General features: G+C 46.2%; 1 protein-coding gene across 2 annotated transcripts; it reads left to right on the top strand.

Moving 5' to 3' along the window:
• Positions 1-43,901: 43,901 nt before the first annotated feature.
• Positions 43,902-70,849, top strand: LOC129383021 (uncharacterized). Of its 2 annotated transcripts, none has more exons than XM_055067207.2 (3): positions 43,902-43,974; positions 57,040-57,480; positions 69,970-70,849. In XM_055067207.2, the coding sequence occupies exons 1-3, from the start codon at positions 43,920-43,922 to the stop codon at positions 70,485-70,487; spliced, it is 1,014 nt and encodes a 337-aa protein (XP_054923182.1). In that variant the 5' UTR covers positions 43,902-43,919; the 3' UTR covers positions 70,488-70,849. The 2 variants fall into 2 exon arrangements, with proteins under 2 accessions (XP_054923182.1, XP_072142889.1); XM_072286788.1 differs by having other exon boundaries at positions 57,040-57,492.
• Positions 70,850-72,089: the final 1,240 nt, after the last annotated feature.

Raw genomic sequence — 72,089 nt, 5'->3', positions numbered from 1 at the left:
GGGAGCCTTAGTTTCGAAACATGTTACATGTCGCATGCATACCACTAACATTGACATTCCTCACCAAATAATGGAAATTATTACGCAAGGTAAACGCAGCGAGAGTTTGTTTATACTCAATGCATACAGTACCCCCCGTTCGCGAACGCACTGTTTTCAGCACCTACTAACAGAATTTGGTAGGTTTGGACGGGTTTGTGTGGTGGCCGGCGACTTTACCGCTCCGCATACTGCATGGGGTTAGGTTAAATCGCCGGCCAAAGGGACCCGCTAATGGAATGCCATCTGTAACATGACATACACAGTGCTTACCGACCCAGAGCACCCCACTCAGGTAGGCAACAGCGTATCTCGTGACAGCTGCCCTGACCTTACCTTCGTGCGCAATACTGGCCCAGTCGTTGCGCATGGGCCTTTAGAGGAGCACCTTGGTAGTGACCACTACATTCTGGCGACCAACTTGTCTTTACGGGGTGCGTGCAGGCCCGAGCGAAATGTGCGTATAACGGACTGGGCGAAATTCAGGGAACGTCGCCAGGACCCACCTGAGCGCCAAGGGTACGAAGGCTGGCTTGACTCTCTCGCACAAGATCTAGAGGCCACCACGAGCACACTGTGCACCACAACCGAGACACCAGACATAGACCCGCATTTACTTCATCTTTGGAACGCCCGCAGAGGGTTGACACGACCATGGAAACGACAACGCCTCAACCGCAAACTTATGAAACGTATAGATCAAATTGCATGGGAATCTCAGGAGTATGCAGAGATCCTTACGTGGAATACCTGGCGAGGATTCTGCGATCGCCTCTCAGGCACATTGAGTACAGCAAAAACGTGGTCGATTCTTCGCTCACTCACAGATCCCACCACAACAAAGGGAAAAACATTTCAACAGCTGCACATCCTAATGCACGAATACAGGGACGATGTCTCGGCACTCCTCAGAGAGCTAGAGAAGCATTTAATACCCACAGGCCCGCCGCCACAGTACCCTGACTATCCTTATGTAGGCGAGGCGAACGAAATGCTCGATGCAGACATCACATCAGACGAGGTGCGGGTGGTCCTACAAGACCTACGCCGCAACACGGCGCCGGGAGCCGACCGCATCCGATTCGCCACCCATCGTAATCTCAGTGACGCGGATAATAACCACCTCACCCATATCTTCAATGATTGCTGGCGCAAGGGCATGCTTCTCCAAGCATGGCGACACGCCGACATCACACTGATCCCTAAACCGGGTAAGCCTGTTAAGTCTGAAAACTTACGACCCATCTCCCTAACATCCTGCATTGGTAAGCTCATGGAGCATGTACTCTTGCGGCGTCTGCAGCCCTTCCTCGAAGAAAAATCATTCTTTTTTAACTCTCAATTCGGATATCGGGCTCATCTGTCTACCAAAGAAGTGCTTTTACAATTGCGTGGGGAAGTCATAGGACCTCCGTTGTCCGCCCAAACGAGAGCACTCATCGCCTTAAACCTAAAAGGGGCATTCGATAATGTTGGACATGACCTCATCCTTCACAATGTTGCACATTCACACTGTGCAATTCGTATGTACGACTATATCCGCGCATTTCTTCGAGATCGCACAGCCACCGTACGAATGGGACCGCATTGATCCGGTACGATTCGCCTTGTAGGGCGTGGGACACCCCAGGGCTCAGTTCTTTCCCCTACTCTATTCAATATCGCGCTCGCAGGGCTCCCCCGGCTACTCGACCAGATCCCTGATGTCGCCCACGCTATTTATGCGGACGACATTGCTATGTGGTCGACACGGGGTTCCGACGGAGCCATCCAGGACCGACTGCAGCAGTGGATACAGTTTCCGAGTACGCGAGAAAATGCGGCTCAAAATGTCCTCCGGAAAACTCGGAGCTCATAGTCATTCGCCCCCGGAGCCGTTCCTCTACTCCCCCTATCACTGTGCACGTGGATGGCACACCGATACCACAGGTTAATCGTGCTCGTATCCTCGGCCTACACGTCCAAGCGGATGGCAGGTCAAAGTACACTGTTTCCCTTCTATCCAGACAGATTGAGCAAATTCTGGCCATGATCCGGAGGGTCTCCAACAAGCGCTTGGGCCTTCGAGAAGAGGACCTGCTGCGCTTGGTGGAGGCATGCGTGATCAGCCGCCTTACATACCATCTCCCATTTCAGCGGTTGACCCAAAGGCAACAACTTCGCATAGACACAATGATTCGCAAAGCGACGAAGCTGGCCCACGGCCTCCCGAATTATACTTCCACACGCCGTCTCCTTAACTTAGGGACACATAACACACTAGGCGAGCTGCTAGAGGCACACTGGGTCAGCCATCGCCAGCGCCTTCTACTCACTCCTACTGGCCGCCATCTTCTCACACGGCTAGGATACTCTGTCCCACCTCTTGAGTCTGAAACCCGCCCAACCATCTTGTCGTCAGTGATACGCCAAGCACCAAGTATTCATCCATTGCCACGTAATATGCACCCCGAGCATGACAAAGGGCGGCACAAAGCCCGTGTACGATACATTGGCCGCATGCTTGCAAACATCCCGGAAACACATACTTTATACACGAACACATCACGCACTCCAGAAGGCTATACCTCGGTGGTTTTGGATGGCACCGAATCCCTGAGAGACTCTGCTGCAATGCGCGGAACAAATGCCGCTTACGGAGAAATTTTCGCTGTTTCTCTTGCAATTCGATACGCCATCCGTGTTCCTGAGGAAGTGTATATATTGACGGACTCGCAACAGGCATGCCGGGCGTTCCTATCAGGACATGGCATACCGACAGCGGCGGACCAAATTCTCAAACAAATCCCGCAAAATACACCAACCACACCTCCCCAGACTGCTCTCCTTAGAAGGAGAGCAGTTAGAAGGTCGCTTGGGATCCACTCGATATATATTGGCTACGGGATGCGTGCCGCCAGAAGATGGATCTGTTGACATATTTCAGGGCTGCGACTGACGCGTCACAGAAGCCGCGTCACCTGGAAGGCATCAGAGCGGACGACGATGCGGGCTGTGAGGACCGTGGGAAAGGCGGCCACAGAGCACAAAAGGAGGAAGGAAACTCTAGGATTTGAAACCAGGACGTCTTATGAAGGGCAGGTGCGCAATGAAATCAAAGTGCAGTGGTCGTTTCACAGGCCTGAATGCTTGCATCAACGTAATGTATAATGGAGTCAAGCTGCAGGTGGGCGCCTTGAGCTATAATGACATCACGAAGTGACGACGCCGCGTGGGTTGATCAAGGGCGACGTATATCAGTTGGCTTGTTATCGCTCAGCTATAAAAATCTCCAGGGGCGAAGAACTGGCGATGTTGTAGTACAAAAGAATACGAGAAAGCGTAAGCCATGAGAGCACACATTGCGCGTGGAAGGCTGGCCTTAAGCCACTGAGCGTCACGTCGCTGCTGCACCAGCTCATCTAGTGTGTTCAGCTGTGCATTCTCTTGGAGAGCCACGATGGGGGTGATGCGGGGAAGGCAAGTGGTGATCCTCATTGCCTCGCGATTAACAGCTTCAAGGCGATCCCATTGTGCCCTCGTCAAATGCTGGAATCGGGCTTGATAAATAAGGCGTGGTTGCACTACCGCCTTCACCAACTGTCGCGCAGCATATGAGTGGGCGCCTCCCGTTTTAGGAGTTATGCACCTAATCAAACGCAACGTCTGAATCGCCTGCCTTTTAGCGCTGGAGAGCCAAGCAGTTCGGGTTCCCGACTCGTGGACCGACATACCCAGAATTTTTATAGCTGAACATTGTTGAAGTGGGGTTCCGCATATATCAAGAACAATGGGTGTTGCAGAGAATTTACGCCGGCACCAGCGATTGACGACTGACACGTAAGTAGATTCGTTGACAGAAAGCTTAAGGCTGACCGTAGAAGCATAAGTCGACGTAATATCTAAAGCTGATGGAAGGATAGCGTCTTGAGTCTGCAGGTCACGATGAGTGCTCCAAACCGTGATGTCATCAGCGTACAACAAGAACTTTATGTCGGGTACATCGTGTAAGCGCTATGCAGGCGGGATGAAAGCAATATTGAATAATGTGGGTGACAACACCGATCCCTGGGGTACGCCGTGAAGAGGGACAAATGAGCCGACGGCGTCACCACTGAGGCGAATTGCAACGTGTCGGTCTTCAAGGAAAGATTTGACAAAATTCCGCACTCTAAGTAGAACATGCAGCATGTCGTCCGCCGTGGTTGATCAGTGGCTATGGTGTTTGGCTGCTGAGCACGAGGCCGCGGGATAGAATCTCGGCCGCGGCAGCCGCATTTCGATGGGGGCGAAATGCGTAAACACCCGCGTATTTAGATTTAGTCAAAGTAAAGAACCCCAGGTGGTCAAAATTTCCGGAGTCCTCCACTACACCGTGCCTCATAATCAAAAAAGTGGTTTTGGCACGCAAAAGTCGATGATTTAATTTTAATGCAGCATGGCAAATAAAGCCAAGATGGCAGCATGACTGATGTTATCATGCGCGTTTTTGATGCCCATAGCGAGGACAGTACGGACAGTGTGGCTACGAGTTGACGATAAAACTCAGGATGCTAAGACAGCCAGCCCATCTTCAGTAGCTATGGATGGACGGAAACCAATTTGAGGAGGGTGGTAGACACTGTGGCGCTCTAGCCACTACGACAGTCGTGTGGCTAGCATTTTCTCAGCAAGGTTGCACAACGCTGACTTTAGGGAAATTGATCCGAAGTTGCGAAGGTCGGTCGGCAGCGTGGCTGGTTTCGGAATCGGGATCCCAATAGCCAATTTCCAGCCCGGAGGGACAAAGCTAACTAGCCATTCCTTGTTAATGGCGTCTTGGAGATGAGGCAACACAGCGCAACTGAGATTTTTGTAAGCCTGATAAGTAATACAGTCTGGCCTGGGTGCTGTCTTGCGACTGGTACCATCTATCCCTGCAAGCAACTCAGGCATGGTGAAACAGCTTGCAATTCCCTCGGAGTCTGGTGTTGATGGCAATTTGTCGATATGTGCCGGAATGCCTGCCAAGAGCACCATTGGTTGTTAGAGGCAATACGTCGTACAGGGGGAAAAAACTTGCGGGCTGCTTCTCTGGCGAAATCATACGGCCGCAAGCCAGCAGCGAAGCAGGCTGTGGCCGCCGCGTCTGGAAGGCGGCAACCGTGTTCCATGACACGGAACGTTCGCCAGAGAGAAGCATTCGATGTCTTGGATGAAAACCGCTCACACCACGTATGCCAGTGCCACCGCAAAAGGTCGCGTTGGTATTTTCGGACCTTAGCAGCAAGGAAATTCAGTCTTGTGCGTGCTTGTGCAGAAGTGGGGTCTCGGGATACTACCAGCTCATCTTGTCTGCGAGCAGCCCAAAAGTTGAGCGGGCCGATATCCGGTGCCGCTCAATCGACGTCTACCCAGCTGATGGTTGTAGCTTCATTGAGCGCGCTTTGTATGCGGTCAACAAGTAGTGCTGACGAGTCCACAGAAGTATCTTGGAGAATGGAGCGAAAGGTATCCCAGTTAACCACAGTACACTTGCGGCGCAATCGGTGGGCCTGCGGCGGATGAAGGGCGATGATGATAAGGTGATGGCCACTATCACTGCAGTCAGGCACCAGATGCCAAGTGGGAGTGCCGGGACCCGACCACCACGTAAGATCCGGTGCTGTTTCCGTATCCTCTACGTCAAGCTTTAGGTAGAGCCCGCGTTGCTGAATTGGGATGGTTCAGTAGTACGAACAACGCATCCGCGAATGCGTCCCGCACACCTCGCGGGCTAGAAGTGGGGTACCCCCAATCTGGGTGAGGGGCATTGAAATCAGCACCAACTAAAATAGGACACGCTGGCAATTGTCGACGGACATTCAGTAATCAGCCCAGAAAATGCGTGAAGAACAGCCACCGGCTAGTCTTACGCATTATGACACTACCACAACAGTTGCCTTGGGTAACTTCACAGCTGCTGCCGCTACCTCCTGATATGAGTTCCACCAGTTCAAGAGAAAGGCAGACCTGAGGATAGCGTGTATCAACATACACTGCCGCCTTTCCTGGAGGGGCAGCTGTGTGCACGCGACGGTCACTCATCGAAGGAGACAGGTATGCACTGAAGCGCGGAATGGCAGGCAAGGCGTTGGTCTCCTGTAGTAACAGGGCCCACACCTGCAGCTTGTTCATACGAAGACGCAATTTAAGCCCCCCACTTTCGTGGATAGACCTCTACAGTTCCATTGCAGCACACCACAAACACCTGTACCCACCATTTTGATTCCGATTCCCGGCGTTGTAAAATCACAGATGTCAGGCTGGATAACCAGGAACCCCAGAAGGGATGTTGTAGGATTATCCGGCAACGGACAAGAAGACCTGGTAGAATCTGCAAACGATACAGCTGGGCGTGACAGAGACGATGATGCAGCGGGATCGATATGTGTAATGGCGTGAGATTTCACTGCACGTCGGCGACGCGCAAGTAGTTCATGGTGTTGTCGGACCTTGGAAAGAAACGCTAAAATGCGGGCAATTTATTGTCAACTGCCGCCATATCAACACACGGATGTTCCGACACGCTCTGCTTCTGTGTAACCAGTGGGCGACGGCGGTCTTTGCGAACTTTGTCACTGTAAGTCTGTTGGGAATGGGGTGTGCAGGCGGGTCGGGCTCGGCAAGCTCTGACCCGTCGTCATCATCGCACTGGAGCGCCGCAAACTTCTTAGATGTCGGCTTTGGTTGTGTGGCAGCATGCTGAGGCCATTGCTTATGAATCCCTCGACCAACATTCTGCGTGGCCTTTTGTCTTGTAGGAAAGTTGGAGAAGAGATCTCGTGGTCGTCGGTCTTGCAGAGTTCACATTGGTGAGACACTGCGCCATCTAGTACAGCTTCATCTGGCGCTGTAAACGGGCAGGATCGGCGCATGTGGCCAGGTCGGAAACTGTTGTTACAGTAGACGACACTGGGTTTATATGGCCGAGGTCGTAGAATGCAGCCACAGCAGTACAGGCGGGCTGGTGGAGTTGGTGGGCGCTGCAAGGTGACTATGCAAGAGCGCCCCTTTCCCATGCAGAGCGCTTGAATGACACGGGGAGTAGGACAGTAGAGCTCACGCTGGAGAGCAGTCGCGTCCTCGCCAACAGTTATGACGCACTTGGTTGCAATTTTGCCGTGAAACTGAGTAAAAACTTTTCGTGCCAGTGTATCTAGAGCAATCACTATTGATCTGTTCAAAAAGCCGATTTGTTATGAGCTCGCCATTATCTCGAAAAGCCCAATTGACATTTGTGGCTTAAGGCTGATAATTCTGAAGCTAATTAGCAAAGTTGAGTTAATTAGGCTGCTAAATGATCAAGCATAGAACTTATTTGCTTCTGCCATTGTTGCGACTGTTACCCAGAAATAAGCATTATTGTACCTCGAGTGCCCAATTAAAATTTGTAGAGATGGTCTTCGCTGAAACACACAATATTTCAGAAACACACACACACACACACATATATATATATATATATATATATATATATATATATATATATATATATATATATATATATATATATATATGAAGTACGCGCGGACTCGCAAGTCCTCCGTTATTTTTTAAGTCTAGAAGTAGACTCGATGTTATTAAAGTTTTCAGGACCAATATCTTCCGCACCATGTTCCGCAACAGACATAATGACATCGGTGACCTGTAAGTTGTTTCTGTAAATTTTACTTCGAATATATTAGCCGGCAAGGTCAAAAGAAATTTATTCGATAGAAGAAAACACATGCCAATATTACAACATTTCAAGAAAGTAACAGTTGTAATTTTTCAAACGTTAACTTTATTATCTTCGCAGTTAACGAAAGCTGAACTGAGCACGGAAAGTGCTGTAACATGCCACGTAAAACATAACATTGTCAATTGTGCTGTTACTGTTTTCACTGCATAGCAGTAGCTGCTGCATTTTGAACTCCATTATTTCCGGCATGCATGAGAAGCTTGCTTATTTCGCGTGCTGTTTTCTTTTATTTTCAGTCTTCCTTGTACTACAAAAAAAAAATACTGCAAGCAGGTGCTGTAGCCTATATACTTCTCGTCGGTTCCACACTCCAGTGCTCGGGTTTCTTCGTGTCGTCACGTCGAGAATGGTCATTGTTCAAGGTGTTTTGCCTTTCCAGAAAAGGCGACTGTGCTTGTTATACCGCATATAGTTGTGTACAAGGCACGCATTCTTTTTCGCGATCTTAACGAGGTACGAGGCCAAACTGTACGAGGACGAACCATTTCGGTTGCAATTACTGCTGAATAACCGCTGTTGAAGCCAACGTCGCTGCTTCACAATCCTACTTTGAGGCTGACATTGCCCGTATAGTATCAGAAGCTGTTAGCATCGAAAGTACTGCCCTTACTAGATGCCTAGACGAACTCGATGTTCGGTCACGGCGTAAAAATTTGCTTTTCTATGGTCTTTCTGATAAACAGTCTGATCCGTGGGCGGTATCAGAAACAAAAGTTCGCGAAGCTATTTTGCCATTAAACATACAGCTGGATGACGAAACCATCACCTGAGCGCATAGAATGGGCAGGTTTGTTCCCAATAAGTGCTGAGTTTTCGAGTTTGTAATCAAAGAGGCCATTTTTTTCCGATAGGTCAAAACTAAAATCATCGGGCGTCACTGTTTGTGAAGGCCTGGCTACTCGCTCAGCAGGTAAAAAAATTATATAATTTTGGTAAGACCAGTGGTGAGAAATTCTCAGTTGCTACAACAAGCTGTACATCAACAGGAAAAGCTATATCCACCTTCCATCGACGGACAGCGTTTGCGAATGCGAAGTTGAAAATCCCAATGATGTTACTGCGCATATCAACGCAGCGAAACCCGCATCCGCTGATAAGGACTCGTCCTTATCTTAGCAATCAGCGTGAGCTCGTAATTGTGCTAGAAATGTTTGCTTTTCTTTTTTTCAAACATTCCAAGCCTTGTGAACAAACGTGATGACCTGTGCTCGCTCATTAACCCTTGTAATGCTGACGTTTGCATACATACTACGACTTTGCTTAAGCAAGCATTTCTAACAATGACATTTTCAACTGCAAAAAGAGTTTTAGCATCTACCGATGTGACCATGCTTACAGATCTGGAGGAGGTGTTCTCAATGCTATTGCAGGCTACGTTCACAGTTAGCATGTTCCTGTTGCCTCCGCTTTAGAAATCGTATGCTCATGCGAACGCATTAACCATCGTGACAGAGTTTTCTGCACGTGCTACCGCCCTCCAATTGCCCCTACCTCATTTCGCACTGATCTTCATGATGTATTAAATATTATTGCCATCCGATTCCCGAGTTGACATATATTCTTACTCGGTGATTTTAATTATCCTAAAATAGGTTGGTACCATGCCGTTCCGTTTGCCTCAGACCAGTCATCTCACACGGCAGCATTCTTAAACCTGTGCGCCGAATTCGACGTCTCTAAAATCATAGCACAATGAACACGACCACAAACTATTTCCAATATTCTACATTTCATTCTGACTACTTCTCCGGATATAGTTCACTCACTTTTTTTTCTACCTGGACTCAATGACCACACTACTATTCTATTCTCGCTTTCAGGAACCGTAAAGCGCTCTGCGGCCGTGCCAAAATACCTAAGAAATTGCAACAAAGCAGATTTTCTTTCGACAAATAGAGAACTCGAAACATTTTTGGATGAATACTTACCTAATTTTATTGCACGTACTCTGGAAGAGAACGGGTGTCTGTTTAAAGAAAAGGATAAATATATACCCTTACGTATCATATCAGGCAGGCAGCGATAACCCTGGTTTAACAATTACTTAAATCAGCTACTAAATAAGAAGCGACTGTTTCTCAAGGCGAGACGCAGCAGTAGGCAAAATCACTGGGTTGCTTATCAAGTAGCAAGCTCTAGATATGAATGCACACTGAAAAGTACTAAACACTTTTTTTTTTAATCGAGACGATGCCTTGTTTGCTGGTTACGGATGCAAAAAGTTCTGGAACATTATTGGAGGCTCTAAATCCAACATGATATCTTTGTCTGATAATAATGGCGTCGTGATTCATAGAGAGAAATGTTGTGATGCATCCAGTGAGGTATTTTGAAAGATATTTTAACAACCGCAGCATATTTCCCCGTCGGATATATACAACTCTCATCCAATGGACACTATATATATTGACTCAGTCGGTGTGAAAAACCTAATTAACAATTTAAAACTATCATGTAGTTCAGGCGTAACGGAACTCATTCGAAAGTCTTGAAGAGCGCCGATGTGTAGAAATCTGTAATTCTGTCTAAATTATTTACACAATCTTTGCATTCCTGTGTGTTATCAAGCGATTGGAAGGTGGGCAAAGTGGTACCGCTATTTAGGTCGAGTGACGCACATTCTCTCACTAATTATAGACCAATTTCCTTAACTAGCATTCCGTGCAAACTGTTTGACCATATAATCTATTTCAAATCTGGTTAACTTTCTTCAAAACAACTCTTTCCTCACACCACATCAGCATGGCTTTCGGAAATATTTTTCATCTGAGTCACAGCTCATCTCTTTCAGTGACGACCTTTTCGCAGCCGTAGACTCTGAATTCTACATCGACTGCACATTCCTTCATTTCTGCAGGGCATTTGATCTTGTCAACCATCAACTACTTTGTCTGAAGCACACTAAAACCTTTTAGCGTGGACCGATAACTTTATTCTAAACAGAACAAGGTTTGTATGCGCTAATAACTCTAACTCTTCTTCTCAATATTCCGGTGTAACCCAGAGCTCTGTGCTGGGGCGATTACTCTTCCTTATCTACGTTAATGACCTGAATGACTAGATTACCTCATCTATTAGGTTGTTTGCGGATGACTGAGTAATTTGCAGAATAATCTCACCAGTGTCTGACTCTGCTCAACTTCAGTCTGATATTAACAATGTATCACATTGGTGTGACACCTGGAAAATGCACCTTAACCCTAATGACTGCAAAGCAATGAGAATCTCCCCGGAAAACGTCACCTGTTTCCACGGATACGTTTGATTACCAGATCAAAGGTCTTTCACTAGACTACGTAACATATTATAGATACCTAGGTGTTTGCATAACCAATAATCTGTCCTGGCATACGCATACTAACTTATTGTAAACAATGCCAATCGCATGCTTGGTTATTTCAAGCTGAATTTTTCTATGGCACCATCCTCATTAAAACTTTTAATCTATATAACGCTCGTACGCCCAAAACTAGAATATGCGTTCTCGATGCGGGATCCCGGTCTTGAGTGCCTCATTCGAACTTTGGAATCGGTGAAAAATCACAGTGCAAGATTCATACTTCACAACTACTCTCGTCTAACTGGTGCGTCCACCATGAAAACTACTTTCAGCCTTCCTCTTATTTTCTTGCGAAGGAAAGTGTCTCGGTTATCACTCTTTCACGAAAACAATCATCATCGCCATCTTAAAGAAGTCCTTCGATATGAGCCAGAGTACATTTCATCCCGTAGAGATCACCTTCCTAAAGTAGGCGTCCCGTTTTGTCGAACTCACATTTTTACTCATTCATTACTAAGACAAGTTACGATTGTACCCGCCTACCCACCATAATTACTGCAATTACCGACACTGACTTGTTTAAGTCTGCTATTGAAGATCTCTTTTATTTACACTAATCTGCATTTTGCTGCTTCGTAGTAATTGTTGTTTCCGCTTCGTTTTCCGTATTGCCGCAATTCTATGTTATATACATTTGTTTTTCATGCATTCTACTCGCTTCTGTAATGCCTTTGGGTCCTGAAGGTATTTGAATAAATAAATAAATTTTGAGAAATCTTGCTGCCGCATGTAATGGGCGTGAGCACTTCTCACCAAACGAGCGAATGCTATTGCCTTCTTGACGTATTTATTTGTTCATGCATGCTCGCCACGGCCCTGGCACCCGTTTAGTCGTCCCCTATGTCGCTGTCGCCGCTGCTCAGGTTCACTTTGGCAGCCCAGTTGTGCATACACAGTCGTGCATGCGCAGTCATACTTTGTGCAATCCATGACCTTTGCCTGCGACTTTCAAGGGACAATAACGAGAGAAAAAGAGAAAATTGGCATGTTATTGTGTTATTCTTCTGCAATACCAAAACACTGCTCCAGCTGGACGAAGAGGAATGCTACGCCAGAAAATACGCAAGAAATAAAACGCGTCGCGACACCGCCTTGGTTTCCGTACAACAGCTGGATGTGGCGTCGTGGATTTCGTTGGCGTCTGCTCATTGCTACTCGCTTTTGCTTCGGCTAAGTATAGGCTGCATTGTATTCAAATAAACCCTATGACCTGAAGTCAGCAAGTTTGGAGAATTGTTATTGTGCCACAGCAGGGCCCACGTACAGAAAAATACTTTGGCATTCGTGACGACACACCAACCTACCGGCTCTGGGGTCCTGGCGCGATGTTTATTAAATGATACTGTCACCTTCATTTCCTTGATTATCAATGAACGTATTACCACAAAGGTAACAAAAATGAAGTGTTGATATGAAATACAGTTTTTGTATTTCTCTTGTACTTCTTTATGTACTTCGTGACAATGTCTAAAGTCGTCGCATGCCACGTGTTCATAATTAACGAGCACGTAAGCCGTAGCAAAGCTCATTTTTGTCGTTTTGTAGGCTTCTTACTTGCCCAAACTTTCGCTTCTCAATTTGGGGCTGCGGCTTTTATGCAAGCGCGGCCCTTGCTTGAGTATTTACAGAAGAGCACAGAGGTCGGCATCAGCTGTAGCTAGTGCTGATCTGCACGTATGCACTAGGGTAAGGGACGGAACGAAAGACGAGTGATGAAGGATGAATAATGAGGATAGGAGAATTAGATGCGTATAATATGTAAGTCCGCTGGTAGTAGCAAATATGAAGCCGTGCATATAGCCTATAATTGCTTCTAGGAATGGTATAGGTGCTCTTGAAATTACGGCTGCGCTGTTTGCATTAGGCCACTTATCGAGCATATACGGTAATTCGTGCTGTTGTGAAAGATTACGCGCACAATGCCGGGTACTTGGGGTAGCCTACAAGCGTAGGCAAGCTTACGTCTTTGGTTTCTCTGGACAACCAGCTAAGCTTGTTGTTCTGCAGAAGGAAACTAACGCATTGGCCCCATTTTGTGTCACTGAGTCCAAGCGGTCGGTTTCACATTTGGAGCTTACTCGGGGAAAGGCCGAATTGCCAGAACATTTCCTTGCGCTCGGCAAGAGCTGCCTTTAAAAATTAGTTTTACGCAAACTGCCGTCATCGTTTTGCAAACAGAAGACTGGAGTAACAGTGGGTAAGGGAATAGATGGCTTTGGAAAGGCTGAGAAAGGCTGAGAACGAAAGCCCGCAGAGTCTAAAATATACCACATGACAGCGCGCTCTGTGTGCCCGAATGCGCCACGATTACAGCGCTCACAACCGTGCTTTGTAAAAAAAATCGCTCGCTTCGCGCCTTTCGTGTTGCCCACGACAGAACTTCGCGTTGAGCTTGGTTCCGAGATAAACGCCAGTAGGTACGAGTGGCAGATGAAATACAGTGCGGCTCCTGTTTCTGCGGTGATAACTGCACTTTCACGCTAGCAGAATGCATGCGGAGGAAAAATGACAAGCTCATGAGTTCGAATTTGGGAGCAAGACCCCAACAAGCGAGCACGCATTATAACAAGCTTGATAACGTCGTGTGAATTACGCTGGTTGTTAGAAAAGGAAAAATTGTAAACTGACACGGAAGGTTGCTTTTTAGCTTCCTGTCTATTCCTTGTCGGCAGAGAATTTGTAATTTCATGTTACTTACGTGCCTTTTCCACGTCGTACAAAAGTTTCACATATATGGGCTCCTTTCATGGATAACGGTTTAGAGATTTATTCGGTGTGATGTCTGTCTAAAGAATGTGTTCATACAAGTCACCCTCTGCCATAATGCAGTATTGGCACCTTTTCAGCACGTCCGCTGTAGCTTTTTTGATGACGCAAGACAGTATCTCATTGCAGGCCTCAGCAATCTCTGCCTTTAGCACTTCTGGTGTAGTTGTAGGTTTGCGGTACACTCGGTCTTCCACCTGTCCCCCCAAGAAAAATTCAGGAAGTGTCAAGTCCGGTGACCTTGAAGGCCATGCCACTGGTCCATGCCACCCGACCCACTGTATATTGAAGGCTTCGTCAAGCCAGGCTCGGGAAAGGCTGCTGTTGTGAGCTGGTGCACCGTCGTGCTGATACCAAGTTCGCTTTAAAAACGCAAAAGGAAGATCACAGCGAAAATCTTCGACTGAGCCTTCCAAGATGTCGATCACGTACCGCTGAGCAGTGAGCCAGCGGTCGAAAAATATGGGGCCTATTATTCTTCAGTCAAAGACACCGCACCACACACTGAATTACCATTGGTACTGGTGTCTGGTCTGCGCCACACAATGCGGGTTCGTATCGCACCAGTAATGCGCATTATGGAGGTTGACTTGAGAATTTCTGGAGAAGGTTGTCTCATCTGTGCAGAGCACTTAGTCAACAAAATGCGGTATTTCTTCACTGTTCTCAAGCATTCAATTTGAGAAATCAAGCCGCCATTGAAAGTCTCTTTCTTGCAGCTTTTGATGCAGTTGGAGGTGATACGGATGCAATTCAGCCTTCCTAAGAACACTTGACACTGAAGACTTTGAAATGCCGAGCTGACCACTCGCATCACGCACGCTGGAAGGAGGTTTTGCAGTCATGAAAGCCAAAATGTCGCCTTCAGCCTCCTCACTCCCCTTTTCGGTGCCGCGTCTTCTTGAAGCTACCTGTTTCTTTCAGCGTCAAATAACTCCCCATAATTGTGTTCGCGCTAAGTCTCCCCCACATTTACAATTTCGGTATACCTTGGCAGCTTTCGTCTTGTCGCTCCGGGCCACTCCCAAGGCTAGGACCATGTTCGCCTTCTGCTCGCTTGAGTACGGCATGCTTTAGGCACTGCAAACAAATTCTTCGAAACGGTTGCGCGGAACGACAGTAATAGACAGTCGAGCTCACATGCATCTAGCAGCTGGCACAGCTTGGAAGAAAAGCTGCGTTGCAACAAATGATGCTCTCTCTCCCACAGGTTCCAGATGTATGATGCATGTTCTGCGTGTATTTTTTCTATTCCGCATCGACTTGAACGCTGGAAAAAAATTGCTCTTCTCGTCATATCGGTATAAATGGCTGATGACGGCGCGTTCTTCGGCGACAGGCGCGAGCGGCTGCTGACGAAACGCTTTTTCGGAGCGCCGTCGCCAGCCGCTGCCGGTAATGTCAGAGCAGAGCAAAGGTTAATTGAAGCCCTTTCTCGGCGATGTTTTTCCAAATCACTCATGAGAGCGCTCTAATCGCGGCGCATTCGGGGGCACGGTGCGCGCTGTCACGTGGCATTTTTTAAACTCCGCGGGCTTTCGTTTTTCCCGAATAAGAACGGCCACGCTAAGTCTATCTCGCTGGAAGTACCTGGGTTGGACAATATTTGCGAAGCTCCACAACTTTCCTATTGACGCCTCAACGTTTCAAGCTATGCTTAAAAACTTAGTTAATTTATCTCGGCTAATTACTCAAATGACGACGAGCAAAAAAAAAAATCGTACTGTGTGTTTAGATATGCGCTAACAACATCCACGCGATTTCTGTTCTGAAGAAGGCATAGGTTATTTCAAAATCTTGGTACAAGTTAGCTGGGACACCCTGTATATATACACATGATCATACAGAGCCGGCAGACAATGAAACTGAGAAAAGCATCGGGGAAATTAGCTGATTAGCTATGGAAGAAATTGAAATATAGAAAATCATACTGAAAGGGGGGAAATGAAAGTGGACGAAACGATAACGTGTTGCCGGTGGAAGCCGAACCCACAACCTCCGAATTACGCGTGTGTTGCACTACCAATTTTGCTACGGCGACGGTGATCAAACAGCCCATTAGTTTGGGTATTTATGTTTACTAGGTCTAGCACTAAGAGTGCTAGCTAGCGCCACTCAGAGTCAAGTTGCGCGGATGTAGAACACCCTTACAATTTTTTTGCCTGATGGCGTCCCCTTACACGTGATTTTTGGAGAGCGGGCAGGTGGCAATCAACACTCGCATGATACCTAATGACATCAAGGCTACTAGATTCGAGACCCTCGCCATGAATATACGAGATAAGAGAAACTGAGGGGCTCGATGTTGTTAATTATAGCAATATAAGGCTAACAGGTGAGTTCGGCTCCCACCGGCTACACGTTATCTGTTCGTCCACTATAATTTCCCTTTCCCCCTCTATTATTTTCGTCATTTCAATTTCCTCCACAGCTAATTTCCCCGATGGCTTTCTCGGCTTCGTTGACTGTTGGCTTTAAATGGTTATGATGAAAAAAATGGAGCCCCCCTTCAATGTCACTTCTTATTTTGTTTATACACACACACACACACACACACACACACACACAAATATATATATATATATATATATATATATATATATATATAAGCGTGAAAGAGCATCCCGTCGGCATGCACGCCTCATACATGACTCGTTTCGGCGCTTACCATACGGCGTGTCGGTACGCTGACTAAGTGCTATTTACAGTCGCGTTCACATGCATCCTGAGGCAGGTTCTGGCAGTTTTCTATCTCAACGCCATTGCAAAACAGGCGTTCGAGAACCGAAACTGTGAGCTTAGGTGCTTAGACACATGTATACAAAAGTACGACATTTTCCGGAATCCAATTGGGCGGAAGATCGACGCGAAGAAAAACAAATTCGGGGACAGCTCAACCCACAGGGAATGATGGTGTTGATGCGATTAGCAGTGAAGTAATGTAGTGAAGCACCGTACCGCCAACGACGAAACGCGTCATGAATGTGGCGTGCTTGCAGCAGGACGCCTCTCACGTGCTTTCTACTGGACATAGTGTGCGATATAGCGGTACCACCGCAAAGTGCGCGTGTGACACGTCCTTGAATATATATTTGTACCGTCTCCTTCATCTCACATCATCATTATCAGCCACCATCGCGCCGTGCACCACGCGGACATCTAGACACGAGCAGAGAACGCACTATTGATCTGGACCGGTCTGGTCGCCGAAGCCACGACTCTGCTTGCCACTTTACGGCCCTCCTCTTCCACCATCGCGTCCTACTTCTACATATTCATACGTAATTGTCTGAATGTATGACGCGGGTTCGGTTCCGATCAGCAGAGGGCAAAATTTTAGCGTATATTTTTTGTCATTGAAGAGCGGCACATATCCAGTGGCCCATATATACCATGTGACCCAAGTTTTGGTCAATGAAGTTCATTTGTGAGCGGCAGATGTCCAGTTGCTACATACCCAGTGAATCTAGTTCGCGTCCAAGTGGCTGACTGAAGCGCAGCACACAATCTGTGATACATACCCAGTGGACGCTTTTGGTCAAGCGGTTGGTTTCGAACCCTGTTGCCTAAGCACAATAGTCGGATGCTCCATCCATTAGACCATCAAGTGACCAAATTTAGCGGAACAATGGTGAGAGACACAGATAGGTAGATAAAAAGTGTGGGAAATACCTCACGAATCGCGATAAAATGCTCTTGTCCCTTGCGCAAACCTGTACAGAATATTACGTCTGGTACGTAGAAGACGTGCTAGTCGTAAAGCCGATGCCCAGATGCCGGAGGCTGGAAAGGCTCGGAATATCGTTAAAAGCATCACAGACAATGCCTTCAAGCTTCTGATGTATGAGAATTACCCGATATGTGAAGCCAGTATACAGGAGCGCCGGCGTTTTGAGCAGGCTAAAAACAAGTACCTTTCTCAGGTGTTTGCGTGACGGCCCAACACCACTGCAACTTGTAACTTCCTTCAGTGTCATCATGCCACTCCTATAGCCACCATATCGCCATTTTTTTCTTATAATGGGGATACACCGTTGTGGCAGCCAAGTTCAAGGTATTATTATCGCAGCTTTTGATAGCGCATGTTCAAAATCGTTTCAGCCGATAGGTTTTCTACGTCAGAAATTAGCTATCGCTCTTCCTCACGTTAATAGCATATAACGTTTTAATACGACCTATATTAGAGTACACAGGCAATAGCTGGTCCCACCATAAACAGTCTGTTATAGGCAAATTAGAAAGAATTCAGAACAAGGCTGTTAGGTTAAGTTAGTGAAAATACTCGGGGCATGAAAATGTGCCCTCTCTCCGATTGCAAGCCGACATACCTTCAAGGTGACAAGTTGCTTTCGTGAACTTCTTGCATCTACATTTTTATGAAAGAATGAATATTGATAAGTCGAACTACCTGAAGCAGCGTATGCGTCGTTCAGCCAGAACTGACCACAGCATGTGTATCCAAGCACTTCTTCGTTTCATTGTTCTCAATTTTCAGTTTTCTCGAGAGCTATAGACATCTGAAATACGCTACCAGGCGGTATTTTGAATACTGATTCTGTTACGACATTCATTGACAACATCTCTGCCTATCTGCTTCAGGAACGGTGAGGTACTGCGCTGTATTTGTTGTAGTAGCATCAACTATATTGAATGTTTGGTGCTGTGTCTTTTCATGTTTCCTTTATGCGGTTTTATGCGGTGAATGTTGGCCATGTGATTTTGTCATATGTGACTGCCCAGAAATTTTGTGCAAGCATGATGACGCTCGTCTGCTGATTCCTCGCCACCTACGCAAGCAGCATCAAGGCCAGCGCGTCGCAAATGGAACGTTCCCGGCCAGTGTTCGTGGTCGAGGCTTGCCTCGTCGCGCTAGAGCACAGCCACTCAAGCTGAGGGCTGGGTGCGTGAACGTGCACGAACGTTTATACAGACAAGGACGTGCGGCAAGTTCATCATGTACGTCTTGTGGCTGCTGCGAGACACTTCAGCACCTTATATTTGAGTGTCCCGCTTTCAGTGCGCAGCGCATGTCGCTAGTGAGAGACTATCATCTCCTTCGCCTGCGGTGTACGACACTCGACGAATGTTTGTACCCCAGTGGTTGTGCGTCTAAACGTGATTAGGCTCATTGCGCTGTACTTACTTTTCTAGAGTTAATTTAGCTTCATGCTTGTAGCCTCGAAACTATTCTATTCAACACTCTGTAGTAGCGTGACCTTCAGTGACCGGCCCTACTATGTATGATCTGTACTGTGTTTTACTTTATTCTTTAGATTTGTCATGTTGCTCTTCCTTTGCTCTTTCCTCCCCTCCTTCCTATCTTCCATTTCTGTGCTGCTGTCACCTCCCTTCAGAAGAGTAGGCAGGCGTTGTGCACCTTCCGGTTGCAGTTGACAGCATGCTCCTTGCTTTGTCTTTCCTGTAAATTGTATATATGTGTTCAAAACAAATAATGGTAATAATAATAATAATAATAATAATAATAATAATAATAATAATAATAATAATAATAATAATAATTGCTCAGTATCCGTGTATGTGGTTTGTATGTTTATAGTAGCATGGTCTTTCAAGAGGTCAAATAAATAAATAAGTAAATTTCAGGCTATTTCAGCACGTATGCGCAAGACAAACACCGAGGGTATGCTACATTTAGGTGAGGGCCTGGACGTATCGCTGGCTCCTTCTATACCCGCCTCTCAGCCTCACCAGCTAACTCGTGGGTCCCACGTGTCTCTCCTGCTCTCCCGATGCCGCACTCCATCGCCTTTTCATTGTTCTTCGTCGCCACATTGCACAGTCATCCACTCCCTTGACCACGAATTGGAAAACTAGAGAATGCAGTTTGTGGACGATAAACTGCTAACTTTCGAATTCTGCCAGCACCTGCCACGCGCCCTGATCATCCTATCTGTTATTCTAAAGATTGAGTACGACTTCTCTAAGTGACTTCGCCATAACTTTAGCCTATGTTTGGGAGTCGATTGCTACTCCGATTCATCTTGTCCGACAGTGCAGTGTCCGCGTTTCAACGACGTCCGCGACTACGCTGAGTTCATCGTCTACACCACGGGAATTCGTCCGCTCTTATTTCATGTCTCCACTGCAGGTTGATACAAATCCTTTCTCAGAGTCTTAGCGATACCACTGTAACTTGACAGCCGCTGATGATTTCGTTCTCCAACTTGGAAAACAGGAATAGCTCATTGTTGCTTCCCATCACATTGTCGACAAAGGCGCCGTGGTAGTTTTGTTTCCACTTTGTACTTCACGCGCACTTGCTATTATTTGATGCCGTGTTCGCTTTCTTGAAGGACGTGCACTTTTCGCTGCATTCAATGCAACAATGAACCTGCGCTGCTGCCTAAGAATACGTGTAACTACGCGAGACAACACTGAGCCACTATCTCTTTTTACATCTTTTCTTGCTCCATCTTGACCCGCTGTGTTGGGCTTCCACTCTTGTTAAGGTTTCAAATCTGCCATCTGTCCTTAACTCACTTTACACCCAGACTCAATATTTCTTCAATTTACCACTGAACCACGAAGTATATTTTAATGTCTGCTCACATGCTGTACGTAGGATATATGCGTTTACACACCTCATTCAAGATACCGGCTCTAGTATCAGTTGTCGCCGTATCTAGCGGGTTTTTCTTCGCAACAAAAGATAATTCAAGACCAGGTTTCTGACATGCTTGCACGCAACTCAATGCGCTCTTCCGACAGGCTTTGGCAACATCGGCCATGCCCTTAAAGGATATATTTTTAAATGCCCAGTGCGCTTTTGAGTCAGCTACCATGCATTAAACATGATCTCCAGCCAGTATGCTTACTCTCTGCTTCGCACTGACGACGCGTTGGACAGGATACAGGGCGCCGAGCTTTTTTTCCAGCATCAAAATCTGTTTGGGCTACGGGCGAATCGCGGTGCACTAGGCAGAGCAAGAGAGAAACGGCGTTTGCCACGCCTAACCGCCTTTTCAGAGGTAATGTTATGCATTTTTACCTTGAAACGTCATGCCTACGTTTGGCATAGGTACACCAGCCACTAGGATCTTGGCTATAACATTTAATTAGCAGTTCATGTCTTTGTGACACCATGCGTGCCGCATTCAAAAGGTTTCGTGAACGGGTCAGTAATTTAGCTGAGCGATTTGTTCATGCCAACAGGTCCCGTGATTTTAGTGTTTCCAGTACAAATGATAATCATGTATGGGAAATACTTCAGCAGCGAGGAAAATTCCCTAAACCAAAATTTCTCCCCGGTATATTTAATAATAAGACGGGTATCAATCGGGAGTCTCACCGCGGCTTGATCATCCCTATAAAAACAAGGGGATAAGATGCAAAACAAGCTTCTGCAGGATGTATTCGTCCCTCAAAACCATTGGCGAATGTAATAAACTGCCACATCATATTCCCACCATTACCTCCTCTGATGTCTTCCTGTTTGCGGAATGCACGTAATAATTTAGCCCTTGTTTCCTCAATTTTTGTAAATGGTACTGCTTCTCTGCTTGTTTTTCTTCTACAGGTCGGTCCACTGTTAGAGGGAACTCCCATGCGCGTCGCTCATGCTCCTCGCAGCGCCATGCAGGAGATGTGGCAAAAGCTAAGCGCATGCGCAAAACGCTACGTGGGCGGTTCACGGTCCGCGTCGTGTTTTACCAAACCGCTTCTTCGCTCGGCTCGCTTGTGGCTGCCCTGCCGTGCAATCGCACATCAAGAGGAGCGCTTCGCGGGGAAACATTTAATTTCGTGAGAAGTTGACGTTAAAGGGAAGCTGAAACGGTTTTCAATTTGCATGAATTGCTGGGGTTGGGAAGAACAGACCTATTAATTTACGGTTCCTAAATTTTTTATTTGTATTGTCTATATAAGAGGCAGAAATCGCTATCTAAATACCCCCCGCAGACACGCCCCCGTCGCTTCCCGGAGTGCCGGGTGAGGATGCAGCCGGAGGAGAGAACCGGTTAGAGTGACGTCATTCCCGGGGACCGTACTACCGGGCCGGCGTGCTGGCATGCGCTGGCATGTTTCTTTACGTCCTGCGCTTTACTAAACGACGCTACGAGAGATCTGCCGCTGCTCACGTTTGTTTTCTTTTGCGATTTGCGTGAACTGTGCTTCGTGTCTGTGCTGTCTGAGTGCCTACAGCCAAGGGCACCCAACATGCCCTCGTTCTGTGGAGCATTCGGCTGTGCGAACACAGGCGGGCGAGACGATGTGGTGTTTCACATGTTCCCGAAGGACAAGAAACTTGCAGCGCAGTCGGTCCATGCGGTGAGGAGAGATAATTTCTTCCCGACGAAATCAACTGTGCTGTGTTCGGACCATTTCCGCGACAGTGATTATCATCAGAGCTTGACAGCGATGCGGGCAATCGGTATTCCAATTAAATAGGCGCGACTGAAAGTCGGCGTTGTTCCGTCTATATTCTCCTACAAGAGAAACACCTCGCCACTTCCAAGAGTGGTCTTCGTCAAGAGGAGAAAGGGTGAGGTAAGGGTTTTATTGTGCACACGGGCAATTTTTTAAAGGGATGATCACCTGAGTGTCAAACAAACGGCCTTGCAGCGGCCTATGACGAAGCGAGGTGGAGGCACAGCCGGGAATATGCACATGCGTGCAAAGTGCTTGCCGTTTTCATCCTGTTTTTCCACTCCGCTTTGTCACGGAACACTGTACTACGGCTGTTTGTTCGGCGCTGTTTTGGTACGGTGAAATAACTGGCCGGAGGTATGCTTCCGCATTCAGTGATATTTGCTGTTCGTCCTACCACGCGGTGCCCGCAGGTTTAGCTGTTCAGCATTCGTGTTCAAATCGCACGACGTAAGGCGTTGCGGTAATATTTTCATGCTCGCGTTAGAGTAGTTGAACTCGGCGTGTAAAAACTTCGTTCCGTAGGTTTCGCACTCACAGCTTGTTACCAGCAGCGAAATGCCGCAAAAACGAGCGTCGACACAGCCGCGCCCGTGGCAAGGCGAACGGGCTCAAATAATGAAGTAACGTTGTGATGTATTGAACTTGTCAGCGTTCGACGTGATGTAGCCGAATGCAGGCATCGCTGCTGGACAAAAAAATATTTTCTTCTCTTTAACTAGCTATGCATCACGCATGGCAAAATTATTATTTGAATGTAAATATAATACATACTCATTACTTTCTTATTGCGCTCAATGATTTGAATTACATTACCAATTACCGCTTTCAAAAAAAGTAATTGTATTACTTTACGATTGCTTCCAAAAAGTTTTCATGCACACAAGAAGCAAAAAGCAGTGTATAAAGGGACGCCAACCTTTCTTCAAGGTAACATACACTTGCCAACATTTCATGTCCTCCCCCCCCCCCCCCCATGTGCCTCCACGACACCTCACGACGCTACCAACGTTCTGGCGCCGTACACAGCTTACTGGTGCATATTTAACGCAATTAATAAATTACTGTAGCCATGAAATTACAGACACCAAATAATTCACATTACTAAATCACTAGACAACTAATCCATCACATAAATTACTGAAAAAGTATTTCAATTACTGTAAGTAATCCAACTGTTGTCATGTTTGCTGATATGCATGATATGCTGAAATTCATGGCATCCATGCCTTGCACTCTTTCAGGTTCTAACAGAGCACCTTGAGAACCGAGCCCCTGATGAACCTGTTCCACTACCATCACCAATCGAAGAGTTTGAAGCAGCCAGTGTGTCACAGGCAGATAATGTTGAAGAGTTTAAAGTAGCCAAACGCGGCACTTATGTTCGTGATCGTGTATCAACACGCAAAAAACCACGGAACTTTAGACGAGCAGTGGCAAGGTGCATGACATCGCGAAACTGCACCCGTGTTTACAATCTAATGAGATGTTAGTGCTTCAGCATTCTTCCAGCAGCAAGTCCCCAGTGACACTTCCGCGCGTTTTTTCTCCCGTCATTGAAACGGGCAGCTACATGAAAAGACATATGTACTAGCTAAGATTTCCAACGCGCGAGAAGGTGCACACATCGCTCTCGCTGTTGGCACACTCAACATCGTCGTTGCCCCCGTTGCTGCCATCGTTTTCTGTATCGACTGTCGGTTCGAAAATGTACGGCGGAAATACAAACTCTCCGAGACAGCGAGTACGTTCTATAATGCTTACAACTCAGCTGTGAAGCCAGAACAGAACAGCGTGCTACGCTCTGAAACGGCGGCGCCGACCGGCGATCCCCGTGAATGACGTCAAAGCGGTCCCGACTAATCACGGGCAACAGCGGCCTTCGCGCGATGGCTTGAGGCGCTGGTGCGCGTTTTCTCGCAAAAAACGAGATATTCGTCTTCAGTGGACTCAAAACTGTAGAATGCCGCAGAGAACTAATTTTTTTCGAAAAGTGTTTCAGCTTCCCTTTAAGCCATGAGACGTAGATAGCATATAAGTACACTCACTTCTACTGCAGTCGCGTAGAATGCGAATAATCAGGCCCAGAACTATGTTTCGGAGAACCGTATTTTTGGATACGCCAATTAACGTCGCTGTGCTGCGTATCGCGCGAGCGTTCCGCGGACCCAAACACATTCCCAGCAACGTCGGCAATCGCAAACTCTTCTGCATCTATTTCTTATATACGTTAGTGTCACTCACTCACTTGCGTTTTGGAAGAGCGATGCTTTCGAGCGACTATATACACGTTCTCGTTTCCTGATTCGCCAATGGTAACCTTTCACGCCGTTTCACATCTCCCAATAAACAGGAAACGACATTGGTCGTGCGCCGCCCCTGCGCTGTTTCGCGCATGCGCTTGGTTTTTCGCTGCGTCTCTTGCATGGCGCAGCGCGGAGCATGAGGCACGCGCTCGCGTGTTCTTTCTAACAGCGGACCGACCTGTACATAAATCACCGTTTCTTCATGGTTGTATATTCGGTTGCTTGCTTGCTTTCTTTTTTATTCGTGTTGCCTTCTGTTTATCGATTGTGTTAGCGTTGTCTTGCCGGCACCCCCCCCCCCCCCTCCATATACCACTGTAATGCCGCAATGCGCTGTGAGTACTCTATTAAACAAACCAAAAATCTCAACCTTATCACCCCACGTCAAAACCGCTGAAATCCTACGTGGAGTAGCATTACGCAGACCAACATCCTACACGAAATTTGCCACTTTGATAAAACTGTTTTACGCATTTGATTGCTGAAATAAACAGTGGCATTTTTGCAGCGTGCGATACATACCGATTGGAGACTTTTTCTGGCACCTCATGATGACGTGATGGCAATTCACGGCTTTTTATGTGTTGAATTTATGTTTGCTGTGTTGTCTGTTTGCTGCGCCGTACCGCGTTTTGTATGTTATCGTCGAACTAGCGCTGGACGTACTAATTTGTTTATACCAGTACTTCTCGTTCGTAGTCCGTCATATGGTAGAACTGGTTCTCATAATGTGTTTATTGTGATACAGTATAGACTCTGGTTGACTGTAAAGTTAATGTCACTATGTAACATGCTTATGCTCCTTTTGTAATCTTACTCGTGCTAGGTCTTGAAGATTAGTGTTTTACTCATGTATGTGTAATTTCTCAATATCTTTGGGTTAAGTACATAATTGCTGCGGTGTATTTGCCGATTCCAGTTATCGCTTATGGTTCGTGGTTCTACTAAAGCACGGCTATTGACTTTTTGACCATGACATTTAGCATTCCGGATGGTGGAATGGAGCTTCAGCTTGAGAAAAAAGAAAAAAATCATTTTTGCCCTTATGCCATTGTTGATGCTTAGGCTAAGTATGTCTGCTTGTGTGGTTCGCATATACAATATAAGGGCAGAAAATGCCCTTAGGAAAATTACTATGTTCTTATACAAAGGGTGAAACAAGGCAGAATGTGTAGTTCTGCCCATCACTCGGATGGTGAAAAAATCATATCTCAATGAGCCCTCCTGCGGGCGTGTTTTCGAACGTTCAGTTTCGTCGATATCACTTGCAGCGCTCACTTATTCGCTGGTTGAGCACAAAGGGATCAGCTGATTGGCTGGCTGAGAGCTACGTCACAAAAAAAAAAGCGATAGTGCCGCTTAAACTGGTCGTCCGACAATACGTCCCCTGTTGTCAAAGCAGCAGAAATTGGCTTCGAAGTGAACGCTCCGCTTCCGTGTGGATGCTCGTCAGTGACTGCACGCTGTGAGAGTGAAAAACATGTCCTTTTCACATTTTTTAAAGTGTGGCGTTGCACTTTCAGTTGCTTTAGCGCAAAACAGCTGCGATGACCAGGGACTGCAAGAGAATGCATGCTTGCTCCATACAGGTGCTTCTTGAGATATGGATAGCCTATTGCAGTACTCTTGTTTGCGGAAGAGATCCTTTATCGTTAATTTCTCAGGGAAGGGATAACAGCTAGCGTTTGTATATTTCTGTTGCGCGAGATACTGCCGCGAAATATAAGGCTGACAGTATTGGAGAACAGATTCGTCTTGGTGTGAACGTCTTTGTATACAGAGGTGAGTGCAGCCTCTTCCAAATTTTAGCGTACAGTACTGTGGTCTTAGTTTCGCTTCTCTTAGAATGAACTAGTGTTTCTAGTAACTGCAAAAGAACTCAAACCGTCATAACCATTGTTCGTGAGCGAATTTCTTTACAAAATACACAGTTTTGTTTTAGTCATAATATGTAAGGAAGAATTTGAAAACTACTTATTCAATAGGTACAAAATTTTGTGCGAGAGCATAACGAATAAATTGTTGGGAAGCTTACATGATTAAGCAGTATAAAAGATTATGACGTACTTATGACGTAAACGAGGAAGTTTCGAGAGTCAGAACTGCCCAATGAGTGAAGAATAATTTCAAATCTGTGCCATCAAATTGCGATACCGGTGTTAAGGCTCCGCCACATAATTATAAAATAGGAGTTATGCCTCGATTTTCAGTAATATAAATTAAGCTTTACCACGGAAGTGAATAAAAATAAATTTTCAAAGAGCACGTTGCCTCTTTAAAGCAACCTCATGTTGTTCCTCAATAGCTGCTTGCAATTGAGGCGAACGATGTTACTCCATATAACCATGATAACCGAATTGCTAGGGAGTTACGTCAGCGAAAACCTGTGGCCTCTTTATAAATGTTTGAGCACCTCCGCGCAGAAACGGTGGAGGAGGACTAAAAGGGAAAGCCGTCAGTAGGAGCACACTAGACTTGGCAAAATCGACAAATACCAGTCTAAAGACTCCGAGTTCTATGTCATTCTTTCTTCTTAGGTTTCCTATCGCTCCCGTTTACTTCCACAGTTAGATTAAAATGAAATCTGCTATATTACCGGACCTCTATCTTGATCAAACATCTGAGAAATGGGCACTTCATTAAGTTTTGTTGGATGATAGACAACCTCTTCGCATTTCCGCTCTAGTTAAGTATGTAATGTCAAGTAGCTGTAGGGACGCATGAGTTAGAATTCTTACTCTTGTAATTGAATTTTCAGGTCAGCGGGAAGGTCTCCCGTTAAAAAATACAGACTATGCGTGATAACCATCGTCAGGGTCGTATCTGTACTGAAATCGGCTTAAAATCCCAAATGTCTCTACGAAACATGTGTTATCAACAGCCGAGCGCACGGATGCCGGCTACATAGCTTGGTTTCTGGTTGTTTTAAAGCAAAAATAAAGTGTATTTCAAGGTTGGATATAAATAGACCACACCATATGTCGTCATACATGGAATAATGCATCATATCACACAGGTCCAAAATCCCAATTGATTTACTGTCAATTTACTACGAAAAAATTCCTTGATTAAAAATACTGACGACTAACCGCAAATCCAAAGCAGGTGATAAGTCCGTTTCCTCTCATTTGTTCACTCTTTAGTAACAGAGGAGTGCTTCAACACATCATTTTGAAGCACATCTGCAACTGACTTAAAAATACAAGAAATGCAGAAAGCAAAGACCCTAATTGTCAAAGTCCATCAATGGCTTATCTGGACTGGTGAAATCAAATGGACCAATTAGCATCACTACGAAAGTGCACACTGCTGGCCTCGTTACCAGTGTTTATTGGTGGCGGTCAAGGTACCATATAGAGTCGTGCATAAGCCGCAATTTCTATCATCAAATTTTCTGAGGTGCGGCTTTTACACGAATCAGGCCTGTAGCTACACATTAACACAATGTAGTGCCACTGCGAATACTGTGTCGGATAATTAAAAAAAAAACTGGTGACAGATATCAATATTTTATTTCGTTATTTATTGCCGCTTTCAAGCAAATCACACCCGGACGAGCTCAGCTCATCGGCACCCTCACCACTGTCGGACGAGCTCGCCTCATCGGCGCGCTCCCAGAGCGTGTTTTCCGCTGGGCCGTCCATGGTGTTTGCTATCCTCGGGACTCGAAAACTCTTTGCAATGGTGATCACTGACACGGAATGCCACGCGTCCAAAATCCAACCGCACACCTGCTGAAGAGACACTCGCTTCATTCGCTCTGTCGGATTTGTTTCTTGGTTGCCTGCGGCCATACATCCACTCGGTGTAGTACCGCCGAAATTCCGTCTTGAATGGCCGGTTTAGGCAAGCATTGAGCGGTCGCAGCACGCATGTCAAGCCACCAGGAATCACGGCGAAGTCAGTTCGGCAGTCGGCCAGCCGAGCCTTCACTCAGTCTGTTATGTCGAGGAAGAGAGATTCTTGGTTTCGGGATGAAGGGTGGGGCTAAGTGCAGCCCCGTAACTGTCTCTCGATAGAGGACACCTCAACCGCACTGCACAAGGGAGAAGGGAGAGAAAGGTGGGGTGGCAGCAGCAGCGACAGTGGAGGATGCCTAGGCGCGTCACGGGACAAGCTGAAAGACGGTCGGCAAGACCGGCATCATCGGCGAAGGTTAGCAGAGTACGGAACAGCACCCTGTTAGGCCGACGCACAACCGTATGTTAATGGTATGCGGCGAGTGGAAAAAACTAACTGGCGCCATCTTGTAGCATTTCAGCGCGTGCCGAAGGTGCGTTTCTGGCGCGTTATTTTTTGCTTTGAAATTTTTGCGTCCCGAAGGTGCGGGCTTTTGCGTCCCGGGGGCTGGGGAAGTGCGGGCTATACATGGGGGCAGCTTTTACACTAGTATATACGGTATTGTTGACATTTCCTGATAGACCGCATGACAGCCTTACGACAGTGGCGATGATATCAGCGCGATGACGGCCGCAGCTGCATCAAGACATCATGACGACATGTCACGACGGTACGTGGCATCCTAACTACTGCGCACCTGAGACTTGCCACGTGGCCGATTTTCTTGTGCCAGTTTCAGAGCTCAGCTTTTCAATGCAAAAAAATTATATGGCTCATGAGGCGGTAAATACGGCGTTGGCGTGACCACGCTATGGTCCAAAAGCCTACGAACCCTATACCTTTGGTGGGAGTTAAGCCGATGACCTTTGGTGTTAATTAAGGTACAGTTAATTAGGAAATAGGTAATTAAGACACTCGAACCCAGGACATTTGGTGGGAGCCGAACCCGCAAGCTCTGTAGTTTTTTAGGACGAAAGTAATTAATGCACATCTAATTATGATATATCTAATTAAGACAATCGAACACACGAACTTTGGTGACAGTCGAACTCTCGACCTTTGGTACAAGTCGTCAACGTTTGGTGTAATTAAGGTGAATCAGGACGCATTTAATTAAAGTAAGTTAATTACAGTACTCGAACCCACGACATTTGGCGTTGGATTAAGGCACACTTAAGTAAGGTAATTAGGGCACTCGGACCCACGACTGTTGGTATTAATTAAGGCGTAGTTAAATCGAGACAACTGAAAGAGCTCGTGGTCTCCATGCTTCCGCATTCGTCCATGGTGGGATAATTAAGTGCCTCTTGAATTTTATTACTTTTGTTCTCATTCTCTATGTCACTGAACTTCCCCTTCTTAGCCTGCATGGATTGTTCTTGTGCGTACCTTCTTCATCTTTTAGAATACATTAGTAAGTATTCGATGTGATGATCGATTGATTTGTTGAAATTCCCTCCCACCGTTGGCGTCCACGACGCACCGTCACAGACGGTCTGCACAGGTGGCTCAATGGGTGGCTTAGGTTCGAAGGACAAATAGGCTGAAGTACGAAGGAACAAAACTTGTATTTACAGATAAAATTACGAAGTTCAGTTACAAGATTGCATAGCTCCAACAGTACATCGGTTGCAAAGAGTTACACTGGTTTGGACCACATAGGGCAACTCTGTTTCGGCAGAGCCGATGGTGCTTAGCACCTAAGCCAAGTCCACAACTACGATGGGAGCGCTGCGGCCGCCTTTTCTAGACGCAAGGCTCCGCCCAAAATCTTCGCTGCAGAATTACTGCCGGTTGGCTTCCCAAGTGGACAATCCGTTCACCAATCACTCCGTTTAGCAGAACTTGCATGCGTGATTGGCCAGTCAAACAACCATCAATCAAATAAAACTGTTTTAGTACAGATGACAATGTAGAATACTCACCCAAATACACAATATACTACAACAAAGGTGTGAGGGTCACGCCAGCTGTACACGTCGCAAGTTCCGAAAAACGGCACGCGAGTACAGCTGGCGTAGCAAGTGCTGACCAAAAAAACACGTGCGCAAAACTTAAAATCCCGGAAACATCGGTGTCGTATTGTCAGTCCTCGAACACGTGCGTAACGCGACCCGATTCCAAGGAACCGAAGGGCGGGTGGCGCCGTAAGCAACCACTTGTTTCCAAGCCAAACTGTCACTGAGGAGCACGGGATAATCGTCCACCCGCCAAGGTCGACCCCGTGTCCGGGCCGTAAGCCGAAGAAAACATTCCCTCGGCGTCTCGGAACCGAGACAGAACCGTAGGCTGTTGTGCGGTTCTAAGGACCCACACGCCGGTCAGCGCGCAGTGCAAACCCATAAAAAATAACGAAGCTCGCGCGCCCGGCTGACGTCGCGCGATCCCCGCTGCCCGCGTCCAGACCCGAACCACGCATACTCTAAAGGCTTCCTCCTTTCAAACTTCGGCATTTCATCCTTTCTCTTTAATAAATTTCCCTGTGCTAAAATTTGTACGCACTTGTTTCACGATTCGTGGATACGCGCAAAGTAGAACGGCGCTTCCTTGCTGAATTTACGAATATTAAACATATAATTATACAACCGGTCGTCTCCCCGGTGAATGTGTTACTGTTCCTCATTCTGCATACTCGCTTGCCCATCTTTAGTTATTCAGCGTATTTTTCGACATTACCAGTTATGGGAGCATTAACGAATGCCACCCGTGACCATAGCAGCAGCTGCAATGGTAACTGGGCAGTAAACACTATTGCGCTATCCAAAGGCATCAAAGCTGACGAAATAGAGACCCTAGGTGTGCAACAGGCTAAATAGCACAACATTCAGCACAAGCAGCAAACAAGGTAAACCAAGTGGCTCTATTTTGAACAACGTCCCCAAGCAAACAGGCGTAGAGCTAAACAAAGCTTCGGTGAAATTTACCGTTATTTTTTTAAATTGAAATGCTGAACAAATATGCTACCGGTTAGGGCAAAACTCATAAACTCCTTATGAAGCATGCGATGCTCGGCCACGTGAACTATAGTTACAGCTGTACCTCCGTTCATTTTTTTAATCTGCGTGGTAAAAAAAAAGATATTCCAAATGATCAATAGAATAATAATATAAGAGGCACATTGACCACTCGCTGCTGAGATGACAAAAAAAGAAACTGTGGGAATCTTACAGCAGTGGTGCAGCTCATTCTGTTTCCTGCTGGTTCGGATACTGTAGAGCGCACAAAGAAGGCTCTCCGCGACGTCCAATAATAATAGCAACAACACTGAGCCGCTAATATATCAGAGTTCAACTTTTATTACATCAAAGACATCTAATGCACATTCTCCTCACATATGGAAGACAAAAAGCACACCATTTTTGCGAAACTTCAGACCGCAGCGTTCCAGTAAGTAAATTTGCAGAGCCGTTGCCTCGTTGGACCAATATATAACACAGTGATGTATGAAATACGAGTGTAATCACATATTCTAAACTCAACATTTTTTTTTTTTTGGCAAATAAAGGTACCCAGACGGTTTCAATAAGTTCCAGATGTTATGCTCAATCTTAATGACACTGAATTCAATAAGAAGCACTTTATTAAGGTCAGTTATTCTGACATGAGCGAAAAAAAGACGCTTCCTAAAGCCATTTTAATAAAAAGGGGTTCTCTACAATTTGTTCTGGTGTGAAATCACCACGAAGCAACGCTTCATCACTCCATATCACATTTCGAGCTAGTCCACCTGTCTATTAGGTTCCATTATAACGGGTTTGTTCGAGTTCACCATGGTTAGCATTGTATTTTATTTGCACAACTGGTAAGCGTTACGTAGAAGAGCAATACTTGTTCTTGCAGATTTACAAGACGTATCTGTCAAAATTTGCCACAGCGGTAAGCCTTCTTGCAAATGAATAGACTTTATGATCCGGCTCTTGTTCGGCTCTCGTGTAGCAAACTTGTAATTACATTGTACATTCTACAGTTTGACCACAGGACTAATATTCATATTTTCATCAATTTTTGAATTCCAGATGTCGAGATATTTAGCACCACGAATGGCTTATTGCAAAACAATCGTATCGTGGCCTTATTTACTCTAAGTTATAAAATCACTTACGAGAACTCGCAAAACGGTTATGAATATGTAACGCGAATGTCAAAATGTTAGCTATAGTGCGGGATAGGTGTTCTAGCTCCCAATCTGGAGCTCGTTGAAACGCTTAGGAGCCTTAATTCCAGCTTCTTCATGTCATTTCACTGTAAAGGATATTTTATAACATTATTGTTTAAGCTACGATGCTCCTCTCCGATGTTCGAGTGTTTGCTAGTATTGTAAGCGAGTAATAGCGCACGCGGGGATGTTAAAAGTGTCGTCTACAAATCAGAGGAATGCTTTCAAAGGTAGCGACAACAAGAAGATCACTAGCCGCATTGACGGAAATAAGCATTTTCTTACAAAGTTTTTAAAGCAGTAATTACACTTTTAATTTGGCTATGAACGTGGTACAAGTATATCCTGTGGCTTCGTCTTGACGTTGAAAGAGTGTGCACGAATTTGCCTATAGGGTAACGCGACATAATTCCAAACAGGGCGAGATAATTAGCTTATATAGAGAGATGCGTTGCTCAGAATTGTGTTTTATGTGCTTCTCATAACTTTTATTTGCGTCATAGAGTAATTTCTTCATTATTCCCCAATGAGTGTATGTTGTTGCACAATGGCGCTTCCTTCGTGCCGACGAAGATAACGTTTACGGATACAACGTAAAGTTGTGAGTCTTCTTTTTCATTGTAAGGAAAGGAAATGAATGCGGCGGAAAATAGCATTTCACTGTGACCATCAGTCATAACATTAGTAGAGCACATGCGCATCTCTACCAATAAAACTAGGACAGTATTAGAAGGCCTGTCGCCCAAGGGAACCAAAGTTTCATCATCATCATCATCATCAGCAGCAGCAGCAGCAGCCTGGTTACGCCCACTGCAGGGCAAAGGCCTCTCCCATACTTCTCCAACTGCCCCGGTCATGTACTAATTGTGGCCATGTTGACCCTCCAAACTTCCTAATCTCATCTGCCCACCTAACTTTCTGTCGCCCCCTGCTACGCTTCCCTTCCCTCGGAATCCAGTCCTATCCCTTAATGACCATCGGTTATCTTCCCTCCTCATTACATGTCCTGCCCATGCCCATTTCTTTTTCTTGATTTCAACTAAGATGTCATTAACGCGCGTTTGTTCCCTCACCCAATCTGCTCTTTTCTTATCCCTTAATGTTACACCTATCATTCTTCTTTCCATAGCTCGTTGCGTCGTCCTAAACTTAAGTAGAACCCTTTTCGGAAGCCTCCAGGTTTCTGCCCCGTACGTGAGTACTGGTAAGACACAGCTGTTATAAACTTTTCTCTTGAGGGATAATGGCAACCTGCTGTTCATGATCTCAGAATGCCTACCAAACGCACCCCAGCCCATTCTTATTCTTCTGATTATTTCACTCTCATGATCCGGATCAGCAGTCACTACCTGTCCTAAGTAGATGTATTCCCTTACCACTTCCAGTGCCTCGCTACCTATCGTAAACTGCTGTTCCCTTCCGAGACTGTTAAACATTACTTTAGTTTTTTGCAGATTAATTTTTAGTCCCACCCTTCTACTCTGCCTCTCCAAGTCAGTGAGCATGCATTGCAGTTGGTCCCCTGAGTTACTAAGCAAGGCAATATCATCAGCGAAGCGCAAGTTACTAAGGTATTCTCCATTTACCCTTATCCCCAATTCTTCCCAATCCAGGTCTCTGAATACCTCCTGTAAACATGCTGTGAATAGCATTGGAGAGATCGTATCTCCCTGCCTGACGCCTTTCTTTATAGGGATTTTGTTGCTTTCTTTATGGAGGACTACAGTGGCTGTGGAGCCGCTATAGATATCTTTCAGTATTTTTACGTACGGCTCGTCTACACCCTGATTCCACAGTGCCTCCATGACTGCTGAGGTTTGGACTGAATCAAACGCTTTCTCATAATAAATGAAAGCTATATATAATGGTTGGTTATATTCCGCACATTTCTCCATCATCTGATTGACAGTGTGAATATGATCTATTGTTGAGTAGCCTTTACGGAATCCTGCCTGGTCCTTTGGTTGACGGAAGTCTAAGGTGTTCCTGATTCTATTTGCAATTACCTTAGTAAATACTTTGTATGCAACGGACAGTAAGCTGATCGGTCTATAATTTTTCAAGTCTTTGGCGCCCCCTTTCTTATGGATTAGGATTATGTTAGCGTTCTTCCAGGATTCGGGTACGCTCGAGGTCATGAGGCATTGTGTATACAGGGTGGCCAGTTTTTCTAGAACAATCTGCCCACCGTCCTTCAACAAGTCTGCTGTTACCTGATCCTCCCCAGTAGCCTTCCCCCTTTCCATAGCTCCCAAGGCTTTCCTTACTTCTTCCGGCGTTACTTGTGGGATTTCGAATTCCTCTAGACTATTCTCTCTTCCATTATCATCGTGGATTCCACTCGTACTGTATAAATCCCTATAGAACTCCTCAGCCACTTGAAATATCTCATCCATATTAGTAATGATATTGCCGGCTTTGTCTCTTAACGCATACATCTGATTCTTGCCAATTCCTAGTTTCTTCTTCTCTGCTTTTAGGCTTCCTTCGTTCCTGAGAGCTTGTTCAATTCTATCCATATTATACTTCCTTATGTCAGCTGTCTTACGCTTGTTGATTAACTTCGAAAGTTCTGCCAGTTCTATTCTAGCTGTAGGGTTAGAGGCTTTCATACATTGGCGTTTCTTGATCAGATCTTTCGTCACCTGCGATAGCTTACTGGTATCCTGTCTAACAGAGTTACCGCCGACTTCTATTGCACACTCCTTAATGATGCCCACAAGATTGTCGTTTATTGCTTCAACACTAAGGTCCACTTCCTGAGTCAAAGCCGACTACCTGTTCTCTAGCTTGATCTGGAATTCCTCTATTTTCCCTCTTACCGCTAACTCATTGATCGGCTTCTTATGTACCAGTTTCTTTCGTTCCCTCCTAAAGTCTAGGATAATTCGAGTTCTTACCATCCTGTGGTCACTGCAGCGCACCTTACCGAGCACGTCCACATCTTGTATGATGCCAGGGTTAGCGCAGAGTATGAAGTCTATTTCATTTCTAGTCTCGCCGTTCGGGCTCCTCCACGTCCACTTTCGGCTATCCCGCTTGCGGAAAAGGGTATTCATTATCCGCATATTATTCTGTTCCGCAAACTCTACTAATAACTCTCCCCTGCTATTCCTAGTGCCTATGCCGTATTCCCCCACTGCCTTGTCTCCAGCCTGCTTCTTGCCTACCTTGGCATTGAAATCGCCCATCAGTATAGTGTATTTTGTTTTCACTCTACCCATCGCCGATTCCACGTCTTCATAGAAGCTTTCGACTTCCTGGTCATCATGACTGGATGTAGGAGCGTAGACCTGTACAACCTTCATTTTGTACCTCTTATTAAGTTTCAGAACAAGACATGCCACCCTCTCGTTAATGCTATAGAATTCCTGTATGTTACCAGCTATATTCTTATTAATCAGGAATCCGACTCCTAGTTCTCGTCTCTCCGCTAAGCCCCGGTAGCACAGGACGTGCCCGCTTCTGAGCACTGTATATGCTTCTTTTGGCCTCCTAACTTCACTGAGCCCTATTATATCCCAGTTACTGCCCTCTAATTCCTCCAATAGCACTGCTAGACTCGCCTCACTAGATAACGTTCTAGCGTTAAACGTTGCCAGGTTCATATTCCAATGGCGGCCTGTCCACATATAGGCCTAATGGCGGTTTGCAGGACACTTTAGTGTGATCTGCATGTAGGAGGCAAACCACTCAAAGGAAATGACTCAAAGTCTACACGGCATTATCGTTAAGCCCGCACTTCGTTTGCGGAAAAATAAACGTTTCCTCTTTGAGGTTCATTAGGCGCGCCATTTTATACCCATTTAACTGTGCGGCATTACAGTATGCTGTGCTCCGAGACGCAATACAAGTTACCAAACACATAAAGTGGATTTGGTTGGTTCTCTGCTATGAAGTCACTGTAAATATTCAAATTTGTATTCCATAATGATAACGAATAGCGTAAGATATCATAAAACGTTATGTTCACTGCTTAGGTAAAGACATCAGTAATTCCTACGGTGCCGTAAAAGCAGCAGAACTCTATGCTTACCTGTACAGTACCAAAAGTAGACATGCTACCTTCATTGGCAGTTTTGATGATCGTTATACAAAAACTCGTTAGAAAACGATAACGATATAAGTGCCTTGCAAGACACGTCCGGAGCAACAGGGTGACAGAAGGAGTAATAGTCGATGTAGCCAGAGATGGAGGAGATTTCATGCTTGAAAACCTTGCGATTTTTTATACGCAGTGCCTCACAACTTCAAGTGTTCGATAGAGCTGGAAGAATGCCTGCGTTAAACTAATTCATAAGAAGGGAGACGTTAAGGAATTGAAGATTTATAGACATATTACCTTGTTTTAACAATGGTATAAAATATTCAACAATAATTTTGAGTAGTATCATGGCCAGACTTGACTTCAATAAAAAAGAAGCTGGCTGGCTTCAGGAAGGGATATCTACAAAGGGTAACATGTATGCTATTAATCAGGTAATTCAGATATCCTCGGAGTGCAATCAATCTCTGTGGATGGTTGCCGGAGAATATGAAAAGGTATTTGATTCAGTAGAGGTACCAGCAGCCTTCAATGCAATGCGTATTCAAATAGCACAGGACCCATACCTGGATATCTTGGGAAATATCTACAAAGATTTCATATTTAATTTGGTTCTCCTCAGGAAAAGTTGAAATTACATATGAAGAATGCGGTAAGGCAAAGGGACACAGTCTCTCCAATGCTGTTCACCACATGCTTAAGTTAAAAGTATTCAAGCTGTTATACTTGGACGGCTTAGGAGTGAGGATGAACGGCGAATATCTCAGCAACCTTCGCTTTGCAGATGACATTGTCTTGTTCAGCAACAAGGGGGATGAACTGCAACAAATCATTAAAGACCTTAACTCAGAAAGTGCAACAGTGGGGCTGGAAATTGATATGCAGAAGACAAAGGTAATATTAGATAGACTGGCAAAGAAACAAGAATTCATGATCGACATTCACCCTCTAAAGTCTGTGCAGGAATACGTTTATCTACCTGTAGGTCACTTACTCACAATGGACCCTGATAATGACAAGGAAATTTACAAAAGAATAAGAATAGATTGAAGTACATGCTACAGGTATTACCAAATCCTGACTGGGAGCTTTCCACAACCCTTGAAAATAAAAGTGTACAATCATTGCATTCTACCGATGCTACCATAGGAAATAGAACCTTCGAGGTTAACAAAGAAGCTTGAGGATATATTAACGAGCGTACACAGAAGGATTGAACGAAAAATGTTAGGAATAGCTTTAAGAGACAGGAAGAAAGCTTTAAGGATCATGAGCAATCGGCGATAGCGGATATACTAAGCGCACGTTTCTGGGGTGTTTGTTTTGATGCACGATAATGAGCGGTGATGTAGACGGTGAATGTGTCATTTCACCGTTTAGTGCGATACGAAAGTGATGAGTTGATGGCATAAGTTGCCGCGCGTGCACCAGTGCTGTTTGTTTGCCTGATACAGACAACACACAGCTCTGACGTGTTCGCTTGAGGCCTTGTTGCGCACTATTGTTCATAATGTTCCTGAAGGCTACCATTGTCATTTCGTTCCCACACATGACTTCGTGGCTGGAATGTTAAACTTTAATTAAATTATGGGCTGCTATATTGTAGTACAGAAAACACACGACGAGACGTGTTTGCAGGAGGCGTTGTTGTGCACCATTGTTCATAACTTGTGAGAAGGTTGGCACAGTCATTGCATCACATGGTACATCACATCGTGTACCATGTGAAAGCGGCTTTGTGTCCGCACGCCGTGCGCCAGTCGTGCGCTCGACAAATTTACATGATGTTTATTTTTCAGAAATAGCAGAAACGTGCGCAGCCGTACTTTCATTTTCAACTTGCCCTGTTTGTCAGCAGCCACTGTCGTCTCTAGCAGTAGCATTTCCTTGCCGAAGAGTGGCAAGGCTGTCATTTTCTTGTTTCGTGGCTCCATCGGTTCTACCAATTCTCTGCTTTCTCTACCTCGCTTCCTTCTGGGCTTTTGCGCAGTAGTAAAAAGATGGACACTGCAGTTTCTGCAGTGCGGTCAAGATTAATCACAGTTGTCAAAGTGATATTGTGCCTACACCCAGAGAGCTCCAGAGGGCATTTTGACGACCATAGAAGGAAAGATTCAAACGAGTTTCTCGCGCTGCCTTTCGTCTCTGCTACGCTCCTGCCATGTAACTGCACGCTCGGCATCACCTACCAACGTGGCATGCTAGACAGCAACAACAGCAGTGGCCGTAATAGTAGTAAAAAACCTTTATTGTACAAAATATGACGTGCGGTATTCAGATTGGTCAGGTTCCCTATTCTAGGGCTCCCCTCACGTAAGCTCTTCGAAACGCCTGGAGTTTAGCAACCCTCTAGGCCCCCTCTCCAGAGCTTAAGAACAAGGCCTCCCATCCCTCTCGCGTTGTGGTTTCGTTAATAATGCAGCAGCTGGAGTAGAAAATTCCATGGAAACGTAAAGAAAGTTTTGCTTTAAATATGGAGCTTGGCAGTACATGGAATGCGTAGTGCAGATAACTGGCGGATCATTAGTGTTACAGGATCGGTGCGAATGGAAAAGAAGCGCAGTCGAGAGAGAAAGAGTGCACTTTAATAATTGACCAGGCTTCTTTGACTTAAGCCCAAAGGTGGGTCGCCTTCTCCGTCCAGGTAGCCATGAGTCGCTGCCGCTGTCCGAGTCCGGTTCATCCACGAAGCCTCCCTGTGGCGTTCGATTCTACTGATTCCGCTTCTTTTCTGTGAGTTATCGCATTGTATTGGTGATGATGGTGGTACTTCAGGGTTATTCCTGCACCGCTGCACCATGTGGCTCAGTATGTTGGCCATGTCCGGAGGGCAGAACTTGCAGTCCCACCGCTTGTTCCGGGTGGGACCCTTTTATATGCGGGCGGGTAGTGGCTCCTCTGGTTCCTGTAGTGCGCCAGGATCTTTCAATACTTCTTGGATATCCGTTCATCCTCTTCGCGGCAGCCATTGGTCCATGCTCGCTGCGTGTCGTAGATGGCTTGGCCTGCACGATCTCGAGCCGCGGTGTGCGCCGCATAGTTCGCCGCGAGAGATTTGTGTCCCAGCGTCCATAGCTCGTTGCGTCGTCCGGGGTAGTTGGAGAAGTAAGGGAGACGCCTTTGCCCTGCAGTGGGCGCAGCCAGGCTGATGATGATGATGTCCAGAGGATTTTCGCTTCTTCTATTCTGGTGCTTTTTAAAACCTGAAATGCTGCCTATTCTATCCTTCCGTTCGTGTACATTCTGCATGCTTCTTGCGACTCCCTCATAAGGAAAAACTGGGTCTTCCTGCATGTTGCGATGGCCAGGGCTATGCCCAGCTCTTCTGCTGAGCTCGCATCCTTGCACGTACAGACGTGGCCGCAAATTGTTGACCACTCTCGCCAACCACACTGATTGCAAATCGGTCGTTTGCTCCATACCCCGCCGCGTCCGTGTACCTCACGCTTTCTTCTTTGTTGCTGGTGCGTTCAAGTTTTTGCTAGAGCACTTGCACTCTCGCCTGTCTTAGTTGTCGTAATCGGAATGCATGTTTCAGGGCGTGCTGCTTGCGTGTAGCTTGTCTCTGATCTGATGTGGAAACGCTGCGGTAGGTGCCTCTCATCATCTATTTGGTAGCCCAGATCTCGGAGCTTTGGAGATGTCGTCTTTGTCAGCTTTAGTTTCTCAAGCTGGTTGACGTTGTGAGCTTTCCCGAGCTCTTTCCATGTGTTGTGCATTCCAATTTCTGGTACTTTCTCTCTGAAAGTGGAGAACGACAGGCCCATGGTAAGTTTGTAGGCTTTTTTGATGGGTGCATTGATTTTGTTTTGTTGACTGTTCTTCATATCAACGTATGGGATCCCGCACGTGACAATGCTCGCGATCAGCGCTTGTAGGAATCTCGTTCAGTCTTCCTTGAGTTCGTGACTTTTGCTCGTCACCCTTTCGATCAAGTAGGTTACGCGTTACATTGTTCTGTGTATTTTTTCCGACTCTTATTCCCCGGTCCAGCCCTTTTGAATGAACACTATGAGGATTCGAAGCGCCGTAACCTGCGGAATCATGATGCCTCCTATATTTATGTAGGGCTCTTGTCTCTGCTGCGGTTGCTGGTTTCTTGTGGGCTTTCTTAGCACAAAGAGCTCCGGCTTTTCATGTGCGTACGTCAGTCCATATATTTCCAGGTACCTTTTCGTTTTGTCAGCCGCTTCTTGCAGAGTATCTTGCTGTTCGCCTGTCCACCCTCGCGTAGTCAAGATGATGAGGCCGTCAGCATAAATTGCGTGACCAGTCCCTTCTATTTGTTTCAGTTCATTAGATGGTGAGATCATCGCCAGATTGAATAGCATCGGCGAAATGTTGGAGCCTTTTAGCGTTCACTTTCGCGTTATTTCGAATTTCTCGGAGCGTAAGTTGCCTATTCCCTCTGTGCCTGCCCTTTCTTTCAGAAAAGCTCTCATGTATTGATATATCTTTTCTCCGCAGTAATAAATGCTGAAGTGTTGCAATATGCAGTTACTAGAAAGAAATTAATCCATCACTGAGCATGAGTGCCAAACATTAGTGTGGGCTGTCAGCAAATTTAGGCTACACCTGTTTGGCAGAACTTTTTTCGTTATTAACAATCATCATGAGATCTGCGCGGTCTCGTCACTGAAGGATCCGCCTGAAAGTTTGGGTCGCTGCACACTACGGCTTTAGGAGTACTCCTGTGTTGTTTACTAGTAGTCTTGACGGTTGCACCAAGACGCATATTTTTTACCATGTCACCCTGTCGATGTTTCCAACCTCAGTGACCCCGACTCAGACGCCTGCGTACTGTCCGTTCCTGCTTTGATTCATATTTCCACCGAACAGTGACGAGACGCGCCTTTATTTATATATTTATTTATTTATTATTTATTTTATTAATACTGTAAGCCTTTACAGGCTCTTACAGGAGTGGGAACAAGAAAAACAACATCATCATTGACCGTTTAACCTCTCCATTACCATTAACATGTGTGCATCTGTGTGAGTTAAACGACGTACTGTATCGTCCTAATTTTACCTCAAATGGTCCAGAGCTTCTGCTTGTTCTACCTCACTATCTACGTTCCAGTGGTCAGCACTAGCCTCATGATGCATCGAATGTCCCTTACCTAGAAGTCTCCCGTACGTACGACCGCATTCAGCGTCCGTTTTCTTGCCCTAGAAAGTTGCATCCTGTGCTCCATTACGTCGCTGCTTGCGACCGCTGTCAATGCTTCCAACGCCGCCAAGTGCCTTTCAGCGCTGCTTGATCCCCAGCTACAGGCCACTTTTCCGCGTTTTCATGACGTCCTAGGCATTTCCCCTACGCCAATTTCGGGAAACAAATGGGTGCTGTCACGACGGGCTGTGCCATGCGCTTCGCAATCACCAGGGCATTGCCGAAATGCGGTTCTACAGATGCCACTGACCTTTAACGCGATAGCATTAAGGTATTGATCCAGCTGGGTGACGTCAATTACGACATCATACCTCTGGGCCCAGCTACGTCGACCTGTTCGCCACGAGCTGATGTTCATGCCTCCCAACTTCAGACATATCGCTCTGCTAACCCCGCACCGTCATATTAATAGCCAGAACAGTGCTTCCGCCGCCGGGGGATAATGTTGTCGAGTGGTCCGTACATGAATCAACGCGATGCTTAGCAGAGCGATAAAGACGTCGACTTTGAGGGACTCTTGCACGTGGGAATATTCGACCATATTATTTTCCTCGCCTTTTATTGCAAATATTCTGTAAATATATCCTGCGCCTACATCTCGCCTCTGTCGAAATACCGGCTGTTTATAGATTACGCAAAAAGGTTTTAAAATCGCAAATGGCAGTTCATGAAACAGGCTACAAATGGTACATTAAAAGAAGAGGAAGAGAAGTGGGAGGAAAATTTGAAGCAGAAAGTCTTTTCACAGCATAAGATTAAATCGCAAATGACACTTCTCTAGCGAAAGTTACGTCTTTTCGTGAAATATTCAACCCAGGAACGTTACAACAGAGGCGGGCATTAAATGCTCGGGAAAGGGGAATGCGTTACTTCTGTTAAACCTAACTTCACAAATTAATAGTTCATTAATTACATATTCCAATTCACAAATTGTAGCCGATAAGTTCACATGACCTATCCCTTTAAAACAAATTTTCCAGATGATACAAGCTTTAAATATTTCGCGAACTTGGCGAAGAAATATATTGACGTCCAAGTTGCTTTCTTGCTGCAATAAACAAAAGGACTTTTTCTTACAAAAGTAAGTGGAACAAGAGCGCGATTTTGCGGCAAGTTTGACGGCGCATACCACCAACTTGGTGCAATCCTCAGTGTTCGCTCTAAGTTGATACACCTTGCAAACTACACAGCTCAATTATCGAACTGCAGTACGTGTTATGAACTCATGAAATTCATGAACAAAAAACTAATTATTCAATTTTCGTTAATGTTTCAAAAATGCATTTGGATTTCTTGTGATTGTGATGCCCATCGTTTCGAGTAATCCAGCTCAAGGACTACAATTACACTATCTGCGACAGGCGATTTTTAAAAATTCTGTCTTATCTAAACGAAAAACCCCATGTATTGATGTACACAAATACAAACGCATCGAAACGCATAATTTCAATACATTTAATAGTAGAAAATATACAACGACATAAAGCCACACGTCCTTCGTTCTACGTGCCTGAGTTTTTTTGCAAACCTTTTAGATGTGCACTCATGGAACAAATAAAAAAATTGTGAGTTTTTGGAATTTATTCTATTGCGTGAGCTTTTACCTTGAGACTATAGAAAAGTTTATTTGCGTTTCTATAAGCGCGAACGTGCGTTGGCGTCATTGGCTTGGAATAGCGTTCTTTCACGAAGCGTACACCGAAGATATATATGTTCTCCTTGCTCGTGCATCTACGCTTCCCCCAATGTGTGAAATCGCTTTCATAAACATTTATTGATGCTTTAACGCATATCTTCTAGTCCATGCAGTGTAAATGTGTTCTAGAGATCTGCGCAGTGAACATTCAATCAGCAAGCACTTCTTGGTTTAAGTAAGTATGTTCTTTCTTCCTGGTTTGTGCTTTTAATAGTACTTTTCTTCCATAAGTAATGCCCTTTGCACTGGGCTATACTTGAAAGCCTGTTTATTAGCACATTCATTGTTCCATTGGGGCTCAGCGGCTGCCGCTTCAGCGGTAACTTAGCGCCAGAACTTAAGCAGTGCTAAGTTTTGTTTTACTTAGGAGAAATAATATGCGCTACAACCGCTTAACGCTAAATATGCAGGTCGGACAGTTCTGAACAAGGAATGAAAGCGAGGCACCTACTGGTTTTCCTGGCCACCAGTGCCCTTGTGGTTCACGGTAAGGTTACTGCTGGAATTTGTACACAGTCAATGAGCGCCTGCAGCTTTGTGTCAGTATAACGTTGTTTTTTGCGTTAAAACACAAGACGTGCAGTACTTTTATCACCGGGTATTATAGACGCCGTTGCAACACCGGCACAGCGACCCATCTATAATCCGGCCAAACCCATTAGATACTGGAAAGGAGAAGTAAGGCTATTGGTCTAGTAGAAACATTGTCTGAGGCAGAGCTATAGCTTCAGCTCAAGAACTGCAAGCAACAAAATTGATTTTATTACATGTATTCTAATTTCTCCAGTATTAGAGACATATTTTCAAACAAACCCTTTGCCCATGGCATTCACGAATCGAAGTGTTCTTCAAAACGAACTTTCAAAGCTTTATTAGCCGTTTTATATACCAGACTTTCTTTCATGCCATATGCAAATTCGCTGAGTAGAAGAACGTCCCCTGCAAAGTTGAGGTGCCGTCGGAATTTGTATTGAATTATTACCTCTAGCCTTACAAGTATCTGTCAAAACAAATAATATTGTAGGCATCGCACCTCTATGTTGCGTTAACCACACTGTAACTAACCTTACTGCATTTGGTACTTTAATGAAATAGGATTTTGTGTCAATGTTATACGTTCAGCCTCAGTGGCTCTAAATTTTTCCATTTTCTACAGAGAGATTTCCTTTCTGCCGATTTGGTTGTTTCTCAAATGTGCTTGTCAACATATGCAATAGCGAATCGCATTGACGGAGATTATGTGAAATGAAATATATTTAATACAGTGATCATTCCTCTTTTTACGGCGCCTGGTGATGTCCAAGGAGCTAAAGGATTTTGGTGGTAGTTCAGCAGATAACAGTTGCAGTCATCGCACAAATCATTTTTGCGCGTTGTACCCTACACGAAAGATCACATTGCGAAAACATGCTCTGTGTGCACCTTCTCGCATATTTGTCCAACCTGAAAGGCAGTGGCTCATCGAAATCAATTAGAGAACATAATATTATGCGTGAGGAAACTGCAAGCAGCAAATGGCTGTGCCACCGATATTAGGAATTATGAAGCGATTTTTTTAATTTAAATTAGGTGCGAAACAGGCATGATCATGTTGCGCTAATAACTCTTGCTACGTGAACTTGCTATAATGAGTTGCAACATTGTAGTATTGATTTATCACAGTACGTGCACATTCAAGAAATTTCGCCCTGTTAGGCTGTTTGAGAGGCTAAAATGGCGATTGTAACAAAAAATACGGATTTCTAAATTTATGTTCTTTTGACTTCTTCAACTAAACAAGTGGCTATGTTTTGTTGCTATCAGCTCTGTAGAAGAGAATACGTTTGCGTTTTTTCACGTGATCATAGCCCACGCATGCCATCGAAAGCACTCGCAAACGCAAACGTAAAAGGGGGCCGCCGAGGAAGACATAAACATTACACAAAATGTGCGTCTTCGTTCCAAAGCTAAATCTTCGCGCTTGTTAGCGAGAGGAGACCTACCAATGGTCCAGCAGGATGTGCAGAAAAAAAACCTAGAAATATACACCATTTCAGGCTGTGGTTTCTTTGGCAAACCCAAACTGAAATTTGGTGTGGTGGTCTAAGTGCCCTGCTTCTTGTGCAAATGGCAAAAGCTGGCATATATTCCAACGCCGCCGGCCTCGATCGAAAGGTGAACCGATACGGAAACTCAAGTTGAATGATTGCAATCGAATTACAATCGGTGAATACCCGGAGTACGATCGACACAAAAGTACAAGATGTTGTGGGTGCCAAGAAGCCATCGTCCAGCTTTCACTATTCATCAGCAGCATTTGATTATTCAGTATTCACCCAAAAATAAAATAGCATGGTCTGTAATCTTTAAATGGATTTTTCTCCATTTGCAGTTTCTAGCGAAAAAACACCTCGGAGAAAATTCCAAACTGATCTCCCAAAACCTACTTTTAAGATGTAAGATGTTTTGAAGAGCAAAATTTTGTTAGGAACTGTGTAAGGTGCTTTTAAAATTTATAAATATTATTACTATATCATCGAGTGATGCTCAAGAGACGAACCGTCGCGAGAACGGCGATGAAGTTGGTCGGTGAACTTGGCGCGAGCGAGTGTCGGCCTGGCTGCCTGGCTCCAGTGCAAATAGCCTGTAAATAGCCTCTTTCTTCTGTATTTTTCCACACGTAACATTCTGGTGGAGGTCACTGATCCCCGTCCACACCGCGGAACTCCGAAGTGGTCGGCACATCGAGCTTATCACCATGCCTCCCGGTGACGAGCCCGCCTCTGCAACGGCTTCGGCTTGTCCGACTGCTCCAATCTTCACGGTTGCCCCACATCACGACCCAGGTGTCTTTTCTGGCCTGGAGGGACAGAATGGTGACGACTGGATCAAGCTCTATGAACATGCCAGTGCTAATTAACAAGTGGGACGCAACGATTATGCTCGCCAATGTCATCTTTTACCTCGGGGGCTCCCCCCGCGTGTGGCACCAAACGTATGACGAGGAGATAACCAGTTGGGACAGTTTCAAACAAAAGCTACGGGAACTGTTCGGCGACCCCATTGGGCGCAAGGCTGCCGCGAGAAAGGCTCGTGCGTCTCGCGTTCAGTCATCTAGAGCCGTACGTTTCCTACATCCTCGACGTCTTGGCTCTATGACGCAAAGCTGACGATAAAGTGACGATATGACGAAGCAGTTAAAGTGGCACATGTGCTAAAAGGCATCGCCGACGACGCTTTCAATTTGCTTGTTTTCGGCAACGTCTCGACTATCGACGCCATCATGAAAGAATGCCGTCTCCTTGAACAAGCTAAGAGCCGCCGTATCTCACACCACATTACGCGGCTACCCAACACTGTGGCAGTGTCGACATGTGAGGGTCGACAGCATCAGACCACCATCTGTGATGACGTCAACCGTAATGTTCGCCGCGAACTCGAGGCCGCCTGTTCGCCAGCTTTCTCTACGACGCCTCCCGATGCGCCAGCAACCACCAGTGCGATGATTCAGGCCATCGTCAGACAGGAATTTGAGAACATGGGTCTGAACTCCGTGTGTTCCACGTCTCAACCCAGCGTTCCCCAGTTCTCTAGCGGCCCTCCTCGTCCCCGACAGTCCTTCTCTGCCACATCTCGCCATAACCCGTCCGAATGGCGCACCCCTGATGACAGGCCGACCTGCTTTCACTGCTGTCGCATCCGCCACGTCGCTCGCCACTGCAGCAACCGATGGCCACCACCACCTCGGACATACACCGCCGCTTATTCCTGCACCTTTGGACCTTTCGTTCCCTATACCACCCGCCATGAATCCACTGCCGCTAATGCTCCTGCTCCCAACCTTCGGTACAGCCGCTCGCCCTCACTTCGACGCCATCAATCTCGTTCGCCCCAACCCCGTCGCTTCTCTTCGCCGCCTATTGCCTCCCGGATACAGCCGGAAAGCTAGGCACTGCAGCTTCTGGAGGTGAAGCTGCGTTGTCGACCCTGCCCTCAACTCCTCTGCTCACGTTGCGCACGAACCGAAACCTTCTTGACGTTGACGTTGACGGCTATCCTGTCACGGCACTCATCGATACAGGAGCACATCTTTCTATTATGAGTGCTGCCTTCCGACGGCGACTCAACAAGCTCCTCACCCCAGCGTGGGCACGCGTCGTCCGCGTTGCGGATGTTGGTACTGTGTCTATCATCGGCGTGTGTACGGCACGTATCAGTGTCGCCGACCGCCACACTCCTGTCCTCTTCACCGTAATTACTCATTGCCCCCACGACCTCATTCTCGGTCTCGATTTTGTCTCCGCGCATTCTGCTATTATTGACTGCTCCTCCAGTACCCTTCGCCTTGAGTTGCCGATGCTTGCAGAACCTTCAGACGCACCCCGCTGCCGCTTACACCCCACCGGCTTTCTGCGACTGCCGCCAAAGTCGATAGCCTACATTGAACTGTTGTATTTACCACCAGTTCCTGCAGGCCAGTACCTCGTCGCTTCTCTGCCCGATGTTCCATTACAGTATAACGTTACCGTGCCTCACAGTATACTTACTGTTACTGCAAACCGCACTAGCATGCCTGTCTGTAACTTTGGATTGGCAAAGCAAATTCTACCGAAAGGTATTTGCCTTGCCACCGTTGATAGTCTCGGCGACCAATACGTGGCAGCGTTATCGCCCGATGGTTCTCGCGAGCTTAGCAAGCCCCTCGCGCCAGCGTCGGGCGCCAATCCCAACATAAAGAAAATGGTTGCGACGGACCTGTCCTTTGCGCCGGCTGAAGACCTTTGCCAAGTATTATCGTCCTACCGAGATATTTTTTACTTCGACGATCGCCCTTTAGGCCAGGCGCTCGCGGTAAAGCATCGGATTTTTACAGGCGATGCTACGCCTATTTACCGACGACCGTATCGAGTTTCTGCGTCGGAACGCCAAGTAATTCAAGATGAAGCGAACAGAATGCTAAATAAGAATATCATTGAGCCTTCATCGAGTGTCTGGGCGTCACCTGTGGTGTTGGTTAAGAAAAAGGACAGCACGTGGCACTCCTGTGTAGACTACCGTCATCTGAACAACATTACTAAGAAGAACGTCTACCCGCTCCCACGTATAGACGGAGCCCTCGACTGCCTGCACGGTTCCAACTATTTCTCATCTATTGATCTTCGTTCGGGATACTGCCAGATTGCTGTTGACGATATGGACAGAGAAAAAACCGCGTTCATCACACCTGATGGCCTATTTCAACTTAAAGTAATGCCGTTTCGATTATCTAACGCCCCTGACACCTTTGAGCGTATGATGGACTCCTTGCTCCAAGGTTTCAAATGGTCCACATGCCTCTGCTACGTCGACGACGTCATCGTCTTCTTGCCAACGTTCGACACTCACCGTGAGCGTCTAACAAATATAGTTGATGTATTTCGAAAGGCGAAGCTGTAACTTAACTCGTCCAAATGCCGTTTTGGCCACCGACAAATTACACTTCTGGGCCATCTCGCTGACACTTCCGGAGTACAGCCTGATCCCGACAAGACTAGCCCTGTCGGAGAGTTTTCGGTTCCGAAGACAGCCGCAGACGTTCGAAGCTTTGTAGGGCTATGCTCGTACTTTCGTCGTTTTGTTCCAGGTATTGCGACAATTGCTAGCCCCCTAACTAATCTTTTGAAGAAAGGCGTACAATTCTCGTGGGTAATGCAGAAGCCGCCGCCTTCTCTCGTCTCGCCACTATTCTAACCTCACCACCCATACTCGGTCACTTCGACCCTGATGCTCCTCCACAATTGCGTACAGATGCCAGCGGTCATGGCGTAGGTGCCGTTTTAGCCCAGCGTCAGCGTGGCAAGGATCTCGTTGTTGCTTATGCGAGCCGCCTCCTAGCACCAGCACAACTATTCCATTACGGAACGAAAATGCGTTGCTGTTTTCTTGGCGGTTGCGAAGTTCCGTCCTTACCTTTACGGTCGCCCTTTTTCCATAGTCATTGACCGTCATGCTCTCTGCTGGCTCTGATCGCTAAAAGATCCTACAGGCCGGATTGGTCGATGGGCTTTGAGGCTACAAGAATTTTCATATACCGTGGTGTACAAGTTTGGCCGCCTGCACCTAGACGCTGACAGCTTGTCGCTTTACCCTGTTGACGATTCTGACTCCTCAAATATTGCCAGTGCTTCTTGCGTATTATCTGTATCACAGCTGCTTCATTTCACCGACGAGCAACGCCGTGGCGCCTACATCAGACCACTCATCGACACGTTTTGAACACTCTCCGGCGGATACGGCTCTACGCCTCTTCGTCCTCCGCAACGGTACCCTGTACCGTCGTAACCTTCATCCGGACGGCTCTGAATTCCTTCTTGTAATACGTAAACACCTCCGCTGCACTGTTCTAAAAGAGCTTCACGACGCACCATCGGCAGGACATCTCGGCGTATCTCGAACCTCTGACCGTGTACGTCACCGTTTTTTCATGGCCGGGCCTTGCTCGTTCCGTACGACGTTACGTCGCCGCTTGTGAACTTTGCCAACGACGCAAGAAGCCTTCCCACCTCCCCGCTGGTTACCTGCAGCCACCCGACATCCCTGCCGAGCCCTTCCATCGTGTCGGCTTGGACCTGCTCGGCCCATTTCCGGAGTCTACATCAGGAAACAAGTGGGTTGGAGTCGGGTTGGACTACGCGACCCGCTACGTCGTAATCCGTGCTCTTCCGACCAGTTCCGCCACTGATTTTGCGGGCTTTCTCCTACACGATATCATTTTGATGCATGGTGCTCCGCGTGAATTGCTAACAGACCGTGGCCGTACGTTTTTGGCCAAAGTAAAATTCATCGACGAAATCATGCGTGCCTGCTCAATACAGCATAAATTTACCACCTCCTACCACCCCCAAACGAACGGCCTCACTGAGCATTTGAACCGCACCCTTACCGACATGCTATCCAAATACGTATCAGACGACAACCGTGACTGGGACCTGGCTCTACCTTACATTACCTTTGCGTACAACTCTTTCCGTCTCGAAACTGCTCCCTTTTTCCCCGCTTTACCTCTTGTATGGCCGCGGACCGACGCTTCCACTGGACACTGTACTTCCGTCCGCTACAGCTTCAACTAGCGATTATGCCCGTGATGCAGTCGCCCACACGTAACAATAGTTTCTCTACACAATGAGAATACCCAAATTCCCCACCCCATGCGGTGACAACATAAAATCAAACTTCGTTTTCAAGTCAGGAAATTTCACGCAAATGATATACAAAACTAGTGGCTGCACTAATCCTGCTCTACAGTGAACTTCGACGGTAGCTATTCAGAAACAGTCGATGGTATGTTTGGAATGATAGTTATCCTAAGGTGACACAGTTACCCGTTCAATTGATGACAATAATATGCTTTTTATGTTTAACCTGAGGTAAAATAGGGTAACCTACATTATGATGTTAAGAGAGTAAAGAATACCGTGAACCTGTAATGAAATCAAAAGATGGCACCTCAGCCACGAATCTACCCTCAGTGAGCAACCATTTAAAATGATATTGTTACGGCGAGAATATATATATATATATATATATATATATATATATATATATATATATATATATATATATATATATATATATATATATATATACACAGTTACAACGGTGTAGCTCAGTGACCAAGGTAACACCAGCAACTGGTATTCCAGACACTTCAATCTCCTCTTCACCTAGCAACGTCATTTTGTCCACAGCGGCACAAAGTCGTACGCGACATTAACCCCCGGCTGCAGAAGCATCGTCACGATGCTCTTTAGGGCATCGAATTAGCGTGCGAGTTACAGGGCTTGAGTCGCGAAACGTGCACGACATCAGTTCATGGTGGGGTAGAAGACGTTGATGTCACAGGTGATATGTCATATTTGAGGCTGGTGACTTGGCGAAGAACTCGGTACGGCCCGACGTATCGCGGCAGCAGTCTTTCGCAGAGGCCGACGCGATGGGAGGGTAACCAAAGCAGGACAAGTGACCCGGGCTGAAATGAGCGTCCCGACGACGACTGTCGTAACGATGCTTTTGTATAATCTGAGATGCGAGAAGACGATCTCGGGCAATGCGACGTGTTGTGGCCGCGCGAACAAAGGCGTCGTGAGCGCGGAACGTGGTAGTGTCGGCATCGGAAGGCAGCAGCGAGTCAAGAGGCAGGAGTGGGTCAAGGCCATATAGTAGATAGAACAGGGAATAGCCAGTGATATTCTGACGCGACGAATTGTATGCGAACCTCACGAAGGGTACGCCCAATCCCGGTGGTCATCGGACACGTGCATGGAGAGCATGCGCGTGAGTGTACGGTTGAGACGCTCGGTAATCCGTTTGTCTGTGGGTGGTAAGCCGTCGTGAACTTGTGGGACGTTGAGCAAGAGCGAAGAAGGTCGTCAACAACCTTAGAAAGAAAACAGCGGTCTCTATCAGTCAGCAGCTGACGTGGGGCACCATGACGAAGGATCACTAAATGGAGGAGAAAATCAGCCACAAAAGTTGCGCTGCTCGTAGGTAGGTACGCGTGCTATAGTCCATCCGAACGGCCACTCACTTGTTGCCTGAAGATGAAGTTCGAAATGGGCCAAGGAGGTCTAGACCGACGCGGAAAAATGGCTCACCGGGGATATTTATTGGCTGAAGGTGCCCAACGTGAGACAATAAAGGCTTCTTGCGGCGTTGGCAATGTCCGCAGGCAGCGACGTATCTTCAAACAGAGCGATATAGCCCAAGCCACAAAAATCACCTGCGGACACGGTGGTACGTACGGGAGACACCCACATGACCAGCGGTGGGCGCATCGTGTAACTGCGAGAGAATTGACGAGTGCAGATGCTGGGGAACGACGAGAAGCAGTTCAGCACCATGTGGATGCATAATGCATCGGTATAAAGGCCCGCCCTGGAAATACGCCCTGGAAATACAAATATACGGAGGGAAACGTCCTGTTGCTCCGAGATAAGGGTTTCGATGATTGATCGCGAATATAGGTCGCGACGTTGCTCATCGGCCATGCATGAGAAGTCGAAGATCGACAAAACGCAGGCACCTGTATCGGTTTCAGTGCCATCGTGTGGGTCGACAGGATAGCATAGAGGCAGTCGGCGTCCTGATGTAGCCGCGCAGATTTGTAGGACATGGAAAAGGTGTACTGTTGCAGGCGTAAAGCCCAGCGGCCAAGACGGCCTGTCGGGTCTCTGAATGGGGATAGCCAAAATAAGGCATGATGATCTGTCACGAAGTTGAAATGCCGACCGAACAAGGGCCAAACATTCACGTTCTGTAGTGGAGCAGTTGCGTTCTGGTGCGGAAAGAAGATGGCTAGATTACGCGATCACGCGAATAGTGTCCCGCTGTCGTTGGGATAAGATAGCGCCAATGCTATGGTCGCTTGCATCAGTGCGAACTTCAGTTCAGGCATGCGGATCACAATAACCCAACACAGGTGGATTGATAAGGCGGCTGATAAGCATCAATAATGCTGCAGCCTGGTCGGGTCCCCCACGAATAGTGGCGTCCTCCTTGAGGAGGTCTGGGAGAGGACAAGCGACTTCCGCAAAGTTCTGGATAAATCGCCGAAAATAGTAACACAGCCCTAGGAAATTTCAGACATTGGTAGAAAAACGCGGAAGCGGAAACTGATCAACGTCATAAACTTTATCAGGATCAGGCTGAACGCCAGCAGCGTCAATCATCTGACCAATTACTCGTATTTGGCGGTGGCCCAAATGGTATTTTGTAGAATTGAGTTGTAGTCTAGTTTGTCTAAAAAACAGCAAGAATAGCTGACAGTCGGTGGAGGTGGCTCTCAAACGTCGGTGAAAAAACAATGACGTCATCAAGGGAGCAAAGGTATGTGGTCCATTTGAATCCACGCACAAGAGAGTCAATCGTGCGCTCGAAGGTAGCAGGGGCATTACACAGTCTGAAAGGCGTCACTTCAAATTGGTAGAGACTATATGTGGTGACGAAGGCGATCTTCTAGCGATCTCGTTCATCCACTGTGATTTCCCAGTCGCCAGAGCGCAAATCAATTTGCGAAAAATAACTGGCACCCTGTAAGCAGTGCAGTGCGTCATCAATACGCGAAAGCCGATACACGTCCTTTTTGATAGTCGTATTACGGTGACCGTAATCGATATAAAATCTCCAGGTGTTGTCCTTTTTAACCACAACGATAGGTGATGCTCACGGACTGAAGGAAGGCTCGATAATATCTTTGGAGAGCATTTTGTCCACTACCGTTGGATCACCTGGCGTTCAGCCGCAGACACACGGTAGGGCCTTCGGTGTATAGGAGGAGCGTCAACAGTGTGGATTGGATGGCTGACGACGTGGCGTCGACCTAGCGGGCGATTGCCAAAATGAAAGATGCCTTCATAGGACATCAGAATGCGGCGAAGGGCTTCGGCCTAAGCAGGTCTTAGGCCCAAACAATGAAACGTTCCTTTCCTTCGAGCGCTTCCTAACCTTACGTGAGGCCTCCTTACAGCGAAGGACCGATGGAGGAAGCAAGCGTACTCTGAAAGCTCCCTTCACCCGCCCTCACGTAAGGAGCGGTTGCCGCATGCCTGGGTTCGAGATCATCTCTTAAAATCTTCACGCGAACACCATTATTCTATTAAAAAATGTATCGTCGCACAATCTTTAAATTTAAGAGCTAATACAGAGAAGCGGGGACCCTTTCTTCTATTTTGTTTACTAAAGTTTAAAAAAGTAGCGCATTACAGTGCAAAGCTTGATGTGCTCCAGCAACGCTGGCATGCCGGCGTCGTGCAACGCCTAGCAACGTCTAGCAAAGCTTTCATGCTGCACGCGTGACTGAAACGAATATGCTTGGCGAGACGTACCGTCCTCGCGCTTCTCCGCAGGTGGGCGACATCGCGCATGCGCAAGCAAACGTCACGTGGTTAAGCAGTGAGGAGAAGCGCTCGTTCAGGTCCAGGAGTGGCGTAAGGACGCATGAAGGTAGCTTTGGAGCTACCTTATGCTGAGGAAGCACCAAGGAAGCCTTCACCGAGGGCCCCTCAGTAAGGAAGCTTTCAGAATGACAAAAAGTAGCCTCACCGCAATGAAGGCTTCCTTACTTAGGTAAGGAAGATTTCATTGCTTGGTTCTTAGATCAGTAGCGATCATTGGTGTAAACTTGTTGCGTGAAGTAGGCGGGGAAGAAGCTGCAGCAGTGTCGAATTCTGGTTCGGGCATTGGAGCAGCTACTCTACAGTCTTCTAAAGGGAATAGCCTATCTCAAAATGCTGGCAGCGCAGCAGCAGTTTTTATCAGAGGCCGATGCGACGGGAGGGTAACCAAAGCAGGACAAGTGACCCAGGGCTGAAATGAGCGTCCCGACGACGGCTGTCGTAACGACGCTTTTGGATGCCAGGTGTATTCAGACACAGACAACACCACTGTTCAATTGGCTCCCGTTAGCGACAGAGTTATTTCCATTACGTGACAATATGGAACAGTTCTTGAGTTACACTCACCGATTAGCAGTGGGAGTCTACAGTTTAGGCGGCGCTTCAAATAATGTTATAGTTGATAACAAATGTTAGAAGAAAATGCTTGTTTGAAGTTATGGCATCATATTTGGCATGGCAATGATCCCCTGGTATCCAACATTGCGGCATTTATTTACGTACATGCGTTACATTTCTGAATTCTGAGGGACAGCGTATAAGAGCACATGAAGACTCAGATTTTTCACACGGTGCAACTAATAATGATGTTGATGTCTGGGCACGAGACGTTAGCGTTTCCTTGGCCTCCATTTGACGTCCCACAGGTCTTCCAAAAAGGTCGCGTAGCTTTTTCGTGCAGGAGTCCCAGCTTCTAATCTCAGCTTCATGCGTCTCGAACCATACCTTCGCTGTTGCACTCAAGTAAAATATCCCGTTGGCCAGCAAAAGTGTCGCGTCCCACTTGTGCTTACCGACGCGCTCATACGACGTCACCCTGTCTTATCTTGCCAGTGCTGACCAGTGCTGACGAAGATTCCTGTTTGACGTAGCTGGGTTAGCACTACTTCTGCTGCTGTCTGAGGGGTGGAGGTAGCGTCAGTAGCTATAACAGCGGAACCGATGTGACGCCCGCAGCGAAGATCCAGGGCCGGCTTGTGGCGAGATTACCCCGCATCTCAACCAAAAAGTTACGAGGAGAAAATATATGTATTTACAATATATACAGTTGCAAGGGTGTAGCTCGGTGACCGGGGTAACACCAGAAACCGATCTTCGAGACACTTCAATCTTCCCTTCGCCAGCCAACGTTATTTTGTCCGCAGCGGCACAAACTAGTAAACAGTTCTTGAATTACACCCACCGATTAGCAGCTGGAATATACATGACACATCCGTGCAATGCGCCTCAATTCATCATGCGAATATTGCTGAAAGTTACCTTAAAATTCACGTAAACTACTGGCCGCAATATGTATTACCAAAAATGCGGTATGTTTAACGCAACCAATACGCCAAGACAGGATAGTTAATGCGGGTAACTAGTTATTGTAATGTTTTCGTTAGAAAGCTAACAACAGGAAAGAGGAATTAAACAGAACAGGTACATTGGGGATGAAACGTAACATGTTGAATTGGCGATACAGAAAGCGCAAGTCCGAGGATAGCTATTTAACTATAGGCACTTTGCTAATTTGATTCGCTTTGGTGAAGAGCGTTGATGCCTCTGAGGTAACAGCGCAGCTACAGTAACCTCTAGTACTTTTGGCCGCGTGTCAAATAATTGTATAGTTGATAACAAACATTATAAGCAAATGCTTGTTTGAAATTATGACATCAAATTTGGGACGGTCAGTGAGTGCCTGGTATCCAACATTGTGGTATTTAATTACGTACATGCGTTACATTTGTGAATTCTGTGAGGCAGCGTCTAAGAGCAAATACAGACTCAGCTTTTTCACACGGTGCAACAAATAATACAAAAAACATTTATGTTCTGCGCTTAGCCTCAAATTGTGAGCTCAGACGGCACGAGATTAGGGCAATGAAAGCGAAGGAGTGGGCTTGTCAGGGGAGTGCGCCAGAACAGCCCACGGACGCTACCACAAATAAGCCAAGCTGCTGGGTAATCGAGTAGACAAACACTTCATTGATAATCTCCCTTATAACTAGAATATTTGCTCAGTTCTTAGAAAAAACACCTGAAAATTTAGTTCCCATATTCAAATGAATTCTATGCTCTGATTCTGAGGTGGATTGGGGTAAAACTTGCTTTTTTAAGCATAACTGTATGAGTGAAAAAATGAACCTGTAATTGCGTTTATATGGGATCTAGAAGAATTTACAAACGTTAAGTACATAGCTAAACATCACAACATTGAATATCCGGAGCCCGAATAAATATTATCAACAAGCCAAGCTCTGCCTGCTTGACTGCAACTAGCCAGCATTCGGCAGCTGTAACGATATCGATGCTATTTAAGGATTCTTGCTAACTTGCTTGGAACGGATGCTACGACATATATTTTTGTGACCAGTTCTGTTAAATATGCTCAGTAGTTCAAGTATTTTTAATGCTGCTTACGTCTTTTGGAAATTTTATAGCCAATGCTGCGCCAAGTGGGGGAACCAAAACTGGAGTGCATCCGGGAGCAAACCATGCAGCAGGAATCCCAGGAGCAGCATTCCCACAACCAGGAGTTCAAGGAGCAGGAGTCTCAGTAGCTGCAAACCCATTAGCAGGCATCCACGGAGGACGGTTGCCACTTGGAGGAATGTCACATGGACCAAACGAGTCAAGTGGTCTGCTTGTGACACTCCCAGGACAATTACATGCTCCAGGCCATGGACGTGTCGTCGTAGCACCTGGAACAGTCAGCGGTAGCTCTCCTATTGAAGGAACGGTCAGCATAGGTGGGACTGGAAGCAGTCTACACAGAGTGCTGCAAGCAGTACCAGGTCAAGGGCCACACAGCAGTGGGCATGTCATTGGCGGGCACCAGGGCAGTCACATATTACAGGTGCTGCCACAAACAAGCCATGTTGGTGAGCCCAATAGTAAGCCCTCATCCTGTCTAATCGCGATAATATACCCCAAAACAATCATTGCCACATGAGCGAGACGCATGAGTTTAGCTAAATTGAGCTTACTGGGTGAAAAACAAACGAAAGAACAAAAAGTACTCGGCGACTAATAGAAACAGCGTCAATGCCAGGTATATTCAGACAGAGACAACACCACTCTTCAATTGGCTCCCGTTAGCGACGTAGTTATTTCCCGTTGCTTTCTCAGATTCCTTTCAGAGCTCGGTGGATCATTCATTTCCAGAATACGCGTCTCCACAAAAACATTGGTGTTGCATTCATCTTGTAGAGACAACTAGTAACGGCAATGGGATATGCATTCTTTGTCGTTACAGGTATTTAATTAGTTATGCTTGACTTATTCTTGCTGTGGTTGAGGCAGCAAAACAAAGACATGGTTGTTCGTCAAATTGGCGAACATACACTAGTATAGCATGGTAAAGCCGCGATAGCACTTTCGCTGTTCGACTTTCAGGGCATGGCGTATAGCGTGTTGGCCGGCACGACCTGAAAGCGTGCACGATGGCATCGTGAGATGTCTTATGGTATGATTGCCTGCTAACCTTTCATGGCGCATACCCACTACGCGCGATTGGCCAAGAAGCCAATGCGCAATGCTGTTTGCAGACGGAGTCATTTTGGCATCGTGCTGCCGCAGCCACTTAGAGCAATGGCCAATTAGCAGTGGTACCATGGTGGTTTCGCACCCTGTTTCCTCAGCACAGAGGGGCACGTACCAAGTGCTCCAAGTAGGCGTGAAAAGTTTCTTCGAGTAGCAGTACCAACCGAGTTCCGCATCTACAGTCACCCATGTCGGCGTGAAAGAGGTTCTTTGAAGAACGGAACGTATCTACACAGCAGACACTCAGTGAGCCAAGTTGGTGTGTTTGTCGGCTTAGAACCCTGTTCCCTAAGCACTGAGCGGCAAATACCAAGTGCTCCAAGTCGGCGTGAAAGGGTTTCTTAGAAAGCAGTACCAACCAAGTCCCGCGTCTACAGTGATTCATGTCGGCTTGAAAGAGGTTCTTTGAAGAACAGCACGTACGTAGACAACACACACTAAGTGAGTCAAGTTGGTGTGGTGTTTGGTTTAGAACCCCGTTCGCTAAGCACAGAGGGACACACCCCAAGTGCTCCAAGTCGACGTGAAAACTTTCTTCGAATAGCAGTACCTACAAAGTTCCGCGTCAGCCGTGACCCATATCGGCGTGAAAGAGGGTCTTTGATAAACGGCATGTATGCAGGCAACACACACTCAGTGAGCCAAGTTGATCTGGTTGTTGATTTAGACCCCTGTCAACATAGCACAGCAGCTTTATGCGCTAGTCATTCGACCCCGGACTAGCCAGTGACCCAGGTAGGGGGAAAATCGTTACAATCATTTATACATACTATGACGTCTCTGTTGGAGCGACGTTTATTTGGCCCGAGTACTCGGCGTACTCCAGTACTCGGATGGTAAGAACTCGAATTAGCCTAGACCTGAGGAGGGAACGGAAGCAACTGGTACATAAGAAGCCGATCAATGAGTTAGCGGTAAGAGGGAAAATAGAGGAATTCCAGATCAAGCTGCAGAACAGGTATTCGGCTTTAAATGAGGAAGAGGACCTTAGTGTTGAAGCAATGAACGACAATCTTGTGGGCATCATTAAGGAGCGTGCAGTAGAAGTCGGTGGTAACCCCGTTACACAGGATACCAGTAAGCTATCGCAGGAGACGAAAGATCTGGTCAAGAAACGCCAATGTATGAAAGCCTCTAACCCTACAGCTAGAATAGAACTGGCAGAACTTTCGAAGTTAATAAACAAGCGTAAGACAGCTGACATAAGGAAGTATAATATGGATAGAGTTGAACATGCTCTCAGGAACGGAGGGAGCCTAAAAGCAGTGAAGAAGAAACTAGAAATTGGCAAGAATCAGATGTATGCGTTAAGAGACAAAGCCGGCAATATCATTAGTAATATGGATGAGATAGTTCAAGTGGCTGAGGAGTTCTATAGAGATTTATACAGTACCAGTGGCACCCACAACGATAATGGAAGAGAGAATAGTCTAGAGGAATTGTAAATCCCACAGGTAACACCGGAAGAAGTAAAGAAAGCCTTGGGAACTATGCAAAGGGAGAAGGCAGCTGGGGAGGATCAGGTAACAGCAGATTTGTTAAAGGAAGGTGGGCAGATTGTTCTAGAAAAACTGGCCACCCTGTATACGGAGTGCTTATGACTTCGAGCGTACCGGAATCTTGGAAAAACGCTAACATAATCATAATCCATTAGAAAGGGGACGCCAAAGACTTGAAAAATTATAGACCGATCAGTTTACTGTCCGTTGCCTACAAAGTATTTACTAAGGTAATTGCAAATAGAATCAGGAACACTTTAGACTTCCGTCAACCAAAGGACCAGGCAGGATTCCGTAAAGGCTACTGAACAATAGACCATATTCACACTATCAACCAGGTGATAGAAAAATGTGCGGAATATAAGCAACCTTTATATATAGCTTTCGTTGATTACGAGAAAGCGTTTGATTCAGTCGAAACCTCAGCAGTCATGGAGGCATTGCGGAATCAAGGTGTAGACGAGCCGTATGTAAAAATACTGAAAGATATGTATAGCGGCTCCACAGCCACCGTAGTCCTCCATAAAGAAAGCAACAAAATCCCAATAAAGAAAGGCGTCAGGCAGGGAGATACCATCTCTCCTATGCTATTCACAGCCTGTTTACAGGAGGTATTCAGAGACCTGTATTGGAAAGAATTGGGGATAAGAGTTAATGGTGAATACCTTAGTAACTTGCGATTCGCTGATGATATTGCCTTGCTTAGTAACTCAGGGGACCAACTGCAATGCATGCTCACTGACCTGGAGAGGCAAAGCCGAAGGGTGGGTCTAAAAATTAATGTGCAGAAAACTAAAGTAATGTTTAACAGTCTTGGAAGGGAACAGCAGTTTACAATAGGTAGTGAGGCACTGGAAGTGGTAAGGGAATACATCTACTTAGGACAGGTAGTGACTGCGGATCAGGATCATGAGACTTAAATAATCAGAAGAATAAGAATGGGCTGGGGTGCGTTTGGCAGGCATTCTCAGATCATGAACAGCAGGTTGCCATTATCCCTCAAGAGAAAAGTATATAACAGCTGTGTCTTACCCGTACTCACGTACAGGGCAGAAACCTGGAGGCTTACGAAAAGGGTTCTACTTAAATTGAGGACGACGCAACGAGCTATGGAAAGAAAAATGATAGGTGTAACGTTAAGGGATAAGAAAAGAGTAGATTGGGTGAGGGAACAAACGCGAGTTAATGATACCTTAGTTGAAATCAAGAAAAAGAAATGGGCATGGGCAGGACACGTAATGTGGAGGGAAGATAACCGATGGTCATTAAGAGTTACGGAATGGGTTCCAAGGGAAGGAAAGCGTAGCAGAGGGCGGCAGAAAGTTAGGTGGGCGGATGAGATTAAGAAGTTTGCAGGGACAACATGGCCACAATTAGTACATGACCGGGGTAGTTGGAGCAGTATGGGAGAGGCCTTTGCCCTGCAGTGGGCATAACCAGGCTGATGATGATGATGATCACACATGGAGCTGAATATGAGGATTGATCAACGTAGGATGATGATGATAAACAAAGATGAAGAAGACGAGCATAATAAACGCCCACGCTAATTACCCCCCCCCCCCCTCCCGTGGAGGCGGCCATCCTGGGCACAGGTCAAGGTGACGAAGTACGCCGAGAGAATGGTTTATGCGGGAGACGGAAACGACCTTGGTGCTGTGACAACGGCGGTCTCTTACAGCGACAACGGGAGTCACGCGATAATTGACCGGTGATGTCTGCTGCATGACTAGGTATGGCCCGATGAATGTCGGTTGGATCTTGTCACACAAACCAGGAGTGCGAAGGGGCGTGAGTAGGAGCACCATGTCACCAGGTCTGAAGGACACAACTCGATGGAATGCATCATAAATGATCTTCCGACCTGGTTGTCTGGTCGTTGTGTTTACGCGGGCCCACTGGCGACACTGAGTGAGCCGTGAAGCGAAGTCTTCGCTTCGAGATGTAGATACGTTGACAGGAGCATTGAAGAAAGCAACTTCGAGAAGGGAAGCAGGCCACCGTCCGTAAACTAGGCAAAATGGCGAGTAGCCGGTGGTGCGCTGAACGGCCGTGTTGTAGGCGAAAGGGACGAATGGTAGAAGCTTGTCCCAATTTTTGTGGTCAGGTTGAATATATACGGCGATCATATCGGCAAGCCTGCGATGAAATCGCTCTGTCAAGCCGTTAGTCTCTGGGTGGTAACTCGAAGGTGTTTTTTGGGTGGTACCAGGGGCGCGCAGGACTTCGTTTAAGGTTGCGAGAGAAAAGCTTTTCCAGGGTCGCTCAGCAGTATCCGAGGAGTGCCATGGCGGCGAATAATATCTTGAAGGACAAAGGCGGCAACTTCGGTAGCCGAGCCAGTGATAACTGATGTTGTCTCGGCGGAGCGCGTCAGGTGGTCGATGGCGGTCACTATCCAGCGATTGCCAGCGGGAGCAACAGTGAGGGACCCGTAAAGGTCAATACCAACAACCTCATTTGGTGCGGTGGGACACGGAATAGGCAGTAATTCACCGGCAGGAGCAGAGGTTGGGAGTGCGCGACGCTGACACAGAGAACAAGAACCGACGTACCACACTACACTAGTAGAAAGGCCAGGCCAATAGTAACGGCTTCGAATGCGATCGTAGGTTTTATGGAAGCCGAGATGGCCAGCCGTCATGTCATCGTGGAATGCTGAGAGGATATGGGCTCGAAGAGAGTGCGCTAGAACTGGCAGCCAGCGTTGACCGTCAGGGGGGTAAATGCGCCGATAAGGCACGCAATTGTCCAGCTTCAATTGCGCGAGTTGGCGTCGAAGCCGCGCGTTAGGGGGGCGAGACGCGTCAGAGAGTGGTTTATCGTAAGCCAACAATATCGGTCAGCCCGTTGGCAAGACGCGAAAGTGAGATCGTCGTCCGGAGAAAGGCCGTCTATTGAGGTTAGGGAGCAAACCAGTGCAAACGTCATATCGGAAGAGCTGGTTTGCGACGGGTTGCCGAGATGTTGAGCGGGTGCGCAGGAAGCGGACAATCGAGCGACCCAGGTGTCCGGTCAAGTTCTTGAGCCTGCAGAGCCAGCATAAGGTGTGGGGCTCCGTAACAATTGTAAAATGGTGCCCGTTCGGTAGGGTTGAAACTTCGGTATGGACCAAATAACAGCCAGGCACTCCTGCGGAGTGATCGTATAGTTCTCAGTGACGGTGAGTACGCGGCTGACGTATGCAACGACTCTCTCGTGAAAAGTTGTCGCGTTGTCGAAGAATGACACCGATGTTGCGGCCACTATCGTCTGCGTGAAAGAGAGTCGGCGCAGTGTCATCAAAATAGTAAAGCACAGGTTCAGACGTGAGGGCACCCTTCAACCTGTTAAAGGCTGCTTCACATCCTTGACACCAGAGGAAGGGTACACAGGAGGCAAGTAGGTTGTGTAGTGGTGCAGCGATGGAGGCAAATTTCCGTATAAAGCGACGGAAACAAGAAGCGAGGACAAGGAATCTTCGCAAGTACTTAGGACTTTCTGGGCGAGGGAAGCGAAGGGCCGCAGAAATCTTGTCAGGGTCAGGACGTATGCCGTCCTTGCTCACGACATGTCCTAGGAGTTTAATAGATCTGCTGCCACAACGGCATTTCTTCGTGTTGAGGTGAAGACTAGCGTCTGTAGGGCACGTTCGAACTTCATGCAAGCGTTGCAGATGCTGAGGAAAAAACTAAAATATCATCCAGGTAGCAGATGCAAGTTTTGCATTTCAGGCCACGCAGCACGGTGTCAATCATGCGCTCAGAAGTCGCAGCTGTATTGCATAGCCCGAAATGCATGACATTGAATTCGTAAACTCAATCGAAGTTAGCAAACTCTGTTTTTTTCTCATCTTCGTGATTGGGAATTTGCCAATAGCGAGAACGGAGATCGAGGCTTGAAAAGTGTTCGACGGCTTGTAGCGAATCAAGGACGTCGTCAGTGGATGTACGTCCTTTCGAGTGATCTTATTTAGGGCACGCTAATCGATGCAAAAGCACATGAGGCCACGTTTTTTCGGACCAAAACAGCAGGACATGACCAAGGGCTAGCTGAGGGTCAGATGAACTTCTAGTGCAGCATGTCCGCGACATTTTCTTCTATGATTTGCCGCTCGGATAGAGACACGTGGTATCGGCGTCGGCGCACTATAAACGCTTCGTCAGTATGAATGGGATGCACTGCAACTATGGTTTGGCCCAGAGTCGACGAACGGACATTGAAAGGATTCGTGTGTTTGTTCAACAAAGCCAGCAGCTGTTGGCTCTCTGAAGGTGGTAAGTCAATTCTGATGGCTGCACTAAGGGTAGAGGCAGAATAAATAGCACAAGTATAAGGGTCTTTAGAGGGCATAGGTCTAAGGGGCACGACCACCTGCGTGCGTCGCCATCCATTAGATCGTTCGACGCCGAAGAATTATGCATGTCAATTTGTTACGTTGTGAACAAAAGTGCCGCAAAAGCTGTATTTCCATATTACAAAATTTTTTTGGGGGTTCACCACAGCCACTGTAGGAGGAAGGAGGATTCTCTCCAATGTGGCGTTGGTTCCGGTGACGAGCGCAGAGCCATTGTAAAATCGAACCACACATGGTACAAAAGCGATGCCTTTATGAATGCAACGGAAGAGGGCAAGACATCACTATGGTCAATATCGTTGAAGAGAATGGTAACAATTCGTTGTCGGCCGGGAGGTAGTTCGGTATCTTCCGCAGCAATCAAGCGCAACGGCGTGTATGTTTCTTCCCCAAGCAATTAGTTGTTGTCGGTAAGATGTACGACGCGCTTCCCACAACAAATGCCTGCGGAAGCAGAAGAAAGGAAATCCCGCCCTAAAATAACTTGATGAGCGCACGCGGACATTAGAGTGAACTGAATATGGTGCAGGAGGTCGTCGAATAGGACGCGGAACAAGCAGCAGAAGGCCCAACAGTGTCCACTTCGGCTGCAATCAGCGTCAGTCCATCGTAAGGCGTCGTGACTTTTCTGAGGCGAGAACATAAATTAGCATGGATAACAAAAACTGTCGCATGTGTGTACGCCAAAGAATTGATGGACACCCCTTGGACAAACACCGAAAGAAGAGTGGATGGCCGCGCTGGAGAAATTTCAGTCCTGTTGACGTGTGCAGTTCTTCCTGCAAAAGCTGCAGCGCTTAGTTTCCCCTACGAACGGAGGAGTTGAGTGAGACTGCCCGTAGTGGTGACGTAGAGCGGCAGAACGGTGAAGGGGAGCGGCGTCTGGCTGAGCGGTAAGTGCTTGGGTCTTCAATCAATGCAGGCGGAGATGTACAGCGGAGCGCAGGTGAAGAGAAGCACCGGCTTTGGGAAGAGAGTTCCCTGAAAAAGTTGCGTTAAGAGGTTTCGTAGCCCCGACTGTCGTCGTGCTGGCGCTTCTGGCAGAAACGTGAAATAAGGCCACGATAGCCGCAATATTAAGACGTGGGACGTGGCGAACGCCAAGGCGGGTAGTACAGAGTGCTAGGGGCTCTGGGAGCCAGTGCACTCAGATGGGCCGATGAAGGCTCAGGCAGCATGGACTGGATATTCTGTGGAGGCGCGTGGTTCCTGATGGCAAGGACATTGAAGGCGACTGTTCTAATTTATCTGACTGACATGACGAACTCACACGGCGGCAGAACGCAAGAATATCCTTGATATACGATGTGTAAGACTCGCCTGGCTGTTGTTGGCGAGTATTGAGAGTTTGCTCTGCGATGGTGGATCGAACGCCGGGGTACCAAATACATGGCGGAGCTGCTCCGTAAAGGCAGCCCAGTCAGTAAAGTATATCTCGTGATTGAAGAATCATGTCTTCGCCACACCTGTCTAGTAGGAGGAGACATGTTGGGAGCTTGAGGGGATTGTCCCAAAGATTAGCGGAACTTACTCACTCGTAGTCGTCCAGCCAGTCCTGCACATCTTCCCCACGAAGACCAGCGAAGGGAGGGGGGTTACGCTGGTTTAACTGCTTAGGATATAAGAGGTGACTTGCGGTGTCGGAACGGCATCGGTTAAAGTGGAGGGTGGGTTGGTCTGAGACATGCTAGCGGACAGTGGCCGCAAGCGGCGGCCTGAACGAAGCACCATGGGTAGACTGAACGAGTAGAGGACTGAGGATCGAAAAGTCGCCTCCACCAAGTAGGACGTCTTTGTTGGTGCGACGTTTATTTGACCCGAGTATTCGGTGTCAAACCAGTACAGGCATAAACCCAATGATGATGATCGCACGCGGAACTTGATGATGAGGACCGATCAACGTAGGATGGTGATCATAATGCACAGATGAAGAAGAGCGTAATAAAGGCCCACAATACATACATACATACATACATACATACATACATACATACATACATACATACATACATACATACATACATACATACATACATACATACATACATATATACATACATACATATATACATACATACATACATACATAAATACATACATACATACATACATATATACGAGTACATGCCCCAGAAAAGTGCGTGAATACTCCAAGAATGCTAACCACGTTAAATGTACGTATACCAATCTAGAGACACGCCGTTCTGTTTTATCATGCTATCACACACGACGCTTCTTGTACATCATTACCCTCCCATCAATTCAAATAGGGCGGAAGCTTGTAATTTAGAAATTAGCGAGTGCTTTGTATTACTGGGTTATCATTCTTTGGGTACTTCACGAATTTCTGTAACTTTTATCTATATTTTTATCTATGCACGTTTCTATTTAACCGTTTGCTCACCTACCTGACTCACTGAAGTCCGTGGTCGAATGGGCGGTACACCGGACTACTGGGCTGAGGGAACAGAATTCGAAAATAGCCGCTGGAACAACTTGGCTTACTGAGTATGTGGCAATGTGTCCATACATGCCATTTAGATGCAGGACTGTGTAGGTACCGCTGTTTGAAGAAACTCTTTGACGCCGATTCGGAGCACTGGGTATTTGCCACTTGGTCTGTCTGGTATTTGTCGAGCCTCTTTGTTGCCAACTTGGGTCATTGAATATGTGAGAGTAGGCGTGTGCCACTCTTCAGTGAATGTTTTAGAGGACAACTTGGTCAACCAGGTGTATGGCGCTGAGAATGTGGCACTCTACAACACGAAGAAGATCCCTTAAGTTTCTCCAATGTTGAGCGGAATCGAGCCCACGTTCGGGGCCTGAATTTGGTTAAAAGAATTTTCAAAAATTCCAGCGTTGGAACAAAATAGAAGCACGAGGTTTACAAATTAATAGTTCTGCATCAAGAACGCATACAGACCTGTAAACGCCATCCATTAGATCCTTAGAAGCCAAAGAATTATGTATGTCAATTTGTTACGTTGTTAACTAGGGTTCCGCAAAAGCTATATTTCGATATTACAAACTTTTTTGGGGGGTTCACGTATAGAGTATCAATTTTGCCCGCTTTAGATGTAATATTATATGCAATTCATATAATTGTGAGATACTTTTATATTGCTGAATTACAGAGTGATAAATTTGATAATTTCGTTTTCTGAAAATTTCCAATTTTCGCCAACTGTTAACAAAAAATTGACGACCTAAATAAAAAATTCGAAACAAGCAGTCCCTACATTTTGAGATATTTAGTTAATGCTACATACCTTGCCAAATCCGGTGTAATGGTTGCCGAGAACAGCGAATTCGCCTTTTACATGTATTTAGATAGGACTAGTCGACCAAAAGCTTTTTCATAACAGGAAGCTTTAGCTCGGACCCAAATCTGATGCCGCCTTTTCAAATACATGTAAAACGCAAAAACGCAGTTGTGAGATAACTTTCGGACAGATTTTAATGACTTTGTTGCATTTGAGAGAGAAAGTTACATTCTAATGACTGTTGGAAACGGAATTTTAATTTAGGGCCTGAGTTTTCGTAAAGAAAACTTTTATATTCGCAAGTAAAAAACAAATAGACGCACAGAGTTTATAGATTAAGAGCACTGCAACAAGAACATATATTTCGCTTCTGTAATCGGCACTCATTAGCTCATTCAAAGGAGATCAATTCGAAATTCCAACTTATATATTACGTGAATTTGTTACGTTGTGTACCAGGGTTCAGCAAAAGCTGTATTTCCATATTACTGACTTTTTTTCAGATTCATGTGTAACAAATCAATTTTGTGTGGTTTCGATGTACTATCAGATGCAATTCCCAGAATTGTGATATCGTTTTTCCTTGTTGAGTTAGAGAGTTTTACACTTGATAGTTTCGTTTTCTGAAAATGTTTGGTTTTCGCCAATTTATGTTAAAAAAATGATGGCATAAATAAAAAATTCCAAACCAACAGTCACTAGATTTTAAGTTTTTCTTTTAAATGCAACAAATTTGGGCAAATTTGGTACAGTGGTTATTGAGAAAAATGAACTCTCCCTTTACACGTATGTATATAGGACCGCGCGAACTAATGCTTCCTCTCAAGGAAGCGCGATAGCGGAGCCCCATTACAGTAGACGGCTCATGGATAATTTGTTTCGGCGGTGGCAATACGTTGTGTCGCTATAAAGAATCAATGGTGGAAGCATTACCGTCGACAGTTAACATGAAATGGGTCTTACCGCAAAATTTTACCGCAGACCGAACGCCGGGCGAGCGCCGCAAAGGCAACTAGGATGAGGGGGGGGGGGGGTCGATCACACTTCTGACACCATGTCGAGTCTGCTGCCGAAGCGGTGATGCGAGCGAAAAACTGACGGCACTCCGGTGTTGCCACGTACTCAAAAATCCCCGTGTTTATTAGACAGCCGTTTTTTGTCCCTTTTCCTCAATGACGTCACAGAGCCTGTGCACACGAGTGCTTGGTCAGATCAGAGATAACCGATAACACTAAAGCGTGTAATACGACGGCGGGGGTTCGTATCCCACCTGCGGCCACTTGTTTCTTCATCCACTTTCATTTCAATTCATTTATAATTTCTTTATTTCAATTGACCATTTCTTGCATGTAACATTTAGTTTCCTATAAATGTACGTCTTGACAAAGCCAGGAAGGCAATTTTTTCTTCTTTCAAATGTTACTTTCACATTATAAAAAAATACCGACTTCAGTGAAAAATATGCGCACACGCTCTGGTGATTGTATGTACCGACTGGGCAACGAGTGGTATGTACACACCATGCCAACGCCAGCTAGCCCTTTGACATAATAGCCGCGTGTTAATGATTTATGGTAGCATGAATTTTCCTACTTTGGGACATACCCACAATGAAGGATTGGTGAAGAAGCGATCGCCGGTATACTTATATGTAAGAATGAATGAAGAAATGAAGCCTGCATAAGATTTGTAACATTGCTAAGCATGGGTACACGGCAGCACATGCCTGCGCCAGTTTTCTTTACGTCAAAGACCTAGTTAATAAATGGGCTAATTTACCGCAATCATTGACCGCTCAATGAAAGATTCCCTTCATATAGGTTCGAACATGGGAGTTGGATGTCCAGATTTTCTTCTTGTTTTTTGCCACCGCGAGCACAGAAGCGTGGTACAGCCGGTGCAAGCGCCAGCTGAGCCCTAGTGCGCCCACTAGCTGTTTTGATGAGTGCTGCCCTATAAATGTTTAAGGAAACTAACTTTACTGTGTTGTCTCCACGTGGAACGTTATTATTGAATTTGAACATACACTTCTTTGCGTCAAATATGGGTGCCAAACTTTTCTATATTTGATACGCTTGAACGTGGCTTCTCGAATGCCGTCCCCGTTTCATTCTTTATCAAAATGTCAGCCGTGAGGAAGCGTGCAAGTTTAAGCAATACACAACTTGAAACTACTACATCTGGCATGTCTTCCGCATCATCGATAACATTTCGTCGCCTAGATAAATGAAATAGCTGAACTCACATGTACCACATTACGGCAGAGCAAACAGCCCAACTAGATGCGGGCCAGAACCCCCTTTGTTAATACATCTCCAGTACGTGTAAATAGGTCTACAAATCTAGTTGAATATGTTTTTATAGTTGCTTTCCTTATGTGATGAGTGTTGAAATATTGCTGATAAATTTCAGGAAATGCGGCTGTTGTCAACTTTATGTAGATTTCTGAGGGCAGTGTTTAGAATATTATGCTTCAATAATGCTACCTAAATATTCATCTTTGGAGGTGAAGTAACATATGAAATAATATTACCAAGAAATGATGCATCGATAGGCATTAAGCGAGCGAGCTTTAGTAGGCTGCAGCTGGAAAGGGCTAATTCCTCCTAAATGTTGAGTTCATTATGCAATAAATGAAACTCTGATTCTCATTCATAAGCTCTGTCAGTGAGTGGTGTTCACAGCGTTTCAAATCATTCGTGCAACATAAGTGTTGTTTATATTTCCTAGGATTTCCAGCGTCAGCGGCGAACATCCCAGGTGGGCCATCTGTGAGTTTTGGACACCCGGGCCCGAGCCTAGGACCTTTAGGTGCCTCTCACAGCATCGGACTAGGCCACTCAGAGCAGGCAGGTCCACTTGCTGCAGGAAGTACTGGTTATGGAAGCCATGGAGGAAGCAGTAGTTCTGCGTCTGGTTTCTCAGTATCAAGCCCACTATCTACTCTATCACAGGGACTTGGGTCTGGATCTCATATGGTGGGTTCACAAGCAGGCTCAACAGGACATACAGTTCTTGTTCCAGTTCCAGCACCAGCTGTAGTAGTAGTTGCAGGAGGCGCATCAGCAGGAACCTCATCAGGAAGTCCGATCTCACACGCAGGAAACACAGCAGCAGGAGTTGTGCCACCTCTACTGACAGCGCAAGCAGGCAACCTTCATTCGAGCGTGCCAGCACTAGGCGGACTAGCTTCGGGCAGCTCTTCGGCTCTACCATTCCCTGGTAGAGCCAGTGGAGTGAAACATTAGATTGAACAGGATCGCAAAGCGAGCAAGAGCGAACGGATTCACGTTAACCACTCTACGCGGAAACTAAGACAAATAAAGGAAATTGACCAGAGAGGTCATCTCAATTCGTTACTGGTCTATTACACGATCACTTTTAATGTGCTCTGAACGTATTATATCAATAGACAGCACTTTTATCCAGTAGACTTCGGTTAAAGCGGTGCTACCTCACTAAATTGAATTCGGTGCATAAAGAAAAATTCTTTCAGCTGATTTAAGAAAGTTGAACCATGGTGATACCATTAGGTTTCTTTTTAATTCCACCCCTTAAACAGCTGCAACGAAGCGCGGATTACGGGGAAAATAAACTTGAATAATTGTTTTCCGTTGTTTGTCTTCATGCACAACAAACGCAATCGCTATTAGTCTCTATGCAGATGAAATACAAGATGGGTTGAGGCAATTCACACGCTTAGAGGAGTTAATATTTTTTACTACGTAAATGCGCAGAGATTAAAATAACTCAATATATACTTTTATGAATAACGTATCTAGATATTAGGGGTGTTTCTTACAGCGTAGACAGAGAATTGCTACCGGATAGTTTCAAGTACGAAGTTATAGATAACAATGTCGTAGAGCTACTGAGGGATATATCTAGAAACAACCAATCACTAATTCTCTTGGAAGGCCGGAGACGCAAGGAAATGTCGGAAATTCACCGAGGACTTAGAAAGGATTCAATGTTTTCACTGTAGTTCTCGGTTTACGGTAAGGGCATGGAAATATAATTGAATAAGAGAAAATTAGTTGTGTTCGTAATGAACAAATGGTGAAAGAGATGGCCCTGACCTGATTTTTGTGCCAGTGATATAGAGCTGCTGTAGGACAATACATGGAATATAGAGTAGGTTGTGATATCGCGGGAAACCGAGGGACAAATCTAGGCTCCAAGTTTAGCACGGAGAAATCAGGAAATATGACCTTTATTGGAAACATGAGAAATGACGTGATATCAATTCAACAAGTCATGCCCATAATAACGCAACATACAGGGGGTTCAAAATTAAACTTTATGGCTTTCTTAATTTTACGCACCGACAGGCACATGAAGGCCTTGTTATGTTGAAGCGCAAGCTGAACGACAAGGACAACAGAAAAGCACATCAGACACACACAGCGCTGTTTGTCAGATTTGCATTTCTGTGGTCCTTGTCGTTCAGCTTGTGCTACAACAAATTAAGCTATGCCCTAACAACAAGCCCCTATAGCTATCCTCATTGATGCGAAGACCACCTGTGCAAATAGGTTACGTGGCAGGGGGACCCAAAGGGAGGTGATAATTATTGCTCTCAGGAGCCCAGTTCACTAAAATTGAATAAGTAACTTTTTGTTGACTGCAGTAAGTAGATATGTTTGCATGAAAAATTTAGAGGAATTGGTGTTTCTACGTAGTATCAGTTGGAAGAATCCTTCTAGCGTGTCTGAGCTCCGAGATATCCGACTCAAATTTTAATAGTCGTTCGCGTGATTAGGCATGCAACGGAGTTAGCATCGGCGCAAAGCTCCTCCCTGATGTGACGCGGCCGTTGCGTGCGGCGTTTAGTCTGAGAACGGGGCGTA

This window comes from Dermacentor andersoni, chromosome 3 (assembly GCF_023375885.2).
Source record: "Dermacentor andersoni chromosome 3, qqDerAnde1_hic_scaffold, whole genome shotgun sequence".
Taxonomy (NCBI): Eukaryota; Metazoa; Arthropoda; class Arachnida; order Ixodida; family Ixodidae; genus Dermacentor; species Dermacentor andersoni.
Note: the sequence above shows the minus strand (reverse complement) of the source record. Positions and strands in the feature narration are given on the sequence as shown.

Bases quoted from the DNA above. Each gene is read 5' to 3' on its own strand.
- LOC129383021 (XM_072286788.1), top strand. From the start codon at position 43,920: ATGAAAGCGAGGCACCTACTGGTTTTCCTGGCCACCAGTGCCCTTGTG. The intron at 43,975-57,039 runs GTAAGGTTACTG...GAAATTTTATAG, and splicing joins CAGTGCCCTTGTGGTTCACG to CCAATGCTGCGCCAAGTGGG. The intron at 57,493-69,969 runs GTAAGCCCTCAT...TATATTTCCTAG, and splicing joins CCATGTTGGTGAGCCCAATA to GATTTCCAGCGTCAGCGGCG.